Source organism: Thamnophis elegans, unplaced genomic scaffold, assembly GCF_009769535.1.
Source record: "Thamnophis elegans isolate rThaEle1 unplaced genomic scaffold, rThaEle1.pri scaffold_46_arrow_ctg1, whole genome shotgun sequence".
In the NCBI taxonomy this organism is placed as follows: domain Eukaryota; kingdom Metazoa; phylum Chordata; class Lepidosauria; order Squamata; family Colubridae; genus Thamnophis; species Thamnophis elegans.
Window position 1 is genome coordinate 1,358,930 of NW_022473897.1, and position 72,089 is coordinate 1,431,018.

Sequence of the window (72,089 nt, forward strand, 5' to 3'; positions counted from 1 at the left end):
TAAAATATGGGGCCTGGAGGGTCTAAAAGGAATTAAGGTTAGGCAGCAAGAATACAGAGTGCGGGCCTTCGCGGATGATTTGGTCATAATATTGGAACAACAGCAGGAGTCCAGTAGGGTTTAATGAATACGATTAATCAATATGGTCAAGTGTCTGGCTTTAAAATAAACTTAGGGAAAACGAAAATATTAGCCATGAATATGAATACTAAACAAAAGAATTAGGAGGAATGTTAGGATGTGAGGTAGTCAAAAAGGTCAAATATCTTGGAGTTAATATTTCAATCTCAAATGGGAAATTAACAAGTATAATTATGAACCACTCTGGAATAGCATACAGATAGAGATGAAAAAATGGGAGAAGTTACATTTATCTTGCTGGGAAGAATCGCGGCAGTGAAAATGAATATCTTACCAAAATTCTTATTTCTTTTCCAAATGTTACTTATACTTAAAAAGGATGTGAATCTTTTAGAATGGCAGAAGGGTATCAATAAATTTGTATGGGCAGGAAAGAAGCCGAGAGTAAAGCTGAAAATAATGCAAGATACCGCGAGAGGGGAGGTTTGAAACTACCCAATCTAAAACTATATTATGATGCAGTGGTATTGTCCGTAATTAGTGATTGGATCAGTTTAACCAATGATAGGATATTGAACCTTGAGGGATATGATCTGGTATATGGTTGGCATGCTTACCTGTTATTTAACAAAAAACTAGACAAAAACTTTAAAAGTCATATTTAAGAAATGCTTTACTGCGGGTTTGGAAAAATCAACATAAACTAAATGATAAGATACCTATGTGGGCAATTCCTAGACATGCAATTGAAAATATGAATATTTTCATTTTCATTTCATTTCATTTTATTATATTTATATGCCGCCCTTTCCCCGAAGGGGACTCAGGGCGGCTAACAAATCAAATCAGGGAAGGGGGGGTACAGACAAAAATAAAAAACGAAACATAACAATACATAATTTAAAAACACACAACAGTCATACCATTCGAGACGGGGGCAACAGCTCTTTAGCCCAGGCCTGTCGGAACAGCCAGATTTTAACGGCTTTGCGGAAGGCCTGGAGGGTGGTGAGGGTTCGAATCTCCACGGGGAGTTCGTTCCAAAGGGTCGGAGCAGCCACAGAGAAGGCTCTCCTCGGGTAGTCGCCAGTCGACACTGGCCGGCGGATGGAATTCGGAGGCGGCCTAATCTGGGGATCTAATCGGTCTAGTGGAGGTAATTGGCAGCGCGGTCTCTCAAGTACCCAGGTCCAATACCATGAAGGGCTTTATAAGTGACAACTAGCGCCTTGAAGCGTATCCGGAGACCAATAGGCAGCCAGTGCAGCTCGCGAAGGATAGGTGTTACGTGGGTGAACCGAGGTGCACCCACGATCACTCGCGCGGCTGCATTCTGGACAAGCTGAAGTCTCCGAATGCTCTTCAAGGGCTGCCCATGTAGAGCACGTTGCAGTAGTCCAGTAGTCTTATGATGTCCCAAGCCATGAAACTTTTCGAAGGAGCGTGGGAGAGACGCCGGACTCGTGAGAGTGAAATGGAGAGAGAAATTGAGGTAGGGACAGAGAAAAAATATATCTTGTCTGACCCAAGAGAGACTAGAGGGCTGAAGGGGGAGGGCTGAAGGGCCAGACCCCAACCTGGCAGCCAGGGGACAAGAAAAATTGAAGGGGAGGAAAAAATCCCAAAGAATACTGGGACCTGAGATATGTTTTCAGTGAAAAATCTTCAGATAAATTACCCTCACACAGAGCGACCAATTGCAGCATTGACATTCTCCCTGGTGTAAAACTCCCTAAGCCTCAAATTTACTCAATGACCCCTAGAGAAATGGACGAATTTTTTTTTAGTTTTTAGTTTATTTGGCATTTATAGGCCGCCCTTTTCCCTGAGGGGACTCAGGGCGGCTTACAGTTCGTGGGAGGGAGTGCAAGACAAAACATAAAATGTGAATAAAATAAAATAAAACAGTAAAACAAACATTCATTCAGCATTCGGGCGGGGCGGATTAGGATCTTATCCCCAGGCCTGACGGGATAGCCAGATCTTGAGGGCTGTGCGGAAGGTCTGGACGGTGGTGAGGGTACGAATCTCCACGGGAGATCGTTCCAAAGGGTCGGAGCTGCTACTGAAAAGGCTCTCCTCTGCGTAGTCGCAGTCGGCACTGACTGGCGGATGGAATTCGGAGGAGGCCCAATCTGTGCGATCTGATGGGACGGAGGGAGGTAATCGGCAGAAGGCGGTCTCTCAAGTATTCAGATCCACTACCATGGAGGGCTTTATGGGTGGTAAGTAGCACCTTGAAGCGCACCCGGAGATCAACAGGTAGCCAGCGCAGCTCGCGGAGGATAGGTGTTATGTGGGCGAACCGCGGTGCGCCCACAATCACTCGCGCGGGCCGCATTCTGGACTAGCTGAAGTCGCCGGATGCTCTTCAAGGGCAGCCCCATGTAGAGCACATTACGTATTCCAGCCTAGAGATCACAAGGGCTCGAGTGACTGTTGTGAGGGCCTCCCGATTCAAGTAGGGCCGCAACTGGTGCACCAGGCGAAACTGGGCAAATGCCCCCCTGGTCACAGCTGACAAATGATGGTCGAAAGTCAGCTGTGGGTCCAGGAGGACCCAAGTTGCGAACCCTGTCTGAGGGGTGTAAAATTTGACCCCCAGCCTGAGTGATGGAACATTGGCCAAATTATTGGGAGGGAAACACAACAGCCACTCGGTCTTGTCTGGGTTGAGTACCTGTTTGTTAGCTCTCATCCAGTTCTTAATGGCCTCAAGACCCCGGTTCATCACGTCCACCGCTTCATTGAGTTGGCACGGGGCGGACAGATACAACTGTGTGTCGTCCGCATATTGATGGTATTTTATCCCGTGCCTCCGAATGATCTCGCCCAGCGGTTTCATGTATGTTAAATAGTAGGGGGGATAAGACCAAGCCCTGCGGCACCCCATAAGTTAGGGGCCTCGGGGACGATCTTTGCCCCCAACCAACACCGACTGCGACCTGTCCGAGAGGTAGGAGGAGAACCACCGTAAAACAGTGCCTCCCACTCCCACCTCCCGCAGTCGTCGCAGAAGGATACCATGGTCGATGGTATCGAAAGCCGCTGAGAGGTCAAGGAGAACCAGGATGGACGCATGGCCTCCATCCCTGGCTCTCCAGAGATCATCGGTCAATGCGACCAAAGCGGTTTCTGTGCTGTAACCAGGTCTGAAGCCGGACTGGAAGGGGTCAAGATAACTAGCTTCCTCCAAGGACCGTTGAAGCTGGAAGGCCACCACCTTCTCAACAACCTTCCTGTCAGCATCCCTCCATTATATAATTAGGGAAGAAAGACCAAGAGATTCCATGTGTTGGAAATCAAAGTACTTTTACTAATTACAAATGGTTAGCGAGCAGTTGCGAAGTGAAGTCTGTTTAATTAGGCGCGAAAGCAATTGATATATAGAATAGTCCATCCCCACCCCTTGGGATCATAGCCTCAGGCCAATCATAAGTCCTTCAAGTGTCAGGTGTGAGTAACTTCAAAAGGCATCACGAAGATGGAATGTCGGGGCCGTTGGTCCAGGCGGGAAGCACCCACGCATGCGTAGTCCAACCATCCAGTAAATACTAGAACATTCCTCCAGCACATCGAATAACCCCTCCCAAACACCAAACCCTCCCTCCCCGTTTCATGACAGCTGAAGCAGTAGCAAGGCAGAAGCTGACATCCGGCCGTCCCCCGGAAAAAGGCTGTCCGGCCTAGGAAAAAAAACAACGAACAGACAAACAACAAAACAAAAAAGAAGAAGGAGGTGGTGAGAGAAAGTTAAGGCTTGTCAGGGTATGCAGCATAAAACTTCCGAAGCAGTCTGGGAGCACGAACATGGGATTTATCAACCCATTCCGTGTGGGAGGGAGGAAAATGCTTCCAAGCCACCAGGTATTGGATGCGATTACGACGTTTGCGGGAATCAAGAATTTCACGAACTTCAAAGTGACGTTCCCCATCGACGAGCAAAGGAGCAGGCGCGAGGTCATCAGGGGGACGCAAGTGGGAAACACGAACGGCTTATGAGTTAATGTGGAACACCGGGTGGACCCGGTGAGGTGTTTGGGCACATTGCAAAAGAACAGAGACCAGGATTGATGACCTTCACTAGGGGGAACCGCCCCAACATATTTGGGCCCCAACTTCTTTGAACCTCTGCGTGTGTGGAGGAACTTTGTCACGAAATAAACACAAATCACCGTCCGGTATTCATAGGGCTGAGAGCGTTTCTTATCCGCCTGTCGTATGGGCCCGATGCGCAGCGTCCAAAGTGGAGAGGGTCAATGGCCAAACACGACTGAGACGCTCACTCCAGTCCGCGACTGACGGAACTTGCGGCTGGTCCTGAGCTAATTCAGGGATAGGAACAAAATCCTGACCATAAACGACCCGGAAAGGGGTGAAACCCGTGCTGGAATGGACAGAGTTTGTTGTGGCCACCTCAGCGTGTGGCAACAAGTCTACTCAATCATCCTGTTGATAATTGATGAAACAACGTAAATATTGTTCAAGAACAGAATTAGTCCGTTCACAGCCGCCATTAGTCTGAGGATGGTAGGCGGAGCTAAGGCCCTGGGCGGAGCCAATACGTTTGAGAAATTCTTTCCAAAACAGATGTGAATTGGACACCACGATCGGAGATGATGCGATCAAGCACCCCTTGCAAGCGGTAAATGTGGGAAATGAAGAGTTTAGCCAGCGCCTTAGCGGAAGGAATTTTGTGGCAAGGCATGAAATGAACTTGCTTGGAGAACAAGTCAGTGACAACCCATATGACAGTGTGCCCTGGCTTTCGGGGAGCTCAATAATAAAATCCATAGAAATCTCCTTCCAAGGGGCAACCGGGCAAGCGACAGACTGGCAGCCCTTGCGGTTTCCCTGGTGGCCGTTTAGCGGTCGCACAAACCGGGCAACTGGCTACATAAAGTTCAATGTCCTTCTTTAAAGAGGGCCACCAGAATTGCCTCTTCATAGATGCAAAGTTTTCACAAATCCAAAATGACCCGCCAATCTGGAGTCATGTGCGCGACGAAGGACCACCAGGCGTAGGGAGGCGGGGATGTACAATTTGGCACCGATCCACGGCAGATCATCTCTCATAGTGCACTCGTCCCGATGGTTCAGGAACCAGTCGTCATGAGGAAGCGCTAGCTTGAGGTCAGAAAGAAGATCTTGAGGCACATCCTTTTTGGCGCGGGTCTGTTGGCGCGTGACCACTGGAGCCGCTAGGAGCGGTTGGACGATGCTCAGCTTAGAGCAATTATATTGAGGCAGTCTGGACAAGGCATCTGCCATGAAATTCTTTCCACCCGGGATATATTTAAGTGTGAAATTGAAATGAAAGGTTGAAATATTGGGCCCACCGCATTTGTTTGGGGGAGAGACGGCGTGGCGTTCTCAAAGCTTCCAAATTCTTGTGGTCAGTCCACACCTCAACGGGTGCTTAGCGCCCTCCAGGAAATGGCGCCACGTGGTCAGGGCCCACGGACCGCGAAAGCCTCTTTCTCCCAAACTGCCCAACGTCTCTCTGTGTCTGTGAGCTTCCGGAGGTGTACGCGCAAGGTTGTAGGTTACCTTGGTCGTGGCTTGCAACAAGATGGCCCCAACGGTGACGTCGCTGGCGTCAGCCTGGACGATGAAAGGCTTGTCCAGGTCAGGATGCTTTAGCACCGCTCAGCGGCAAACAGACGTTTAAGCTTTTCGAAAGCCACCTGGCATTCCATGGTCCAGTCCAGAGGCTTGTTAGGTTTAGGTTTCGGCTCCCCCTTGGATTTGAGCAAATTAGTTATAGGAAGTGCAATTTTAGCAAAAGAAGGAATGAACTGACGGTAGAAATTAGCAAAGCCCAAAATTTTTGTAACTGTTTACGAGTTTTGGGCGAGTCCCATTCAGTGACCGCCCTCACCTTCTGAGGGTCCATCTCAATGCCGGCAGGAGAGATGCGATATCCAAGGTAGTCAATTTTAGTTTGGTGAATTCACACTTAGACAATTTGGCATAAAGATCAGCGGCTCGGAGTTTTTTAAAAACAGTGCGCACAAGAGCGACGTGTTGGTCATAAGTGCGAGTATAGATAAGGATATCGTCCAAATATACGATAACTCCTTTGTAGAGATGGTCATGCAAGATCTCATTGATTAATTGCATGAAGACTGCAGGGGCCCCCTGCAGGCCAAAAGGCATGACCCGGAACTGGAAGCAACCAAGAGGGCAGTTGAAAGCAGTCTTCCATTCGTCTCCCTCCTTTATGCGGACCCTATAATAAGCTTCCCTGAGGTCCAATTTAGTAAAATGCGGCCCTTCCCCAGCTGGGCCAACATGTCCTTCATCAACGGGAGCGGGTAGACATTCTGAGCTGATATCGCGTTCAAGTTTTTAAAATTCACACATAATCGAAGAGAGCCATCTTTCTTTTCACGGAAAAGCACAGGGGCGGCCACTTTGGGGTGAGCAGGTTCAATGAATCCACGTTCCAAATTTTTATCAATGAAAGTCCGCATTTCCTCCATCTCCCTGGGTGACATGGAATATATTTGGGGTTTTGGTAGCTTAACCCCGGGTAAGATGTCAATGGAGCAGTCAGTAGGCCTGTGGGGTGGCAGTTTGTCGGAAGACTTTTAGCTGAAAACCTGCTTAAGGTCCAATACTCTTTAGGAATTTTTTCCTCTCCATCAATCCTCTCCTGCCCTCTAGCGGCCACTTCAGGAGTGTCAGTCATAGTTTGCCCAGGAGTGCCCTCCCCCTCCGGAGGCTCCTTTGTGCGAATGCGCAAGCGGCCTGTTCGCCAATTTATGTGAGGGTTCCACTTCCGGAGCCAAGGGAGGCCTAAAATTAGTGGCCTGTCCATGCCAGGCGCAACTAAAAGAAATTAGTTCAGTGTGGGAACCCATCTTCATCTCCAAGGGCTCCGTAAAAAAATGGGCGGGTCCCCCCCCCCGCAATGGATCCATCTATCTGGCAAAACACAATGGGGTTTTCAAAGTACGCAATTTGAGACCCAATTTTTCCACCATGGCCGGGTTGATCATGGATCGGGAGCAACCCGAATCGAGCAAGGCGTGAAAGGTTGCTGGTTGCCCCTCAGGGGGAACTTTTAACTCTATGGGGATTAGCAGGGGCCCTTTGTTTGAACTCACCCAGTGAGGCGAGTGTGTCGGAGTCCTCAGAAGAGGAGGAGTGGGCGTCTGCGTCTGCATCTCCCTCCAAAGCCTGGCCGAAAAGGGGGGGCCTGGAGTCCACAGCGAAGGCAGCTTCTTTCTTCCTCTTGTCGGAGGCTCTGCCAGACTTCTCCTCTCGCTTGGGTGGGGGTTGGGTGGTGATGGGCAATTTAGCACGGCAGTCGGGGGCGCGATGCCCTAATTTCCCGCAACGGAAGCATGTTACGGGTCTGGAGTTCACTGAGGGGGCCCCTCTCCCCTCCCTCTGAACTGGGCTTTGCGGCCTGGAGGGGGGGTGCTTTTTGCAGCTTTCTCCTTCTTTTTCTTTCTTTCCTCCTTGGCACAACGAAGCCTGTTTAAGTCGAGTTCAGCATCAGCTGCGTGTTCAAACCAAGTGGTCAAACGTCTGGGCAGATTGCGATTGACACACTGCTGATAAATGTCTTCATCTAAGCCCAAAGCAAATTTGTCCAAAGGGCGTCCTCGCCCCACCCTCTCATGTATTGGGACAGGCGCTGAAAGTCCTGGATATATTGGGCTACAGGCCTATCGTCCTGCTCGAGGGTTATAAATTTCAATTTGCTTCGCTTCTCAGTCAAGGGGTCATCAAAGGGCCGTCTGAAAGCCTCCATAAACCGATTGAAATTCCTCAGGAGGGGGGAAGCAGACATATGCAATGCAGTTGACCAGGTAGCCGCTTCGCCGTCTAAGGATAGGAGAACCATCCTCACTCTCATAGTGTCCGTCTCAAAATCACGGCCATAAATCTCCATGTAATTGAAGACTTGCAATAAAAGAGGCCAGGCTGGCAGAATCTCCATTGTATCTCACAGGCAGGGAGGGATTTTGGCCATTCTGTGCCTTTGGGGAGGTGGGGCCCCGGTCCGGCAAAACCCCCAGCCGCGGGGGTGAAGCAGGCCGAGGGGGGGGTGAAGCAGCACGTGGGTACTCTCGCTCCCAGCCCCTCCAGTCTTCCTCATTCCCCACCTCTTTCCCCAAAATACCTTTGTCCCCCGTAATCAGGCAAATCTCTCCTCTGGGGTTTTCTTACGGCTCCCGTCTCCAGCGGTCTTTGTCGGGGTTGCCTTCGGGTAACCCCTGCATCCCAGCTTGCCCCTTCTTCTCTTTGTCCTACCGAAGTGGACCATCGGGGGGGGGTGGTGGGTCAGGCTGGCTGGATATCTGCAGTTGAAACAAATCTTCATGAAGCGAGAGGTCGGGAGGTCGGCCTCGTGAAGCGAAAGTTCGGGGGGGCGGCCTCGCTGGGATCCACATCACAAGCGGCTCCTCTTCTTCTCTGACCGGTGAAGACATTTTCTCCCTTCACGGTAGACGTAGGTCTCCTGGAAAGGGTTTTAGAGAGACTTCGCTTCTTGTCAGCATCCCTCCATTATATAATTAGGGAAGAAAGACCAAGAGATTCCATGTGTTGGAAATCAAAAGTACTTTTACTAATTACAAATGGTTAGCGAGCAGTTGCGAAGCGAAGTCTGTTTAATTAGGCGCGAAAGCAATTGATATAGAATAGTCCATTCCCCACCCCTTGGGATCATAGCCTCAGGCCAACCATAAGTCCTTCAAGTGTCAGGTGTGAGATAACTTCAAAAGGCATCACGAAGATGGAATGTCGGGGACGTTGGTCCAGGGAAGCACCCACGCATGCGTAGTCCAACCATCCAGTAAATACTAGAACATTCCTCCAGCACATCGAATAACCCCTCCCAAATACCAAACCCTCCCTCCCCGTTTCATGACAGCTGAAGCAGTAGCAAGGCAGAAGCTGACACTTCCCAACAAAGGGGAGGTTGGAGACTGGACGGTAGTTGTTAAGAACGGCTGGATCCAAGGATGGTTTCTTCAGGAGGGGTCTCACCACCGCCGCTTTAAGTGCGGCGGGGAAGTGCCCCTCCCGAAGGGAGGCGGTAACGACCGCCTGGATCCAGCCTCGTGTCACCTCACTGCTGTTGGCAACCAGCCAGGAGGGACACGGGTCCAGTATGCAGGTGGAGGCACTCACAGCTCGTATGGCCTTGTCCACATCCCCTGAGGCAACATCCTGGAACTCAGCCCAGAGATGGTCTGCCAAGTTATCCCCTTGTGTCTCGGCTGGATCGGCAGAGGTGGAGTCCAAGTCCGACTGAAACCGAGCAACCTTGTCCGCCAAGAACTGGACATACTCCTCAGCCTTACCCTGTAGGGGGTCCCCCGCATCCCTCCTATTGAGGAAATTCATTGACAAAAATTTAGAAAGGGGTTTCATTGAACCAGCTAGGCCCGTGCGGCTGCTTCAGTCCTATTCAGAGAGAAAAAGATGGCTCCTTTCGTCTATGTGTGAATTTTAAAAACCTGAACGGAGTATGTGTCTAAAATGTCTACCCTTCCAAAATCCCTTCCGCTAAATCCCTAGCTAAGTTGTTCATTACACATGTCTATCGTCTGCATGGAGTGCCAGACTGCATCATCTCGGATAGGGAGGTCCAATTTACCTCCTTTTTTGGAAAGAGTTTCTGAAGTTGATAGGCTCCGCCCAGAGCTTAAGCTCCGCCCACCACCCTCAAACTAATGGGGCCTGTGAGAGGACTAATTCGGTACTGGAGCAGTATCTACGATGTTTCATCAATTACCAACAGGATAATTGGGTGGAATTGTTGCCTCATGCTGAGGTGGCGTATAACAACTCGGTTCACAGCAGCACGGGATTTACGCCCTTGAAAGTGGTGTACAGCCATGATTTTGTGCCTATCCCCGAAATACCTTGAGAAAAACCGCAAGTGCTGTCCCTTTCCGAGTGGAGTGACCAGCTCTGGGAAATGTGGCCTTTGGCTTACCGAGCGCTGGATGCGGAACATCAAGCACATAAAAAGCAGGCGGATAAAAAGAGGACGAAGGCAAGGGTGTATAAAGTTGGTGATCGTATATTTATCCACCAAATTTCTCCGAGCCCGTTCCCGATTATCAACGTCATCAACCCTGTATCCGTACATCTGGAACTACCTAAATATCTCAACCGTGTTTACCCGGTGTTTCATGTCAATCTCTTGAAGCCAGAACGCACTTCTCCATTGCAGGGTCCTTTGGCAGCTCCTCCGACCCAGCTCCTGATTGAGGGTGAACAGCATTTTGAGATTAAAGAAATTTTGAACTCTAGGAAACTTAGAAACCATGTTCAATATCTTGTGGCTTGGAAGCATTTCCCTCCATCTCATGCTGAATGGGTCAATAAGTCCCATGTGAGGGCTCCTCGACTTCTCCGTAAATTCTACTCTGCCTACCCAGACAAGCCTTGACCTCGATTGATTTCTCTTTTCTTTCCCCGTCCCTTTTTCTTCTCTGTTATGTTCGTCTGTTTGTCTGTGTCTTTTGTTTCTGCAGGGGTGAGTGTCCTTTTTTCTGGAAGAGGGCCGGATGTCAGCCTCTGTTTTGCTGCTTGCTTTTCGGCTGCCATTGAAATGGGGAGGGAGGGCATGGTATTTGGGTGAGGGAAAAATCTGTGCAGGAGGACTGTTAATTGGGAGTTGCTCACACCATTCGTTTGCACATGTGGAAGGAGGGGAGTTTCCCGCCAAGGCCAACTGTCCAGCATACCAACCTGATGACGATTTTTGAAGATGTCTCCCACCTGACAGCTGTGGAGATATACGATTGGGCTATGGACTGGGGTACCAAGGGGAGGGGAATGAATCTTGTCTTGATATCTAATGCTTTCGCGCTCTTTTGCTCAGATCCAGCTTTGCTTAGCTTCTCATTACTTAAAATCAGTACAAGTACACTTAATTCTGCAAAATGGAGTTGAGTGGTTTCTTTCTTGGTTATTAAATGAAGGAGCTGTGACAGGATGTTTACCAAATGAAGAAAGTGGAGGACAGAGTTCAAAAGATGGAACAAAAAAAATGAGCAAAGAGATAAGAAAACTGTGGGTATTGACAACAAAGTGAGCGTGGTTGGTAATGGCAAGAGCGGAATATGGAAAGGGGAGATAGATGGATTGGAACTCCACGCGAGACTTCAAAGCACGTAAGGAATAACATGTTGCCAAGAGAAGTTTATACAAGATTTATTAAGAAAGTAACTAGAACATTAATGCTACAAATGGCAAGAGATATAAGATCGTACTATTACTGGAAAGATACAGGTTGATGCAATGAAAATGTATAATAAAAATTAAGCTAAATTTAGTTTTAGTGTGTATAAAATGATAGCTATAGCTAAATAATGATGAATAATGATAACAATACATATAGATATATTAGTTTGATAATATGGAATTTTATAAAACAACACATGGAGATTATGAGAGGAGGTTTAAAAGTTTATCTAGAATATGTTATAAAGATGTATTGTGATTGGATGATCTTAGGATGATTTAAAGGAATGTATATAATCCTATTCTAGATTTGAATACTATTATAAAAGGATGTAAAAATAATTATAGTCAAATTAAGGTTGAGATATAATAATTGTGATATACATGAATATAGGTGAATTTAAAATATGTGATTTGATATTAAAAGCAGGTGGTGACTATGGAAGAGATGCATGGAAATACTGTAACCAACTGACACACTTTCTACAATTTGTAATGGAAGATGGTTTTTTTTTTATTTTTATGTTTGTTTTTCCTTTTTCAAAAACAAATATTTTTTTTCTTTTTAAAAGAAAGTTCAAGGCCCTGCCCCAACACCCACAAGTCCATCACATGGTCCAATCAGTCATTACCACGAAGGAAGTTTCCTCCCATCCACATCTGCCCAGCTGCACGGATGTGGCAACCTTGACTTTCTGAGAAGGAACGTTGTTTTGGCTACACATCTCCCAAGCTGCATACAATCCCCCTCCCAGTTTCCCACAGCAGACTATGCTTGAATATGTGGCAGGCTTGAGGCCCTATACCATGAGGGCTCCCAAGCCTGACAGGCTGCGCTCACACCCCTCAACAGAAGAACATGTCCTGTAACAATAGTAACACAGGGGGATAACCAAGTACCTAACCACCTCCCCCCCGGGGGGGGAACCCTTTGGCTTATCAGGGTATTTGTCATGGAATTCCTTAACTAGACTATCTGTATTCACATTCCAGCTTTTTACCCACGTAGCTTCTGACAAAGGGTACCCTTTCCAGTATTAAGTATTGTAATTGACCCCTATGCAATCTAGAGTCTAGAATCTCCTTCACTTCATAATGGGTTTCCCCTTGCACTACTATAGGAGGAGGTGGGGCCTGGGTTTGAGGTCGTAACCTAGATCCCAGGGCCAGTTTTAGTAGGCTACAGTGACACACAGGATGTATTTTCCCTAGAATGCAGGGGAGATTGAGCTGGACTGTCACCCGATTGCTTACTTTCACTATTGGGCCTAAGACTTTAGGTCCCAATTTCTTGCTAGGTAATCTTAGCCATGTATATTTGGTGGACAGAAAAACTTGGTCTCCCACTTGGGTCCTTCATGAGGGTAAAGGGGTAGGTGTTCTCCATGCACACAGCGTTAATTCCCAAAAATTTATGCAGAGCCTTATCCCCCCATCTTTCTTCTCTTTTAAGAGTACTGGGGCTGCCACCTTGGACTTAGTGGGTTGAATAAACCCCCTTGCTAAGTTGGAGTCAATGTACCTCCTTAGTTCCTCCATGTCTCTTGGAGTCATGGAGTACATCTTCGGTTTTGGTAGCTTAGCCCCCGGTACGAACTCTATTGCACAGTTGGTGGAGTGGTGAGGAGGGAAAAGGTTGCACCCTTCTTCACTAAAGACACCAGCTAGGTCCCGGTACTCCCTTGGTACTTGTGGGCAACTGGGGGGGCCTCAGTTGCAGGGGAAGCTGCTTGTGATTCGTTATTGTTGGTGTGTCTTATGGAGACATGGCCTGGGTCTAGTTTTATGGGAGGCCAGACCCATTGCTCCGTCGATTAGAGTACCGTCGATCTGCTTGAAGTGGATGGGTCGCGCTAGAGGCCTCGTACAAATGCCTAGCAACAGGGGAGTATTTCTTCCCAACAGCAGTGTAAAAAACCTAAAACAACTCTTCCCCTTTAAGAAAGTCAAGCCCCAGTAAAGTACCAGCAAAGGAAAAAAAAAATTTATCCGAACAGGGCAGCGGAAAAAGGAGGCTGGCCCCACCGAACCTCGTACACCCACCCCAGGGAGCAGGCTCGGAAAAAGCCAGAGCACCCTCATCAAAGACGCGCGCACATCAACCGGTCAATCCGCCAGCTTCAAGCCCCTTTGCTGCACTTTGGCCAAGCCCAGCCACTTGCTTGAGTGCATCCCTGCTTGTGCGCACCCTCCCGGCCACACAACAGCCAGCCAGGTGGTCGCATGAGGAGGAGGAAGCCACGGTGGCTCATGCTCGCTCCTCAGCTGCAGGCCTGTCCCCCTTTCTGTCGTACCTTCCTCCCCGATCACATTCCCACCCCACCAGCCCTCATGTTAGCAAGGTTGGCGTCAGCCATGGCTGGGTTGGACCAGTGTCTTGGGGCAGAAAGCAAGTTGCGCAACCAGGTCGGCAGGGAGCCACAGGAGAGAAGTCAAAGAGCCGCATGCGGCTCGGGAGCTGCGGGTTGCCAACACCCGTGCTAGGTGGGCAGAAGCTGAGGTGAGTGACAGGAGCTCACCCCACCACATAGTGCTCAGACTTGAACCACTGGAGCAAAGACCATCTCAAGCATCATTAAGCCACTGAGCCACCATGCCTCTTTTTATCTGTATATAAGGAACAAAAAGGAGCAAGAGGAGAAAGCGATCATCAGCCAGTTTGAGCATGAAATTTTTGGGTCTTTCAGAATTAAGATCGTATAACATGGCTAATAGGTGGGTTGTTAACAATTCAGAGGTGAGTCAAAATAAAAGGTTGTTATGGTCCAAAGTAGATACTAAGGCAATACTGAATAACCTTAAGTCAGAGAATGCTGTTAACTGGGCCCTAATACTCTAGTCACCCATGGCTGACTGGCAGTCAGTTTCCAATGCATTCAGCAATCTGGGTCATATGCTGAAGAAACATCTAATATCTAAATCCCCCTCAAAAGTATTCATACAGGTCAGGGGTGGGTTTCAACCAGTTCGTGGCGGTCCCCACGAACCGGTTGGTCGGCGAACCCGGAAGTAAGTAACTTCCGGGAACGGCGAAGGGCCCACTCGCCCGCCCGCGTTCCTTACCGGTCTTTGAAGGCTTCTGCGCTTCCACGCAGGCGCATGGCACATACAGCGCCTGTGCGATTCTCCGCGAGCAGCTGGATGGCACATACAGCGCCTGCGCGAGTCTCCGCGAGCAGCTGGAGCATCGCGCAGGCGCTAAGACGCATGCGTGAACTGCGCGCGTGCACGAGGACGCCGCCGGCCCCGTTCCAACCGAACCGGTTGGAACGGGATTAGCAACCCACCCCTGATACAGGTAGAGATCCTTGGTTTGATAATGAAACTCTCCTGCTCAAAAAGAAACTGAAGGCAGTTATGAGAGTCACCTAGAGGCATGCCTCTAAATACATACAAGTTAAGATGCCATCACTAAGAAGTGAATATAAAAAACTCATAAAGTTAATGAACAAAAGTCATGCTGCTTCAATCTAGTCAGCACTTGAGCTGTCAGCAAAAAGCCATAATTCAGTCATATACTGGCACTTGGTAGCTGGAATCTTGAAAGAACATACATTTGCATGTGACATACCATCTCTGCTGGGAAATGTGAAAATTATTATCACCCATTTGCTATCTCAGAACCTGTTGAGAAACAGTGTCTAAGTAGAGATATCTCCTACTGAAGTCTCAACCCTTTGGCCACCAGTATCAGAAAATGAGATCAAATACAACATAAAAGGTCTAAAAAGTAATAAAACCCCAGTGGAGGTCTTTCTATCTTCCAAACTATTCAAAAAGTACCCCGACTGGTGGGGCTTCTATTGGTAGCTCTATTTACACAGATAAATAACACCTGCCATATCTCAGTTGCAGGGACGTGCAGTCACTAGAGGCAAGGGAGGCGGAGCCTCCCCAGTCTCCTGAGAGAAAGGAAAGAGTTTTAAATATTTTTTTAATGAATTAAAGCCAGGATAGTTGCTACCAGATTTCAAGTCACAGTGGCTTGGTGTCTGCTCTCAGTGTTAACTAGGAGGAGGCCAGAGAACTCGGGGCCTCTTTTGCTTAAGGAATTTTTCGCCTTTTAAAAGTTAAGGCGGAGTTAAAAAGCAAAAGATTTAATATGCAAAGAGGCACTGATTCTCCCGCCTCCTGATCTGGGAGCAGCGAATCATGTCTTGCACTTGAGCGACTGCGCAAGTGCAAGGGTGATTCTGGAGAGGTTTTTCTTTCACCAGCCGCCATTTCTTCTGCAGCCAGCCCAGCACCGAGCGGGGAGGACGAGGAGGAGGAGGAGGAGAAGAGCGGTGAGCCCTTGTGGCTGGCTGGGGAGGGACTCACTGCTCTTCTCCCAGCCAGCAGCCACTCACTCCCACCCGACCTGTCCCTGCTTGGCCGGCCGGCCGGCACAAAGACTCACCGCTCTTCCTCCCAGCCAGCCAGCCAGCCACCCACCCCCACCCGACCTGCTCCCTGCCTGGCCGGCCAGCCGGCACAAAAACTCACCGCTCTTCTCCTCCCAGCCAGCCAGCCACCCGACCTGCTCCCAAGAATGTCAGCGGGGACGGAGGAGGCAGGGGGCGAGGCGGCAGACCGCGGCAGACCGCGGCAGCGGCGAGAAGCAACACCCCCGCCGCTGTGTCCGACAGGCATCTCGCGTTTATGTCCATCATAAACGAGAGACTGTCGGACACAGCGGCGGGGACGTTGCTTCTCGCCGCTGCCGCGCTCTTGCCGCACCAACGGTATCCCTCACCGCACGTCACTGCTCAGTTGAGTGGAGGATGGCAGTAGTAGTGCCTATATATAAAAAAGAGAATAAAAAGGACCCTAGCAATTACAAGCACATTAGTCTAATAGATATTGTGGCTAAATATATATATATGCTATGTTCCTCTTGAGTGGAGTCGAGTTGGGTAGATGAAAAGTTTATTCTTTCAGAAGAACAAGCAGGCTTTAGACAGAGCCAATCCATCATAGATAATTGCTTTATCTTGAACCAACTAACTGCAAAATATGTCAGTAAGGGGAAACAACTGTTTGCTGTCTTTATAGACCTTAGTGCATTTGACACAAATAGAAAAATATTATGGAGGAAATTGAATGCCTTTAAAATGGAACCCAGACTGCTGACATTGATTAAAGACCTTTATACATCCACCTGTTTGAGAGTGTGGTTTGGAGTCAACGGGACCATGACAAACAGGATCAATACTTACAAAGGGGTAAGACAAGGGTGCATACTTGCACGACTGTTATTCAATCTGCACATTAACATCTTACCAAGACTTATGAAGGATCCTGAAGAACACATGCCAAACGTGTTAAATGCACACTGCAGCACCTTTCTATATACCAATATGATATTGCTATCATATTCACAAGTGGGGGTACGTAGGTAGTTAAGAATACTTGGCTTCTAGTCTCATAATAATTCTCTGATTATCACTAATCAGTGTGATAACCTCCACTTTGTTGTGATCCACACAATCAAAGGCTTTAGCATAGTCAATGAAGCAGAAGTAGACGTTTTTTCTGGAACTCTCTAACTTTCTCCATGATCCAGTGTATGTTGGCAATTTGATCTCTAGTTCCTCTGCCTCTTTGAAATCCTGCCTGTACTTCTGGTAGTTCTCAGTTCACATACTGCTGGAGCCTTTTCCAATCCTGTGGCAACTGTTGAATTTTCCAAATTTGCTGGCAAAGTGAGTGTAGCACTTTTACTGCATCGTCTTTTAAGATTCTGAATAGCTCAGCTGGAATACTGTCACCTCCACTAGCTTTGCTGTTGCTCAGACTTCCTAAGGCCCATTTGACTTCACATTCCAGGATGTCTAGCTCAAGGTCAGTGACCACCCCATCATGGTTAACAGGGACGTTAAGCTCCTTCTTGTATAGTTCTTCTGTGTAATTTTGCCACCTCTTCTTAATCTCTTCTGCCTCTGTTAGCTCCCTGCCATTTTGGTCCTTTATCATGCCCATCTTTGCATGAAACATTCCCTTCATATCTCCAATTTTCTTGAAGATAACTCTGGTTCTCCCTATACTGTTGTTTTCTTCTATTTCTTTGCACTGTTCATTTAAGAAGGCATTCTTATCTCTTCTAGCTATTCTCTGGAATTCTGCATTCAATTGGGTGTATTTTTATTTCTCCCTTGCCCTTCATTTCCCTTCTTTCCTCAACTATTTGCAAAGCTTCCTCAGACAGCCATTTTGCTTTCTTGCATTTCTTTTACTGTGGGATGGTTTTAGTTGCTACCTCTTGTACAGTGTTGCAAACCTCCGTCCATAGTTCTTCAGGTGCTCTGTCTATCAGATCTAATTCCTTAAATCTATTTGTCACCTCTACTGTATATTCATCAGAGATATGATTTAGTTCATACCTGAGTGGCCTAGTGTTTTTCCCTACTTTCTTCAATTTAAGTCTAGATTTTGCAACAAGAAGCTCATGATCTGAGCCACAGTCAGCTCCTGGTCTTGTTTTTACTGACTGTATAGAGGTCCATCTTTGGCTGCAGAGCACATAGTCAATCTGATTTCTGTGTTGACCATCTGGTGATGTCCATGTGTAGAGTCATCTCTTGGGTTGTTGGAAAAGAGTGTTTGCTATGACCATCGTATTCTCTTGACAAAATTCTATCGGTCTGTGCCCTGATTCATTTTGTACTCCAAACTTGCCTGTTATTCCGGTTATCTTTTGGCATCCTTTGGAGCCTTCTCGGTGGCTGCTCCGACCCTCTGGAACGAACTCCCCGTGGAGATTCGGACCCTCACCACCCTCCAGTCCTTCCGCGCCGCTCTAAAGATCTGGCTGTCCCGGCTGGCCTGGGGTTAAGATTCTAACCCCACTCGAATTGTGTGACTGTTGCGTTTTTTAATAATGATGTATTGTCTGTATGTTAGAAATTGTTTGTCCTTCCCCCCCCCCTTTTTTTTGAACTGTGAGCCACCCTGAGTCCCCCCAGGGAAAAGGGCGGCATACAAATAAAGGGAAATACAAATACAAATACAAATCCTACTTTAGCATTCTAATCCCCCATGATGATAAGGACATCATTTTTTGGTGTTAGTTCTAGAAGGTGTTGTAGGGCTTCATAGAACCGGTCTACTTCATCCTCTTCAGCACCAGTGGTCAGGACATAGACTTGGACTACTGTGATGTTGAATGGTTTGCCTTGGATTCAAACGGAGATCATTAAAAAAACATTAAAAAAAACAGTAGCACTGGACAATTAAGTGTACTACAAGAAGTATTGATTATAGCCATCCCACTCCAAAGCCAATGTCTACAGAGTTGCTTCTAATGTCAAGGGATACTAGAGTAAAGAGGTTGGCAATTTATTATGAACTACTATTTACCCAAAGGTGCTTTTTCAAGATGCAACTGGACATTCTGGTTTTTCTTTGAATACGTTTCGCTTCTCATCCAAGAAGCTTCTTCAGCTCTGACTGGTGGTGAATGGAAGAATTTATACTCCTTGCAGGCAGCTGGTCATTTGCATTATTTTAGCGGGTCGTTAAGGTCACCTGGAGGTTTATCTTGGAACTGTTGAAAGGACTGTGTTGTAGATTGGAGATAGATGATGTTGTATCCCTCCCACTCTGTTGAAAGCGGGCTTTTAAAATTCAAAACAGTGATCCTCTGTGTCCAAAATATGGACTTTGTTTTCTTCAAAAGAGTGGCCTGAGCCTTTTAAATGCACATTGACTGCTGAATCTAGTCCTGAAGTATTTGTACAATGCTCACTGCATTGTACTGCATATACCATGTTGCTCAGTTTCTGTCTGGGGGTTTTATCCTTGGGGTGGGCAAGCTTCTGCCTTAGTGTATTCTTGGGTTTGAAGTCTGCACGTTCTTTTAGTAGGTCATTAAGGTCATCTGGAGTTTTATCTGTGTCATCAGGGTCACCTGAGTGGTGCAAATAACCACCCTATTAGCTCCTCTAGTTCACTTCTACCAACACAAGTATTGGAATATGTCACATAATTTATAAAGAAGGCACAACTAACACAACACAACAAGAGCAAAGAACAAGAAGAAGGCAAATTTTCTACCCTACAGTTTAGACAGGAAAGAACACACAAAACAGAAAAACAACAGAGATGGACAGGGACATGTCTCAGAAAATGTCTCAGAAAACTGACAGATGGTGAGAAATCTGTCTGACAGAGATTTTACCCAAACAGAAAATAATGTTTTGGCCAAAGGACTGGATTTTGCAGTAACACTAGAACAGCTACTGATTGTAAATCTCCTCACAGCCACAGAGTCAGCCATCAGGGACAATAAACTGGCAGAGCCAGAAGCAGAACAATTAAGGATGAAGGTATCTGCAGCCCTCGCCAGTGCCAAAACACCCACTTCTAATCTCACAATTCAAGAAAGAGCAGTGACATCTCTAGGAAGAGACCCAAACTTTACCATCCTACCAGCTGAAAGGAAGATGCACAGTCATCCAAACACAGATGGCTACAAGGCCAAAGTGAACAATCTTCTGAAGGACACTGCTATGTATGAGACTCTGAAGAGAGACCCCACCAGCGGTTACAAGAAAAGGTCACTGATTTCTTGCTACACCTACTGAAGGACAATGCCATCAACAAACCACAATATTACCGCCCTTACCCTGGGGAAGCCACCCCATGCATACATGGACTCCTCAAAATCCACAAAGAGAACTCTACTCAGACCAATTGTCAGCAGCATCAACTCTGTCACCTACAACATTGCAAACATCTAACCACCTTATTAGCTCCTCTAGTTGGCAACACCACCCATCACATCAACAATTGACAGGACTTTGCCAGCAAGGTTTGGAAAGTAAAACTGGACCTGGATGAGACCATGGTTTCCTATGATGTGACTTCTCTCTTCACCTATATTCCAACTACTGGAATCTCTGGTCTGAAGGAGGGGTCAAAGAGGCCATCTATGTCAAAATTGAACAGCCATCTTTCAATAGAGGGGGAGGGATATGACATCATCTATCTATTTGACTTCCTGGGAGGAGCCTGCTGATGGTGGCAGCTTAAAATTAGCTGCCCCCGAATTCCTGGTCACGTATCTGTTTAGATGATCACCCATTTGACGTCTTAACAGGTTTCTTATCCTTCAGGCAAGAAGGGAAGAAGAATAGTTTTGCTGGCAAATGCCCTTCGATTTTTGCAGCTTCTGTGCCTGCAGAGAGGGGGGCCAGCCCAAAGCAGAACGGCGTCCATGCTGGGAACTTCAAACTGCCTTGTGCAGTACAAAGTAAGGTCTCCCCCAATCAGTTCAAAGCTTTGATTTATTTGATTTTATTACGAGCTGAATCCGTTTACGTGGACATTAATTGTTTACCAAGATCTTAGCTTCCTTTTTTTTTACAAGATCTTCCTCTGAAAATCTATTTACTTAGAGGCTTTTAAAATGGCGCCGAGCAGGCTGGATTCTCCGGTAATAATGATTATCTTCTTAAACTCCTTGTTAAATGCTACAGAACTCTAAAATTTCAAAGGAGCGTCTTATCACCTGTTTCACAATCGGCCAGCAGAAACTTTCTAATTAGTTTCATTTTTACAAGACTTCCATTCTCTCATTAATCTTGTTTATCTGGAATTTAAATGGTGATGAATCTGCTGAACTGTCTTGTTACAATGCTTATTTTCTGAAAGTTTTGCCAAGCCTCAAATTTCAAAGTAAAGGGAGAAATTCAGCGTCTTTACTTATAGCTGCACAGTCAGGCAGCAGAGTTTTATTAACTGCTGGAAGATAAAATTTGGAATGGCCTCAAAACCAAATCTTAATCCGAAACCGTCGCCCTCTATTCCCAGGGGCACATCCCCAGTGCCTGGCACAAGGTTGCAGCCTCCGCTCCCTACGCCCCGTGCTGGAGATTTGTTAACGAAAGAATTCTTCTTGAGTGAATTAAGTGTGGCTCTTAACGCACAGACAATTAAAATGGAAGATAAACTTAGAGATCTTAAAGAGGAGATAAAACAGGAGGGAAAAGAGGAAATAAAAGAAATAAAAGAGGAATAAAAGGGGAAATAAAAGGACTTAAACAGGAGTTGTATGAGAAACTCGATGCCAGGGTTGTTAAAATTAAAGATGAAATGCTGAGACTTGTAACTGTATTGACAGAACATGTTTCCGGAATTGAAGATAGTCTAGAGGATCTTAATGAGGCTAATACCAACTTGACATTGAAAACAGAGGCGGTGGAACAAAAAGTGGAAAATGCTGAAAAAGAAATTATGATACAGAATAGACAAATGGAGTTCGCATTAAGAGTAAGGGGGCTGCGTGAGGAGAAACAGGAGAACCTGAAACAGATTATATCAGAAGCCTTTGACCGCCTGGTGGGAAGACCAGGGACTAACCTCGACTGGCAGATCGACAAAGTTTATTGCGTTAACTCTTGGGTGGCAAAGCAGAAGCAGCTTCCTCGAGACATCGTTATATACTTCACTACAAGAGAGCTTAGAAATATGGTACTACAAGAGTCTTATAACACTAAGCTTCAAATTGGCGGTCAAGACCTGATTGTTTTGAAAGCGATACCACGTCAAATGTTAAGAGCCAGGAGAGACTACGCTTTTTTAGTCGAAGAACTCAGAAATCGTCAGATACAGTATAGATGGGACGCACCATTTGGCATTATACTTACATTTGATAGGCAAAGATATCGCCTCAACTCTGTATGGAAAGCCCGAGATTTTTATCATAATATTCTGAAGGCTGGATATCCTGCATCATCTGGACCTGGAGAAAGACCACAAGAAGGACAGGACAGACAGCAAACTACACAACTATCAGATAAGATGGAGCATCTCTCTCTTCTAGAAGCGGAAGGTGTTATGGAACAAAGACCTAGCCGTATGATTACTAGATGAATGGAGAAACAAGCTAAAAAGCAACAACATCAACAATCACCGGCCATCGATCAAGGAGCTACAATAACAAGTCTGGAAGCAGTGGGAGGAGCTAGGCCTAAGGTTAAACAGGCCATGCAGGAAGCTCTAAAAATGCTTCAGCGAACCAAAGATGACAACTAAGATTTTAACATGGAATGTCAATGGAATTCCCACAGAAGAGAAAGAAAATATTTCACTATCTCAAACAGTTTAAGAATGACATAATTTGTTTGCAAGAAACTCATATCAAATCAACTGATCAAAAATATTTGATTAACTCAAAACTTGGTCAACATTTTGTAGCTTCTGCTATGGAAAAGAAGAATGGTATAGTTGTATACTTAAGAAAAGACATGAAAGCTGAATTAATTGAAGCAGATCCCTTCGGAAGATATATCGCTTTATACCTAATCCTAGAAGGGAAAAAGACATTACTTTTGGGAATTTATGCCCCTAATCAACAGCAAGATGGATTCTATAGAAATCTTCATGCTAAATTAGTACAGTGGGACTATAGGTCCTGTATACTATTGGGTGATTGGAATGGTGTGATAGACACTAAGAGAGATAAGAAGACTTCTCGCCCAAATACTAAGATGCGAGCAAAGTTACCCAAACCTTTTTTTGACATGATGGATGACTTTGAATTGAGAGATATTTGGCGAGAAAGAAATGCAGAGGAATATGATTTCACTTTCTTCTCTGATAGGCATCAATCCCTTTCAAGGATTGATTTTATACTAACCACTAATGATTTGCTTTCTAGGGTCAAGAACACAAAGATTGCGGCTAGGGTCCTTTCGGACCATAATCCAGTTTGGATGGAGTTGGGAAGGGTAGTGCAGGCAAGAAGGTCTTGGAGATTGAATGAAAACTTATTTAGATATGAAAAGTATTAATGATTGTAAAAAATTGTTATCTGAATATTTGTTTTGAATATGAATAAGGGTGCATCTATGGAATTTGTATGGGATGCAAGCAAAGCGTATATGAGAGGAGGCTGATGAATATAAATAAAACACATAGATATAAACAAGGGCTAAAACGAACAGAATTGGAAGAGGAAATTAAGAGAAAAGAGTTGGAGTTAACAATGATCCAGGCGACACAAAGGTTAAGGAAGCTATCACCATATTAAATCTCAATTTGATAGTTGATCTCTGACCAGGTAGCCACTAATTTATTATATGCAAAACACAATACCTTTTGTAACGCAAACAAACCTGGCAGATGGTTAGCTTATCAGATTAGGAAAAAGGAAAACTCGAAATATATCTAAACTGATTTACAGAGGAAGGAGGTGTTTCAACAGGAAGAGATTCAAAGGAATTTCGGGAATTTTTACAGAATTGTATAAAGGGGATAAAATTAATGGTCTAGATATAGACAAAATTTAGATAAAGAGAAAATACCTTCAGTTAGAGAAGAGCACCGGCAAAATTGAATCAACCAATAACCTCGGGGGAAATTTTGCAGGTAATTAAGCAATTAAAGTTAGGGAAAGCACCAGGTACAGATGGTTTGACAGCGGTTTACTATAAAAATTTACAGTTAGAAATGGTAGAACCTCTTAGAGAATTATTTAATAAGATTCAAACGGAAGGTAAAGTGCCTCCATCTTGGAAGACAGCGTTTATATCTTTGATACCCAAAGAAGATCAAGATACTACCCAACCCCAAAATTATAGACCTATCTCATTACTTAATGTAGATTATAAAATCTTTACTAAAATATTAGCAAATAGGTTAATGCTGGTTATTCAACAATTGATACACACTGACCAAACAGGTTTTATACAGGGGAGACAGATGAAAAGTAATGTCAGATTAATTATTAATGCATTAGAATATTTGGGAAAGAACAACCAGATCCCTGCTGCGTTCATATTCTTGGATGCTGAGAAGGCCTTTGATCGAGTTAATTGGCAATTTCTGTTGAAGATACTGCAAAAAATGCAGATAGGAGATAATTTTTTACAGTCAATTAAAGCAATATATCAACAGCAAACAGCACAATTATAGTCAATGGAAGTCTAAGAGACTCTTTTCAAATTGGAAAAGGTACAAGACAGGGCTGTTCTTTGTCCCCACTATTGTTTATTATAACTTTGGAAGTACTGTTGAATAAAATATGGGGCTTGGATGGTCTAAAAGGGATCAAGATTAGGCAGCAAGAATACAGAGTGCACGCTTTTGCAGATGATTTGGTCATAATATTGGAACAACCGCAGGAATCCAGTAGGGTTTTAATGAATACTATTAATCAATATGGTCAAGTATCTGTTTTTAAAATTTTTTTAGGAAAAACCAAAATATTAGCTATAAATATGAATACTAAACAAAGGAAGAACTAGGAGGGACGCTAGGATGTGAGGTGGTCAAAAAGTCAAATATCTTGGAGTCAATATTTTAACCTCAAACGGGAAATTATATAAGCATAATTATGAACCACTTTGGCATAATATACAGATAGAGATGAAAAAATGGGGAGAAATTGCACTTATCTTTGCTGGGTAGGATAGCAGCAGTGAAAATGAACATTTTACCAAAATTTTTATTTCTCTTCCAAATGTTACCTATACTTAAAAAAGATGTGAATCTTTTAGAATGGCAGAAGGGTATCAACAAATTTGTATGGGCAGGAAGAAGCCGAGGGTAAAGATGAAAATAATGCAAGATGTACAGGAGGAGGCTTGAAATTACCTAACCTAAAATTATATTACGATGCAGTGGCGCTATCTGTAATTAGTGATTGGACTCATTTAACTAATGATAGAATACCGAATATCGAGGGATACGCTCTGGTATATGGTTGGCATGCTTACTTGTTATTCAACAAAAAACTGGATAAGAAGTTTAAAAGTCATATTTAAGAAATGCTTTACTGCGGGTCTGGAAAAAATACCAATATAAATTAAATGACAAAATACCCATGTGGGCAATTCCTAGACATACAATTGAAAATATGAACATAGCACAAAAACAGGATAGAACTACCTATAGACAGCTTCTCATTTTGGAAAGTGGGGTACTACAACTAAAATCTTTGGAGGTATTAAAAGAGGAGAAGGTAGTTCAAACATGGTTCCAGTATGGGCAATTACAGGCCAGGTGGAAAATAGATCAAAAAATTGGTTTTATCCAAGCTGAAGATAATTTGTTTAAACAAATAAAGAGATCAAAGCTTAATGCATATAAAGAGGATATAATGTATTAATACAGATGGATTCGGAAACAGAATTAGTTAAAGATTGTATGATAAAGTGGGCTCAAAATATTGAAGAACCAATAATGTTGGATACATGGGAAAGAATATGGGTAACAAATGTGAAATTCACACAAGCTCAAATCTGAGAGAAAATTTTTATAAGATGTTCTATAGATGGCATTTAGATCCTAAAAAGCTGGCTTCTATGTATCCGAATGTACAGCCTAAATGTTGGAGGTGTGGTTCTCTCGATGCTATTATCATATATGGTGGACCTGCCAAAAGGTTAAGGCATTCTGGATAAAAATATGGGGATTATGCAAAATATCTTTAAAAGAAGGATAAAGTTTACTCCTCAGTTATTCTTACTAGGTATATGTACTGATTTTACAGTGGTAGAGAGTAACTTGATTCTGCACCTAATAACGGCAGCAAGACTGTTGGGGCGCAATACTGGAAGAAGGAAGACTTGCCTACAACTCAAGAATGGACATTGAAAGTTACAAACTTAGCCAAGATGGCTAAAATATCGGCATATATTAAAGATCACTCAAATGAGAGATAAACGAGACTGGAAAAAATGGATTGACTATATACAAATAAATACAGGACCAAGAAATTCCAGTTAGCCTATGCTTAAGATCAGAAATGATTTAAATTGTTTAAAGTTAGTTCAGCAAGAAGAAGCTAAGGTCAATGTAGAATGTCATTAATTTCGTTATTTCTTTTTTTCAATAGATTTTAGACTGTGTTTATTAAAAATCCATACCGTGTACGGGTTCTGGGAAGTCGGGGGGGGGAAGGAGGAGGGGGGTTGGGGGGAGGGTGGGGGGGAAGGAGGAGGGGGGTTGGGGGAGGGTGGAGGGAGGGAGGGGTATGCATTAGGCTAGACAAGAATTTGGTGGTAAACTAGAATTATTTTGACATACAAAAAATTGTACTTTGATGTCTTACTGATTGAGGAATGATGAAATGTTTGTTTTAAAAGAAATAAAACTTTTGAACACAAAAAAAATAAAAATAAAAAAAAAGAAAAAAGAAAAAAGAAAAAACACTTTTGGGACAACCATGACCTGGATGACTGAGAAACCCCATGGACAAGTACTATTTACATTTTCAAATAATTTGCACACAAATACACAGTGGGCCAGAAATTCTCTATTGAATAGCAGTAGACTTATATACCGCTTCATAGGCCTTTCAGGCCTCTCTAAGCGGTTTACAGAGAGTCAGCATATTGCCCCCAACAATCTGGGTCCTCATTTTACCCACCTCGGAAGGATGGAAGGCTGAGTCAACCCTGAGCCGGTGAGATTTGAACCGCTGACCTGCTGATCTAGCAGTAGCCTGCAGTGCTGCATTTAACCACTGCGCCACCTTGATTTCTTCACTGTATCAGTACTAGGCAATAGAGGTTTAACTAGGCTTTTTTCCAATATCATTGTTGCAGCCATCCCAACCTAAACAAGAAGAGTACAGCAAAATAAAACACAATAGGGAGCAAACAGCTTCAAAAAAAATGTATTAGCCCATATATGAATATAAAAGAAGAAAACTGATATACCCAAATTGAACACAATAGGGAATCACCAGGAGGCTGGGAGTTCTAGTCCTGCCTTTGGTTGCACATCCAGCTGGGTGACTTTGGGCCAATTACCCGGAGATGTGCGCATGTGCAGGAATGGAAGATGGCTGCTCGAGCTGAACGCTCAGGCTTTGCAAAGAGAGAAAAATGGGAATTTCAAGTGACAGAGCTCCCAGGCTTTGGAAGGGAGGAGTCCCCCGTGAGAGACTATCTGTCGGGCAGGCCGGGGAGTGTTTGGTGGGAGGGCGGTCGCTTTAAGCGGCCCCTGGACAATGTTTTGAGCGCTCCTGAATTTTCTTCACCCCCATGCTGGCTTGCGATGATAGCAGCGGCGTTTTGAGAACAGCGGCGGCGACGGCGCTGGGATGGCGAGCGACCGCATTGCTGGAGGGAATGCTGGAGTGAGTGCGAGATTGAAGCCTCCATTTGCGTTGGGCTTCCTAGACCTTCCAGGTGTGCTGGCTTGCTGGAGGGTGTCGCTCTTGGGCGGCTCCCGGACAGCAGCATTTTGTGACTGGTGGTGGCGGTGGCGACGGCGCTTGAACGGCGTGGGCAGAAGGAAGTGAGCTTATTGATTTGGGCCTATTGGACCTCCAGACTCAGATTGTTAGACCTTTGGAGTGGTGTTACTGGAGTGGTGCCCCGAGGAGCAGTGAGTGGACTAACCATGTTTGCCAGGACTGGGCGGTTGGCCTTTGCTGTTGCATCAGCCTTTCTAGGCCTCCCGCCTCCCCTCCTCCCTCTCTATTTACTATCCGCCATCTGCTGTTCCTCAAGAAGACCTTTTGCGACTGCACCCCGGGCCGGGTCGGCTGGGTCATCATCGTGAGGTGGGGGGGGACGAGACTGCGAACTTATCATCGATTTCAACAGGCGTCTACCCCACCCCCACCCCTATAACCACTCCAGCCACTTCGGACTCTGGGCCTTGCCCTCCCCCTCTTTTCCTTGCATCTCTGGACCTACAAGAGAGAGAGGGACTGTGGAACTCCCCTCCTTGTTTACTACCATTGGTTCCCGACCACAATTTCTGCACTATCCCACTTGAGTGGTGCTTTCTGTTAAGATCTGTGCAATGTTTGTGTATGGAGAGTGTATGGGGTGATTGCTGGTTGAATGAACCCACATAATTTAAACTATTTTTTACTATACTATTGTATTTTTATATGTTTTAATGGATTTTAGTGGGGTATGTATGAGAGAGTGAAGAGGATTGAGAGCCTGGTGCCTCCCCCACTGAGTGCACAAGCAGAAGTGGTAGGGGGGCCCAGGCCTACCCCCTCATCCTAGAATGAGTGATAGACATGTCCTGCCAGGCGGAGCGTGCGCCGTGGGAGGGGGGGAAGGGCCTTCTGGGATGGGGGTGGGCCGGGGCATTCCGGTCATGTGGGGAGAGGCAGATACGACGGGGCTACAGGGCTAGCCATTACCGGGAAGGAGGGCTCGCTATCACAGCGATCCCTCGTTCGGCCCTGTAAGCGCAACTCAAGGACCAGGTGGCAGGAGAAGCCAGGGCCCTGGTCTCAGGTTGCTGTTGCTAAATGCCAGGTCTGTGATCCAGAAAGCTCCCCTCGTCCGGGACTTAATACTTGACGAGGGGGCAGACCTGGCATGTATACTGAGACCTGGCTGGGCCATGAGGAAGGAGTCCCCCTCTCTGAAATGTGCCCAGAAGGGTTTCAGGTGCCATCATCCACGACATCAGATAAGGGTGGGGGAGTGGCAATTATTATCCGGGAATCTTTAGCTCCTCACAGGAGCCCTGCTCCAGAGATTGTTGGGTGTGAGTCCCTTCTTGTGAAGTTGGACCTAGGGGTTCAAGTGGGCTTGTTGTTGACATACCTACCTCCTAGCTGCATCACAACAGGCCTGCCTGCGCTCCTGGAGTCAGTAGCCGGGTTGGCGATTGAGTTCCCCAGACTGTTAGTACTGGGGGACTTTAATCTGCCGTCCTTAGGCGAACGCTCTGATGGGGCCCAGGAGTTCATGGCTTCCATGACAGCCATGGACTTGACCCAAGTAATCCAGGGTCCGACTCATAGAGCGGGACACACGCTTGACCTAGTGTTTCTCTCGGGGCAGTGGAGACGTGATCTCGAGTTAAGGGAAATAGAAATCTCCCCTTGTCATGGTCAGATCACTTCCTGTTGAGGCTTGATTTTTGGAAGCTACTCCCCCACCGCAGGGAGGTGGAACCGATTAAGTGGTTCCGCCCCAGACACCTGATAGACCCGTTGGGTTTTCAGAAGGACCTGACTCTCTTGCCCACAATCCGATCCAGGGCAGAGTCCCTGGTCGCCACTTGGAACATAGTGGCGACTGGGGCCCTGGATCGGATTGCACCTTTGCGGCCTCTTCGCGGCAGTGGATCCAGGAGGGCTCCTTGGTTTACTGAGGAACTCTGGGAGATGAAGCGCCAAAAGAGACGCCTAGAGCGACGCTGGAGGGCTAGTAACTCCAAATCCAACCAAACACTGCTAAGAGCCTTTATTAGGACTTATCTCGTGGCGATACGGGCGGCAAAATTTGCGCATTTTTCTTATTGCATCGCAGAATCTCGCCCAGCCGCCTGTTTAGGATAACCCGCTCTTCCTGAATGGGGGGGGGGGAACCGGGGATGCCTTGCAGGGTCGAGCTGAGGAGTTTGTTCAGTTTCTGTCGGACAAAATCGCTCAGATTCGGACAGACCTGGACTCCATTTGGACAGAACCAGCCGAGATGCCGAGGGAGGGTCTTGCTCAGACTTTCTGGAATGAGTTCCAGCTTGTCACCCCTGATGAAGTGGACAAGGCCATGGGAGTGATGAGTGCCTCCACCTGTTTACTGGATCCGTGCCCTCCTGGCTGGTCTCGACCAGCAGGGAGGTAACATGAGGCTGGCTCCAGAGAATTACGAACGCCTCCTTGATGGAGGGATCCTTTCCACGGCCTCTTAAGGAGGTGGTAGTGAGACCCCTCCTCAAGAAGCCCTCTCTGGACTCAGCTATTTTTAAAAACTATCGCCCAGTCTCCAACCTCCCTTTCTTCGGGAAGGTTGTTGAGAAGGTGGTGGCCCTCCAACTCTGACGGACCTTGGATGAAGCAGATTATCTAGACCCTCCCTTTTCAGTCTGGTTTCAGGCCTGGCTACTCCAGAAAACCGCTTTGGTCGCACTGACCGATGATCTCTGGCGGGACAGGGACAGAGGGCATTCCTCTGCTTGTGCTCCTTGACCTCTCAGCGGCCTTCGATACCATCGATCATGGTATCCTTCTGGACGGCTGGAAGAGGTGGGAGTGGGAGGCACTGTCTTACGGTGGTATCCTCTTACCTCTCCGACAGGTCGCAGTCAGGTTGGTCGGAGGACAGAGGTCGACTCCTATGCCCTCAATTATGGGGTGCCACAGGGGTATGTCCTGTCCCCCCCTCCTATTTAACATCTACATGAAGCCACTAGGCAAGATCATCCGCTGACATGGGATTAAATACCACCAGTATGCGGACAATACTCAGTTGTATCTGTCCGCCCCGTGCCAACTCAGTGAAGCGGTGGAAGTGATGTGCCAGTGCCTGGAAGCTGTTAGGGTCTGGATGGGAGTGAACAAACTTGCACTCAATCCTGACAAGACCGAATGGCTGTGGATGTCCATCCAGTCCGTCCTTAACCCTGGGGGGAGAAAAATTGCACCCCTTAGAGAGGGTTCGCAATTTGGGGGGCCTCCTGGACTCGCAGTTGACCTTGGAACACCACCTGTCGGCTGTGACCAGTGGGGCCTTTGCCCAGGTTCGCCTGGTGCACCAATTGCGGTCCTATTTGGACTGGGAGGCACTTCAGTCATTCATGCCCTCGTCATCTCAAGACTGGATTACTGTAATGCGCTCTACTTGGGGCTGCCCTGAAAAGTGTTCGGAGACTGCAATTAGTCCAGAATGCAGCCGCGCGAGCGATTCTGGGTGTGCCAAGGTACACCCATATCACACCTATCCTCCGCGAGCTGCACTGGCTGCCCATTGGTCTCCGAGCACGATTCAGGTGCTGGTCATCACTTTTAAAGTCCTACATGGTCTAAGACCCGGGTATCTGTGAGACCGTTCTTCTGCCAACATACCTCCCTCAGACCAATAAGATCGCACAGGATAGCAATAGCAATAGCAGTTAAACTTATATACCGCTTCATAGGGCTTTCAGCCCTCTCTAAGCGGTTTACAGAGTCAGCATATTCCCCAACAACAATCCGGGTCCTCATTTTACCCACCTCGGAAGGATGGAAGGCTGAGTCAACCCTGAGCCGGTGAGATTTGAACAGCCGAACTGCAGAACTGCAGTCAGCTGAAGTAGCCTGCAGTGCTGCATTTAACCACTGCGCCACTCGGCTCTTCTCCGGGTGCCATCAGCGGGACAATGCCGGCTGGCGACGCCTAGGAGTAGGGCCTTCTCTGTTGCCGCTCCGGCCCTGTGGAATGAGCTGCCCCCTGAGATCCGGGCCCTACCCACTCTCATGGCCTTTCGCAAAGCCATTAAAACCTAGCTTTTCCGGCGGCTTGGGCTGTTGACCCCTTGATTGAGGTCCAGCCCCCTCCTGATGGGTGTTTTTGTGTTCCCTTTTTAACCTTGTTGTGTCCAATTGTTTTTAATAATTCTTTTTAATTTTTTCATTTCTGTAAGCCGCCCGGAGTCCTCCGGGATTGGGCAGCATAGAAATTTAATAATGAAATGAAATGAACAAACAGCTTCTAAAAAAGATGAGCCTACATACACTGTGGACAATTATTAGAGGATTAATTTTATTATTGAACAACTACAGTGCTCTGTCAATCCAAAATCCTTTTTGCCTCTCCTTTCCATTTGATTATTAATGGGTTGTGGTCTGCCCAAATGTTCAGTGTTATTTCTACTTCCTCTACATCCTTCTCCATTTCCGGGTCCATCCACGCCATGTCAATCCTGGACCATAAATTATGGGGGTTTGAAAAGAATGTGTATTGACCCAGACATTTTAGATTTAATTCTCAGGCCATTTCAAAGAATGCATTTGGTAGTGTTCTCCTTTCATAATTTTTTTAATAATCTGTTAATAGTCTTCTTTGGGTCTACCACGCATTAAAGTCCCAAGGGCTTCCGAGGGCGTGGACAGGATTATGGGGACTCCTGAGGGCGTGGACAGGATTATGGGGAGACTCAGTGCTGCCACTTGTGTGCTGGACCTGTGTCCCTCCTGGTTAGTTTCAGCTTCCCGGGAGGTGACATGAGGCTGGCTCCAGGCGATTAGCAATGCTTCATTGAGAGATGGGTTCTTTCCCACTGCCTTGAAGGAGGCAGTGGTGAGGCCCCTCTTTAAGAAGCCTTCCCTGGACCCAGCTTCTTTAGCCAACTATCGTCTGGTCTCCAACCTCGCTTTGTAGCGAAGGTTGTTGAGAGTGCAGTAGCACGTCAACTTCCCCAGTACCTGGATGAAGTTGCCTACCTGGATCCATTTCAGTTGCGTTTCAGGCTCGGGTACAGCATGGAGACGGCATTGGTCGCATTGGTTGATGATCTCTGGCGGGCCCGGGACAGGGGTTGTTCCTCTGTCCTGGTCTTATTAGACCTCTTGGTGCTTTTGATACCATCGACCATGGTATCCTATTGCGACGACTCGTGGGGTTGGGAGTGGGGGACACCGTTTTGCAGTGGTTCTCCTCCTACCTCTCGGATCGATCGCAGTCGTGTTGACTGGAGGGCAGAGATCGACCCCGAGGCACCTCACTTGTGGGGTGCCGCAGGGGTCGGTTCTCTACCCCTCTGTTCAACATATATATGAAACCGCTGGGTGAAATCATCCGTGGTTTCGGGGTATGGTATCATCATTCTGATGATACCCAATTTTTCATCTCTACCCCAAACCACCCCAACGATGCCCTTGACGTGATGTTCCAGTGCCTGGAGGCTGTGTGGATCTGGGTGGGGACGAACAGGCTCAAGCTTAATCCCTCCAAGACTGAGTGGCTGTGGTTCCCGTCATCCCGATTTGTGCATCACGTACCATCTTTGATGATTGGGGAAGAAATTTTAGCCCCCTCAGAGAGGGCCGCAATCTGGGAATCCTCCTGGATTAGTTTAGAAGAACATCTACGGCTGTGACCAGGGGGGCCTTTTACCAGGTTCGCCCTGGTATGCCAGTTGCGCCCCTTCCTGAATTGGGATGCCTGTGCGCAGTCACTAACGCCCTCGTCCTTTCTGCCGGGACTACTGTAATGCTCTCTACATGGGGCTGCCCTTGAAGAGCACCCAGAGGCTCCAGCTGTTCCAGAATGTGGCCACACGGGTTGTCATGGGGGTACCTAGGTGCTCCCATGTTACACCCCTTTTAGGCAGCCTGCACTGGTTACCAGTTGTTTCTGGGTGTGATTCAAGGTGTTAATTATGATCTTTAAAGCGCTCCATGGCTTAGGAGAGCCTTCTCTGTGGGAGCGCCTTCCCTTTGGAATGAGCTGCCTCAGAGCTTCGCATAACCCCCGACCTCTGGTCCTTCCGGCGCGCCCGAAAAGGTTGCCTGAATAGAATAAAATAAATTATTAATTTTAAAATTGTCAATTTTAATTTAATCCTAAATTGATGTAAATTGTCAATTGAAGGTTATTGGATTGCCTATTTAATCTTTTTAACTTTTGTCGTGTGTTATGTTGTACGCTGCCCCGAGTCCTTTGGCGAGAAAGGGCGGCGTATAAGTCCATAAAACCAAACCATACCAAAACCAAAGTCCCCTAGTAACATACGTTGTCCAGTTCCAATTCTGCAATCGCTTATGTAATTTACTGTAATATTCTTTCTGTTTGTGTTCGGTGCGTTATATAACTGCAATTAGTACTCTTGTTTATTGATACTTCAATTAATAGTGTTCTTCCCTCTTCGTCCTCGTATACCTGTTTAGGTTTTAAGCTAATTATATATATCTATATATATATATATATATATATATATATATATATATTATATATATATATATATATATATATATATATATAGCCAATTCCCCTTTTCTTTGTTTCGGCCAAGGCCAGATGTAATTTCCCTAACTTTGGAGATTCCGGGATACTACCATTTCCTTTTTTTAATATGAACCTCCTGTAGGCATGTGATGTCCATGTTTTGTTTTTGGAGCTTAGAAATTGTTTGTCTTCTTTTTATAGGTGAATTTAGTCCATTTATTAACCGATATTAATTTCACTTCTTCCTCCATCCTATTAACTTATTTGTCACCATTGTTCCTCTCCTTGGTTTTGTTTCCCTTGGTTTCTTGTCCTCACTCCTTCTCTTTCCTGAACTTCTGTATCAGTCCTCTCTCTCACTTCTTGGTCTAATCCTTTTTCCTCCATCTGTTGCTCCTCTGGCTTTTGGTTTCCAACTCTTCTAAAGTAGAATAAAATATGGATTAAAAATATAAGAATGAGATGTGGCATAAAAGGGACAGTTAGAAGTTTGCTTAAAGGAAATGTCATCAGCCTCTAACCACAAGATGTTCTAGCCAACCTCCCTATGTCAAAAGTCCAAACCACAAGGTTCAGATAAAGTTCGCTCATGACACGTGGTCCATACCTGTAACAAAAGGAGAAGACCCTCATCTACTTATAAGGATTTTTCCCCAAAATAACCAATAAGAAATGAGTTAAGTATTTCTGTGTGCGCTGCTTTTGAGAATGTATAAGAACGTGTGCTTTGATGGGGAAGAAGGCGGGGCTTAGCAGTGAGAAGATGGAGTTTTAGGCTACTCCTGAAATTCCTCTATACCAAAGGATTTTTGGACGGGTTCTTTGAACTCTAGCTGTCCCGAAGACGACAGTGAAGGTGGGGAGGGACCCAGGACCCCAGAGATATTCGCAAATCTCTGGGGGAGGGTATTAACTCCCCGTGCCAATTCCTTTTGGATTAGCTGCGTGCTAACTGAAACTGCAGTTGCCCCCTAAGAATGGAAGAAGTGATGTCATCTGGTAAGCTGATTTTATTACCTAAGAGAAACTGTTCGTGTTAAAAATTAAGCTAATTGAAAACCAAACACAAGAAGATCTAGCGGCGAATTAGCTTTTCTAATGGATTTATGACTGGTGGTTACTTTACTTCTTAAATGCTTCAAGAAACTCTGCGACACCCTCCCCCCTCTGAATCTCCCTAAGTGGATTGTAAAACTTATCTCCTACTAATTAGCCCGTCACGACTCGACATTTTTATTACTTTACTATCTAGTTCTGTCTACAACTAGATAAGATTGACAGCCGGTAAGAGACTATAAAAAAAAAAAAAAAGTTAAAAGTGCTTTGAAGCCTGTGGGGAAAAAAAGAGAGCCCCTATTTTAACTACGACACATCATGGCGTCCCAAGATACCTCTAAGATTTCATTTCAGACTCCTCTCTCTGCGTGTAGAGGACTTTTTCATTCTTACCAAAGACTGGAAAGAAAACTGGATCAATTAATTCTAAAATATGAAGTTAAAACTGAGATCGTTGAATGCTAAATGAAAATGTGAGAAATGGTGTCTGGTCTATCTCAGAGGAAGAGACGAGGGGGGAAGCCATAAAGGACGACTCATTTAAAGAGACCGTCTGCAGAAGGAATGGAGAACCCACCCTTGAGAAATTAAAGTTAATTGGGAAGCTTTATAAGCTTAGGACAACTTTATTATTTCATCACCGACATTCAGAATCTAAAGGTGCCGAAATATTTTGTTTGGACTTGCTGATGGAAACATCTGGTAAATGGACCAACGAATGGCTACTGGATGGAGGAAATTTTGCTGTTGGAGGGACACAGGCTGACAGATGCAATACAATTTAAAATCAGCTAGATCGGATTACTTTAATTTATAATAGATAAAGCTGAATAATGCTGATATGGATAGCAATATATATAATTTGGAACTGGCTGATAGATTGATGAATACAATTGAAAACTAGTTTAAACCTAATTGTTTTCTTTTTGAGTAACAAATATTGCTGAATAATAATTGTATTGATAGCAATGTATATAATGTGGAGTTGATATGATAACTAACAATTTGATATGAGAAATGCCTTAGATTATATATAAAGAGTATTAACTATAATAATTAGCACTGTAAAAAACTAAGTAAAATCCATACAATCAAATATTAACCAATACTGGGAAAATGTTATGATATATGATATAATTGAATATTATGGATGTTTAGCTAAAACAGAATCTAGATCGGATTACTTCAATTTGTAATAGATATAGCTGCATAATGACTGATATAGATAGCAATATATATAATTTGGAATTGGTGATAGATTGATGAATACAACTGAAAACTAGCTAAACTAATTGCTTTTTTGTGTAACAGATATTGCTGAATAATAATGATATTGATAGTAATGTATATAATGTGGAGTTGATACGATAACTAACAATTGGATATGAGAAAATACCTTTAGGTCATACATAAAGAGTATTAACTATAATAATTAGCATTATTAAAAAACTAAATAAATCCTATAATTACATGTTAATCAATATTGGGAAGATGTTAAGATATATGATATAATTGAATATTATGGATGTTTAGTTAAATAGAATATGAGGATTTGATGATAATAGAGGATTTTATAAATAAGTAAATGAACTGCCAGCATGTGTTATGGACTAATTCCTTAGCATAACTAAGGATGAAGGATGTTTAATAACTACAATATTAAAACCGGAGGTATAATGATGTTGATATGGTAAATATTCGAGTTAAGATATTTGAATTAATAGGAGTCAACGGAAGAGAAGCACCAAAACATGTTGTAACCCAGTTGATATACTTCTTATTTTTTTCATAATAGACACCGTGTGTTTTGTTTTGTTTTTCTGATTGTTGTTTTTGTCTTTTTTTGTATTATTGTAATTGATTGATATATTAAGAAAGATGTTGTACCAGTTTTAAACTAAAACTAAAAAACCATTTAATAAAAAAAAAAAAAAAAGAACGTGTGGCTTTGATGATGAAGGTTGTTCAGAATTTGCAATGTTAGCCATTGTGCTAACTTTCTGAACCTGGCTGCAAATAAACTTTTCCTGTATCCTGAGAAGTCTAAAGCCTTGTCATTTTCTGCAACAATTCTGGGTGACCGCGGCAGGACCTAGAGCGATATTTCACTGAGGACGGAACGGACCGACCAGTGCCCCATTGAGGCCATCTCGACCGTCTTCAGGCACCAATGGAGACCTTTCTCCGGAAGAGGGCTGACGACCTCTCTTGGACATCCGGAGGACACCACCGATATAAGAATCTGACCAGGATCAGGACAAGTTAATTAAAATTACATTGGCTGAGAAAGAAGACACCTGCAGGCAAGTATCAAAAGAATTGTAGACCCACTCGGTTAGGAGTGGAAGAGGGGGCCCGATCACCCCCTGAGCCCGGGATAGCTTCCCTTCCAAATGGAACCGGCGTATCCTAATGAGGCTCTAGAAAGTGTGGGAGGTTAAGTCATCGCACTTCCTGAAGGAGACCGTGGTATTTCCGGCACCCCCAGGTCGGTGACAGTGTCTTAGAAATAGAACATGGGTGGTGAAGGAAGGGTTCCTCGAACGCCTTTTCAATACATGTTGCTCTATACATTTGGATCTTTAAAAATAGCCAGTGTGTGCTGGGAAGTCCCCCCCCCCCAAAAAAAAATTAGAACAGACACTGAACACCCCAGAACAAAGGAGGGAAAAAAGAGTTGTAAGGTGTGTAGTCCTGGGTGGACAGAATACAACACTCTTAGAAAAACCTGAGATATAGTCAGTTACCAGGATGAGTAACAAGCCTCAAGAAAGAAAGAACAAAAGAACGAAGAAAGAAAGAAAGAAAGAACGAAAGAAAGAAGAAAAAAGGAAGAAACAAAGAAAAAGAAAAGAAAAGAAGAGTCTCAACAAGAACATTTAGTTCCTGTGTTGTTTTAGCTTGCATGTTTGTCTTTGTTGATGTGTTTAAGTGTTTAAAAAGAGAAAGAGAGAGTGTGTCTCTGACATCAGTGCCCTCCACCTGTGTAGCCTTGACATGAAGTGGTTGACTCTGAAGGAGTAGGAGACCCAGGAGACAAAAGGTGGAATCAGATATTGGTTAGAATGAACAAAAGGTCCCATTAGGTGGGGCCAGGAGGAAGGAAACCAAAAAGGTTCCCAAGGGACAGATCAACTAGACCACAACCCAGTCCAAGGGAGCAGTTGAGACAGAACTCCAATTGCCCGTAAGGGAATTGTATTGCCAGAAGCTGAGGGGGAGCTACTTAAGGTGTGGATATATGCTCCATTCTCAATGGCTGATTTATATAATTGGAAAAATCAAATTGCTGCTTATAGAGAAAATCCAGATGAGATGCATGTCCTTTTTGCATCCATTTTTCTGAACTCACCAGGTCTGCTTGGGCTGACATACAAAGTCTGGTGGAAATTTTATTAACCCCAGAGAAAAGAAGGCTGGTGAAGGTAACCATGAATAAGCCTTTGCAGAAGGATCATACAAAATATCCAGACTGGACATGATTACTGAAGGAACCAGATTGGGAACCTTAGTCCATTCAGCTGCAAAACTATTGGACCTTAGTTTTGTTAGGATTCAAACAAAAAAGTTAAGAATTTAGGGAAGGAAGAATCTATTAAAGTCAACTGAAACAGGATTAAAATCCAGGGGAATTCCTAGAATGCATTTATCAAACCTTTAGGCAATATACCATGTTAGATCCTGAGGTTGAAGAAAGTAAGAGAATGGTCAATATGATCTTCATTGGTCACTCTGCAGATGACATTAGGGTAAAAAAAAATACAGAAGACAAAAAAGGGGGGCCAGGAAAGGCATCTCTGAACTTGTGGAATGAGCATACAAAACGTATGTTAATTGGGCTCAAATTTCAGAGAAGAAGGACAGAAAGAGTGAGAGGCTAGGGGACTTCCCGGAAGAATTGTCGAGGAGGGACGAATAGATAGAATCCCATGCCCAGTCAGAGAAAGAGCCCCTCAGTTAGCAAAAAAAAGGGAAGCCATGAAGGTCTGTGTGGCTTGAATAAAAGGAAATGGCAAATGTGAGGTCGAAAAGAGCCACCCCGGAAAAAAAAAGCCTCTCCTAAAGACTGCACCCTATGAAGAGGAACGTCCCCCTCCATATGCTCCTCCTTATCATACAAGGCAGCTACAGAATACTAGCAGTAAGAAAAAATGACCAGAAGGAATAGCAAAAGTGGAAAGTCCTTTTTGCAGACCCCCCCTCCGGGACTGTCAGAAACTAATTCTTAAGGGCTTAGAGCAGGCTGCAAAACCTCCAGTGACAAAGTCCAAGCCTTATCTTGTAAACCAAAAAACGGACGAAAGTCCCGAAGACTTTTACCAAAGCCTGGTTAAAGCATATAAAACCTACACCCCAATCAATCCCCTGGATTCAGAAAATGCCCACATGCTAGCCATGGCTTTCATATCTCAGAGCGCCCCGGACAATTAATGGAAATTGCATGAAAGGTCTTTGTGAAAAGAAGAAAAGTAGAAGAAAGATGACAGGATGCAACGTAAAGCTGAATTGCTGACAGTTGCGTTGTCAAATAATTCCAAAGCCCAAAGCAGAGGTCGATGTAATTGGTGTAAGGAAAAAGGCCACTGGCTACAAGAATGTCCCAAGACACTTCTGGTGGGCGGGGCCTGACAGGGGAGTTGTTGTTTATAACAGCCCCCGAATCTTGGTTGCGTTAAACTGTCTAAACAGCAATCCATCAAGCTGTTTAGCAGTTTGTTTACCTCTCCTTCAGGCTTAGAAGGAGGAGGTGAGAAACTATGCTTGGGAAGACCTCTAACTAATCCTCCCAGTCTAAAATCTGGGAGGAAGGGGGGGGGGCACCGGCAGCATAGCACCTCCACGCTAAGATTTATTCTGCCGTTTGCTGCAGAACAAAGGTCTTCGCTCATCCTCAGTAGAAAGACTGATTTACTGTCGACTTCAAGATGAGCTGAACCAATATTCGTGAACTTCTAATTGTATGTATAAATCCTTAGCTCCATCTGTAAAGTATTCCTTCCGATAATTACTTGCTGAAACACACAAAATGGCACCGAGCTGTGTAGGAGGGGTTAGACTTTGATAGCATTCTTACGGAGCCTAGAAGTGATTTATTATCAAACTAAATAGCAACTGCTGTATAATTGGTCTCCCTGGACTTATTAACTGACTAAAGAAGATTAAACCTGGGATAGCTTCTAAGCAAAAATCCCCCCCCCACGTCCAAAAGTGCCGGCAGCTCGCCAGCACCCACTACTAAATTACAGTCATTACTTCCCCCTACTTCTGCAGGGGAGCTTCTGACAAGAGAAATCTTGCAGAAAGAATTAATTGATGCTTTAAAAAATCACGCAGATACGATGGAAGTAAAAATTAAGGAAGAGATATCTGCTGCTAACAAACAACTGTCCGAAGAGCTTATGACACGTAATAGAGCAATTAGAGAGGACTTCCTGATGGCTTTTAATTCCCTATCGGGCTACGCATTGGGAATTGAAGAAAGGCTAGAAGACCTTAGTCACTCTAATATGAACTTGGCAATGAAGATGGATGTGGTTCAACAAAAGGTTAGTGATGCAGAAAATGAAATTATAATGTATAGTATAGACAAATGGAATTTGCTTTAAGGATAAGGGGCCTCTTACAGAAAACTCAAGAAAACCTGAAGCAGATTCTCTCTGAAGCCTTTGACCTAATGATGGGAAGGCCAGGAGGGAATTATGACTGGCAAATTGAAAAGGTTTATCGCATTAACTCCTGGCTTGCAAGACAAAAGCAACTACCAAGAGATATTGTGGTGTATTTTGCTACTAGAGATATGAGGAATACGATATTACAGGAGTCTTACAAAACTAAGCTTCAAATTGGGGGTCAGGAGGTGACTGTATTGAAGGAGATACCACCTAAAATGTTGAGATCTAGGAAAGACTATGCTTTTTTAGTCGAAGAGATTAAAAATCGCCAGATACAGTTTAGATGGGATGCGCCAACCGGCCTTGCACTCACTTATCTTGGACAAAGATACCGTCTTAATTCAGTATGGAAAGCCCAAGATTTCTACAGTAACATATTGAAGGGTGGACATCCCCCCCTCCTAGACCCAGAGAAAGAGAACAAGAAGGACATGATAGACAGCAAATCATTCAAGTATCAACAAGGGCGGATCAACTTCCTCTCTCAGAGGTACAAGAAGCTAAAGAACAAAGACAAACCCGCGTGATTACCAGGTGAATGGAACAAGAACTAAAAAAGCAACAACACAAGCCACCGTTAAAGAACCTACAGGTGTCACTCTAGAAGCAGTGGGAGGAGCCAGGGCAAAGATTAAAAAGCTTCAGGGAACTAAAGATGGCAACTAAGTTTTTAACTTGGAACGTCAATGGCCTAAATTCCCCACAGAAAAGGAAGAAAATAAGCCACTATCTTAACAATTCAAGAATGATATAATTTGCTTGCAAGAAACTCATATTAGATCAACTGATCAAAATACCTGATTAATACAAGACTTGGACAACACTTTATAGCTTCTGCCATAGAGAAGAAAAATGGTTATAGTTATTTACTTAAGGAAGGATTTGAAAGCTGAATTAATGGAAGCAGACCTCCATGGAAGATATATTGCAATAGATTTGGTATTAGAAGGGAAAAAGACACTGCTATTGGGAATATATGCTCCCAATCAACAAGATAAATTTTATAAAATGCTTCACGCTAAGTTAGTACATTGGGACTATAGATCCTGCATATTACTGGGTGATTGGAATGGCGTTATGGATACCAAGAAAGATAAGAAGGCTCTCCGCCAAAATACCCAAACGCGAGCATAACTACCTAAGTCCTTCTTCGATATGATAGAGGATTTTGAATTGAGAGATATCTGGCGAGAAAGGAATGCAGAAGAATGTGACTTTACCTTTTTTCTGATAGACATCAATCCTTTTAGGATTGACTTCATATTAACAACCAATGATTTGTTTTCTAGGGTAAAGAAGATGAAGATATGCTCCAGAGCCTTATCAGATCATAATCCAGTTTGGATGGAGTTGCGGGTTGGGATTCGAGCAAGAAGGTCGTGGAGACTGAATGAAAATTTATTTAGATATGAGAAAAACATTAATGAATGTAAAAAGTTGTTAAAAGAATATTTTGTTTTTAACATGAATAAGGGTACATCTATGGAAATGGTATGGGATGCAAGTAAAGTGTATATGAGAGGAGTTCTGATAAATATGAACAGACTACATAGACGCAAACAGGGGGGAAAGAGAATTGAACTTGAGAATGAAATTAGGAAGAGAGAGCAGGAGCTAATCTTAAAACCAGGAGACAAAAAGATCAAAGAAACAATCACATTATAAAAGAGCAATTTAACATGCTGATGTCAGATCAGGTGGCTACCAATTTGCTATATGCAAAACACAACACTTTCTGTAATGCAAACAAATCTGGTAGATGGCTAGCATATCTGATTAGGAAAAAACAGAAGTCTCGTAATATATCGAAATTACATTTTAAAGGAAAGGAAGTGTACCAACAGGAGGAGATTCAAAGGGTTTTTTGTGAATTCTTTATAGGATTGTACACGAATGATAAAATCCAAAGCTTAGATATAGATAGATACCTGGATAAAGAAAAAATACTCATAGTTAAAGACAAGCAGAGGGAAAGACTGAATCAACCAATAACCTCAGGGGAAATCCTCCAGGTAATTAAACAGCTAAAAGCAGGGAAAGCACTGGGTACAGATGGCTTGACGGCGGCTTACTACAAAAATTTGCAGTAAGAAATGGTAGAAACGCTTAAGGAATTATTTAATAAGATCCAAGTGGAAGGGAAGGTACCCCCATCTTGGAAGACAGCCTTTATATCCTTGATACCCAAAGAAGATCAAGATCTTACTCAACCAAAAAATTATAGACCCATATCATTACTTAATATAGATTATAAAATCTTCACTAAAATACTAGCGAATAGGTTAATGTTGGCTATCCAGCAATTGATTCATAATGATCAAACAGGTTTTATTCAAGGGAGACAAATGAGAACTAACGTAAGACTAATTCTCAATACATTAGAATACCTGGGAAAGAACAACCAAATCTCTGCTGCGCTTATATTTTTAGATGCTGAAAAGCCTTTGATCAAGTGAATTGGCAATTCCTGCTGAAAATATTGCAAAAAATGGAAATACGAGAGCACTTTTTACAATCAGTTAAAGCAATATATCAGGAACAAACAGCCCAAATCATAGTTAATGGAAGCTTAACACATTCATTTAAAATCGAGAGAGGTACAAGGCAGGGTTGTCCCTTATCTCCACTATTGTTTATTATAACTTTGGAAATATTGTTGAATAAAATACGGGGTTCAGGGGACCTACAGGGAATCAGGATTAGGCAGCAAGAATATAGAGTACATGCTTTTGCGGATGACTTGGTTATAACATTAACCCAACCACAGGAATCTAGTAAGGTCTTAATGAATATGATTAATCAATCAACTTGAAGCAAAAATATGCATCCTGAACACAATTAACAACAATCACATTATTGAAAAAAACTTATTCATTTGTAGATACGTTTGACTTCACTCCAATTATTGCCTAATAGCTTTAATGAACACTTCGAAATTCTATTCCCTTCAAGCACTAGATCACCCATCTCCCCCGGAGATGTCCTCTTCAAACACCCTATTCTAGGCGTTTATCTATTTGGCCCCAGGAACCTAAATTCCAGCCAAGTCCCAGTGCATCACTCAGTAATATTATCACAATACTACTCAGTTCTTCCTCCCTCTATCAAAGGGGAATAAAAGGGACATAGAAGGAATGTCCTCCTCGCATTCCTCAGGATCCTTAACAAAGCAGGCCCCATATCATACCCGAGAGCCTCTTCTGCATAACCTCTAGCCTGCTTAGCTGACATTCTCAGCTAAACCAGAGGAAAGCACCAACCACACATCATCGTCAAAAAGTCAAGAAAGGAATTTAGGAATTTGAGCCACCCAGATACCATCCATATGTATCCCTTTGCAAACATACATTGCCTGGGTCAGATGCATCGTTTCTCGGGATTTACTGCACTCGTGCTTTTCCGTTGCCCAAGTCTCCTTCCAATATAGAGTAGGAGCTATCTCTCCAGAGAGGAACTTCAACCCCCTTTGGAACACTTCAAATGGAAGTGTGGCCGGCCTCCAAAGGTACGACAAACCTCCTCCCCAGAAGAGATGTCCTGGTCCCAGTCGAGCCCCCAAATTGTGAGAAAAATATCCCAGATATAATTTCTTCATACCAAAAAAAATGGCAAAGAGGCTATGGCAACAGAAAGGAGCTATTTTATTACACCTGCAAGTGGATTCCCAAGCAAATGAGAATCCCTACAAGGTACATAGGTGCACCTTAAATACACAAAATGACGTATCGTATGCGTCATAACTTGGATACAAAAATACGATTGCGTGCAAAACAACACAAGTGCAAGTACATGGAAATTCCCCAAAAGCATACGTGTCCAGAAGCCCAAAGGACCTTGCTTTCCCAGAACTAAACAATAAGGTCATTACAGGCTTCCTACAAAACATGTCCTGTTACACCTTGTTACAAAGCAAGGGATCAGCCTATTTTTGACCAGGTCACTGTGACCATCTGATTATGCTCCAAGCTGTGATTTTCCAGAAAAACTTACTTGCTGGTCAGGTACTGAAGATGGAGTCTATAAGGTTCCTCAAATAACCTCATCTAATTTACCCAAATAATCCAGATTACCTTTTTCTCTCAATCCTATACCAAGGCCTCTCCGAACAATTTTCCTCCCTTAAACGGAGCGGAAGCTAGTTTCCACTTGGCTTTCACGTCCGCCTGCCAGTGGCGAAGACATAGCAGACGGCGTGAAGTTACATTGGAGGCCAGTGCTCTAGAAGAGAACCTGGTGGCAGCAAGGGAGGCGTCGGCAGAATATTCTACGGCCGCTATGATTTTATTAACGTCCTGCCTAGCTCTGGTATCGCCCGCAGGGAGGCCGGCCAACAACTTACATAACCAGAACAGAGCCGCTCTACCAAAATATGAAGACGCCAAAGCCTTCATGGCCCATGCCATGGCCTGGTGGATCTTATGGGAGACCGACTCTGCCATCTTGTCTTCTGCCTTTAAGCCCTCCAGTAAATCAGCCGGAAGGGCAGAATTAGACATGAGGGAGACAATGGGGTCATCTACCTGGGGAAGCTTAAGCAACTCCTCCAGAGGGGCCTCCATGGAATAGAGCTTCTTGTCCGTACCACTAGGATTGGCCATGGTGCCCGGCTGGGCCCATTGACGCTGAATGATGTCTAAAAACAGCTGAGGAGCTGGGACCAGATCCAGAGGAGGGGAAGCCTCCTTGAAAAGTCCCGCACCTGGGTCCTGGGGCCCAATGGTGTCCTTAGTACCCTGAACCGAAGGCGCCTTCTCAGCTGGTGCCAGCAGACCCCTTTGGGGTGCCGCCACCCTAGCCTTGGTTAGGATAACCCTAAACATGGAGGGGTTGAAAAGACCCGAAAAAGCAGGCGCCTCGGGGGTGCAATTCTCATCTTCTGAGAGGTCCAGAGCGTCTTGCTCCACCTCCTCCCCATCGGATGCCGCACTGATCCCAGTAGGGGCCGGGGAAGCCCCCTAACTGGGGGCTCCTGAGAGCGAGTGGCATGAGGCTTGTTGGAACTGCCAGGGTCCCTGGGAGCAGGGGAGGCAATTGCAGTGGCAAAGGGTAATTTAGTGGCCAACTGCTGGATCCATCCGAAATACCCTGAGAGATTGCACGTGCCACCACATCCTGCAAGGATTTGGACAACTGGGGCTCCTGGTCCTGAGACAGAACTAGCTCAGCTTTAGAGGGAGCCAAGGATTCCTCCCCAGCAAGGGAGTCACCATCATCAAGGGAATCCTCAACCGAAGAATGGCAGGGGGACCCCATGGACACCCTAGAAGGATAGGGAGAGAACCCAAAGTCCTCCTCATCCGGCAAGGAGAGGGAGACCTCTGGCTGGGAAGTGGGAAGGGAAGGCCCTGCCTCAACATCCCTGGAATTGGGGCCTGCCTGTTGTTGCTGCTGAGCAGCCTGGGCCTTCTGAAATTGCTTTTCAAGTGCCTTCTGGCGTCTTTCAGCAAGTTTCTCACCTGCCTTAGAGGCCTTGCTGACTCTGGGGCGCTTTCCCTTGGTTGGACACCCCACCCCATCACCTTTGGCAGCAGGATTGGGCCTGCTGCATTTGGAAGAGGTGGGCCCAGCTTGTTGTTCCACCTGCTGCTCCATCGTCTGTCTCAGAAGAGTAACAGCTGCAGAAAAGGCTCAGAAAGGCAACCTCCTGGAGAGAAGATGAGTCTTGCAGAAGTCAGGCCAGAAGAATAACAGCTGCAGGGATCCGGAGAAGGCCTAGTCTGTGCGATCTAATCGGTCTTTGGGAGGTAATTGGCAGGAGGCGGTCTCTCAGGTAGCCAGGTCCAATGCCATGTAGGGCTTTAAAAGTAACGACTAGCACCTTGAAGCATGTCCAGAGACCAATGGGAAGCCAGTGCAGCTCGCGGAGGATAGGTGTAACGTGGGTGTACCTAGGTGCACCCACAATCGCTCGCACGGCTGCATTCTGGACTAACTGGAGTCTTCGAACACTCTTCAAGGGCAGCCCCATGTAGAGCGTGTTACAGTAATCCAGTCTTGAGGTGACGAGGGCGTGAGTGACTATCCGAAGGGCCTCCCGGTCCAGGTAGGGTCGCAATTGGTGCACCAGGCGAACCTGGGCAAATGCCGCCCTGGTCACAGCCGACAAGTGATGTTCTAACGTCAGCTGCAGATCCAGGAGGACTCCCAAATTGCAAACGCTCTCTGAGGGGTGTATAATTTCACCCCCCAGGCTAAGAGATGGAATAGCTGGACCATCTTTGGGAGGGAGCATCAATAGCCACTCGGTCTTGTCGGGATACCTTACCTCCCTATCTGTCCCCTGGGCTCGTTAGCAGCAGGTAACAAGCCTCCCCACGGCAACCAGGAGCCTTTACAATAGAGAAAGGCAGCCTCGCTCCAGGAAGCCTGCCTCACGCCAAACAGCTGATTTTAAAGTGAACGAAAAGTCGAATTAGAATGGAGGAGAAATTAAAGGGGAAAACAGAAGGTCTAAGCTAACTAACCACAGTAAAAATAAATTCTAGGAGCTACACTACACTGACTAGGGGAACCAGCTTGCTGCACAAGGGCTGGATCTCCCTAATATGCGTCCTGTAGGGCGACTGAGTTTTTTGAAACTGAGCCTCTCAGGAGAGCAGGAGGCGGAGCTACAAAAATATTAAACTCAGTCCTAGGGCAGCAAGCTGATGTTAACCCGTGCTTGGACACTCCAAGCAGCGCCTAGGAGAAGTGAAAGTGTTTCTAGCTGGTGAGGAACTTTTACTGTTTTAAAAAGAGACTGCCTATAAAAACTTAAAAATTAATTTAAATTGAAGAATAGAAGAATCAAGTGGCGGAATTAAATTTGGAATGGTTTTGGACAGTGGTTATCTTACTTTTTAAATGCTATCTTCATGGGTGGAATTTATGCAAGCCTTTTGAAATTGGTGGATTAAGTTTTCTTCTTCTACCTTTTCTTTATGATTCTCTGTAATCTATAGACTAAAGTTTTCCTCTTTCATTGCTGTGGGTATTTTTCTAATTCATTTAAAGATTGGGCTCTTTTTCTAACTTGAAATACAAAAAAGATACAAAAAGAAACTTTTAACAGTGTTACCGCTGCTCGGAGGCTGGGAGGTTTGTTGATTGGAGTTTTGTGTATTCAAAACGGAACACTTTTTTTTCTCCACGGATTGTTTTGACTTGGCACCACAAGGTTTTACTGCTTGGCTACAGAGAGTGATAAGAAGGGAAGCACACAGATGTCCCTTTGAAGTATATTTCTAATCAGAAAAAAAGTGGAAACAGCGTTCTTTGTGAATCTATGCTTTAATCTTATTAACCTTCCAAGCTAGAGCAGCTGGGTTTGTTAGAATGGCACAACTTCAAAAGAAAATAGAAGTCTTAAATCTGCAAAAGATACTTTCAGAAATACAGAAATTATCAAATATATATGAAAAAATAGAGAAAAAACTGGAATACTTAGAGCACATAACAATAAAATATGATGAAAAAATTGAGGATGTTTTCCAAATACAAAATAATAATGAAAACGGAGATAAAGAATTTGAGCTTGTTGATATTCGTGACAATTGGTTTACTTCTGAGGGAGGAAAGAATGGAATATTTGAAGAGGAGTTAAATGGAGAGAAAATTTACTTCAAAAGACAGGAGGAGGAGAAAATATCAAAGAATTTATGGTTTATGAAATACTATTTGCAAAACATTTGATACCACTGCTGAGAATTAAAGACAAGCTGATAAAGGAAACAAAAAGAGGGCGTCAACATCATGTGAGAAACACCACAGACAAGGTGGTGCAAAGATTTCTTCGCATGGACTTGTTCAAAAAGATGTTTGGAGAATTGGACCCACAAATGGCAGCAGATATAAGATTGTTCTGTTATTGGAGAGATACAGGTTGATAGATGGAAGAGTATAATTCAAAATTAGCTAAACTTAGTTAAATCCATTGGTAATAGGTATAGTTAAATAAAAATTGATAATGATAGTAATGTAGACAATGTTGAGTTGATATGATAAGTAATAATTGGATATGAGAAGGGAAGGTTAGAAATATTTTTGGACTATATATAACGATTACTAATAACAATAATAATTATCATAAAAAAACAAAACTATATACAGTTAAATTTTAACTAATGGGGGGGAAATGCTATGATATAATTAAATAAATAAAGGATAATGAACTTTTGGCTTTAAAAAGGATAAGGATAATAATGATTTTATGTATACTTGATAGAGGACTGGTGATATAATGTATAACGTTGAGAACGTACTATAATGATATCTTGTTGTTGATAAATAATTTTATAAGGGAATAATTGAAAATTGGTACATATATGTAGCGACTATTTAGAATATTTTGTTGAAAAATGAAGGAATAAGATATCTGTATGAATGTATGAATAATGAACATAAGCATACCTGATAGTCGATTGGTGGAATTATGCATAATTGAAAACAGTGATATACAAATATAAATGGTTGGTTAAAAAAAAAAAATTCTACTACATGGGATTATATAAAGGTATACTGTTATCAAATAGATAATCAAGAATGTAAGGGAATCATGATTTTCTGGGAAAAAATAATACTAATGATAACTGAATATGTACTGTACAATGAAAGTGAGGTACTTGGTTATACTAGATGAAAAAAATCTGAGATGGTAAATATGATTCGAGAATATGGATGTTAAAACACATCTGACCAAACGATATGCTGTATGTGATGTTTTTATTTTTGTTTGTTTTTGTTTTTGTTTTGTTTTTATACAATATACAACAGAGAGATACAAAGTGTGTGTGTGGGGGGGAAATATAGTTAGGATAGATTAGCAAAGGTAAGGGAATAAGAAATGATACTAAATTAGGTCTGGGTTGGTGGAAATACCATCCCAAGGAAACATAAACTGAGATTTAAAATAGACCAACAACAATAGAAAAAGAAAGGGAGAGAGGAGGAGAGAATGAAAGGAAGACGGGGGAAAGAAGAAAGAGGTAAGGAGAGGAGGATGGAAAGGAGAGAAAGAGGAGGAGAGAGGGTAGGAAGGGGAAGAGGAAGAGCAGGAGTAGGAGAAAGGTACAGGAAGAAGGAACGGAAAGGAGAGGAGGAAGGAAGAAAGTAGAGAAGGGAGGGAGGGAGAAAAGAAAGGGAAAATAAGGTGGTGTTACAACAGGAGGAAGGGATGGTAAACAAAGCAATCCAAACTGTATATTATAACCTATTAAATGAAATAATAAATGTATAAGAATGATGTTAAAACACCTGTAACCAAACGACATGCTGTATGTGATGATGGGGTTTTTTTTGTGTTTTTTTTGTTTTGTTTTGTTTTTATTGTTGTGTGTATGCTTTGTCTATGTAATAAAAATAAAAAAATTTTTAAAAAAGAATGGAGAAGTAAAAACTATTGTCAGGGGAGAGTACACCAACAGAGTTAGGAAAATTTTGAAATCTAAATTGAATGGTTGTTGCTATCCTATTTCTCTGAGAATGCCTTTCTTTGGAAAAGATTAGTAAGTGGCCCAAATATTTAAGAGTTACTAATAACATTTACTTGGTCATCCATTTAATTTAGTGGCATTTATTTCTAAGAATCACCATAGTCTGATAAGAGTAAGCACTGTAATTTGTCCTAATGCTTTGCATGCCTCCTTCTATAGGAAATGGTTTACACAGGACGGATGTAGCCGACCACAAATTGTTCTTGACACCTGTAGAATTTGCTTGTTTTGTACTTGCTTGAAAACAGCTAAACTAGGGCGTACACGTGAAACTTAGGAAACACGCAGTTATTAATTCTGTTATTGGTCCAGATGCATAATTTGTAACCAATGACATTTGCAATGTTTGAAAACCTCATTTGCGTATGAAAATTTATATATTCAGCCTTGCTACATAATAAAGTGGTCATGTCATGTCATTCACCCAGAGAGATCTCGTGTCCTCAAGTTCTTTCTAGGATTAGCTTCGTGGATGACCCCCCTTTGATTGTTGTGCCCAGGTGCCGCCCTGGAGCCGTTTTCTCCAGGGACGGACTGGGGCACTAACAAGTGGTGACCCCCGACGTGATATTTTCCGCCGGACCGACGCAGCCTCGCCGCCACGTGCCTGAGACCCCATCGCTTACCCGCGCATTCGTCGTCGTTCGTGGAAACGACTGATCTTTCGTAGGTATGGGGGCGGATCTGTCCAAGGAGCAGGGAACTCAGAACTTGGCCAGATTCTCAGAGCTTCTAAAAGTCAATTAACAAAGAAATTTGTCTTTCCTACCAAATCTGAATTACGCCAACTGTTAATGCACATTTGGCAAAACTGCCCCTCCTATCCTCACCATGGCTCCCTTAAACCTGGACCATGGGTGAAAATAGGCACATATCTCCATCAGGAACCTCGTGCTCCTACTCCAATGCTCCTGACTTGGAAAGTCACACTTGCTGCTCTTAGACTCCATTATTCTGACCCTTCTCCTGTTTTTCCCATAGAACCCCCTGATCTTACTCCCCCACCTCCTTATTTAGATCGCCCTTCAAGTTTTGTTCCGTCTGTCTCCTCTCCCTCTGTTTCCCCCCCTCCCTCTCCTTCTGTTTCTGACATTTCGCTCACATCACCTCCCCCTCCTTCTTCTGATCCTGCCGGCGTTTATTTTGCTTCCTCTCTCTCTCTCCCTACTATGGCTGGCAGTGCTGTGGCTCGTGGTTTGGCTTCTGCCCGAGCCGACCCTTCTCTTACCCCAGATGATCTGGAACTTCTTTCTGCTTTTCCCGTTGACTTAACGGGCGCTGCTGCTCCTGTCTATGAAGCCCTCCCTTTTAGAGTGCTGAAAAATCTCAGACACTTGTCCACTATTTCTCAGATACCCACCCTTTTTGCAGCCCTAATTACAAAAGCCCTTCCACTCCAGTGGAAGCCTCCTTCAACAGCATTTTTCTATCAAAGACGCTATAACTGTCCTTGCTGATGGGAGCATGTGCCTGGCAGGAGGATGGTACATGGCACACCCAGCTCACAGAGCCACAAAAATCTGCTCAAAGAGATGAATTGGCCACTTCCTTCTTGGCCTTTCAGTTATTTGACAAACAACCGTTTAACTTAATTCTTGCTAGTCTTTATGTGACTCAGATTATAACTTCTTTGTGTGAGTCTTATCTCTCTTCTTCTGTTGATTCACAACTTTTGTCTCTGTTTCTCACTTTACAAGGTCTTGTCTCCTCTCGCTGTTATTTTTTCCATGTCTCCCATATCTGAAGTCAGCCCTTCCCTGGGCCTCTCCAGGAGGGCAATGATGTTGCTGACGCTGCGGCATCAGCCCCCCCACCCCATGTCAATGTTTGTTCTGCTATCACACCTTGGGATAGCCACTCTTACTTTCACCAGAATAAAAAAGCGCTCATAAAACCATTTGGCATTACTGCAAATGAGGCATCAGCAATTATTCAACTATGCCCCACCTGTAGCCAGCAGGCAAACCCTCTCCCTATGGGAGTTAATCCCTGAGGGACAGAGTGTTGCCAAATTTGGCAAATGCATGTTATACATGTTCAGGCTACATTATGGCATCCCCCCAAAGGGGTGAAGCCACCAAACATGTTATTAATCATTCGATTCGGACCTTTGCATCGCTGGGACGCCCAAAAGAGAAATTTGGCATTCCTTATAACAGCCAGGGTCAGGCGTTGGCTGAGCGCGCCAACCAGATATTAAAACATGCCCTGGACAGATATATTGGCAATAGGGAAAATGCCCCCTGGCCTCCCAGCAGTGCAACACACCGGCAGCCCACCATCCTCGGCAGCGACTCGTCATTTTGCAGCTCCACCTACTGCAGACACCTCCCGTCCACCTGTCTACTATCGCTGCTTGCCTGACTTGACGTGGCGAGGACCTGCTGACCTGGGAAAGGAACTACGCTGCAATCCAATTAAAAGACAAAGTTCTTTGGATCCCAGGACGGCACGTAAGACCATATTTGCCAAAACCACCTATACAACCACCTACACAAACACAGAAGCAGCCTGACCATGACCAACCAACAGGAACCACAGCTTGAGGCTGTCTCTGTCTCTGACCTGGAACACAGAGCAGAGCACCCTCCACCTCCACTCCCCTGACCGGCTGCCCTGTCTTTCGCCGCAGATCCCCCTACTATGTGTTTGGTTGAATGCTACCTGTTGTCATTATTTGAACCACTCCGGACAAATTGAAACCAGTGTGGAAAAATTACATGATACCATTCAAACAGTTGGACAAACATACAAAGCCTTGGACTCCTGGTAGGATTGGATGACCTCTTGGTTACCAAATTTTATCTGGTTGGGAAATGTTTCCAAGACCGTTATAACCCTTGTTGCTTTGCTGATACTGTTGTGTTGCTGTATTCAATGTGCACCCTCTTTATTAACTATGTGTAAGAATATACTCTCTAGCTTGGCTCCACAGAAGAATATTCACATTGTCAACCACATGGAGTTACATGAACAGTCAACCCCTTCATGGGGAAAGATCCCTTCCGCATGCCCAGAGATGAAGAGGGAGACGCTGCCTTTTAAAAAACAAAAACATTCCGGGTGTGTGTGTGCAGGGCAGTTTTTGCTGTCTGAAACACACATACACAGGGATAAAAAAACATCGCACCAGAAACATCCTTCCGGCCTAAACGGCCAGGACTCATTATGCAGCCTCATGTAACATGAATTATATGAGCCAGCAACTCCCACACATGCCCTTCTCTCCCCTATGCTGTGCTGTAACTGTTTATTCCCCCTTTGCCATGATGTGATTTTTTATTGGTTTATGTGTAGAATGCTGTGATTAGCCCTGGTAGATGAAGAGGAAGAGTCTCTTTGACAAAAAGATAATAAAAAGAAAAGGAGGAGATGTTGCTATCCTATTTCTCTGAGAATGCCTTTCTTTGGAAAAGATTAGTAAGTGGCCCAAATATTTAAGAGTTACTAATAACATTTACTTGGTCATCCATTTAATTTAGTGGCATTTATTTCTAAGAATCACCATAGTCTGATAAGAGTAAGCACTGTAATTTGTCCTAATGCTTTGCATGCCTCCTTCTATAGGAAATGGTTTACACAGGACGGATGTAGCCGACCACAAATTGTTCTTGACACCTGTAGAATTTGCTTGTTTTGTACTTGCTTGAAAACAGCTAAACTAGGGCGTACACGTGAAACTTAGGAAACACGCAGTTATTAATTCTGTTATTGGTCCAGATGCATAATTTGTAACCAATGACATTTGCAATGTTTGAAAACCTCATTTGCGTATGAAAATTTATATATTCAGCCTTGCTACATAATAAAGTGGTCATGTCATGTCATTCACCCAGAGAGATCTCGTGTCCTCAAGTTCTTTCTAGGATTAGCTTCGTGGATGACCCCCCTTTGATTGTTGTGCCCAGGTGCCGCCCTGGAGCCGTTTTCTCCAGGGACGGACTGGGGCACTAACAAATGGTGGAAATACAATTGTTGTGGCCCGGCAGGAGCCGTTGGAGCTGCCGCCAGACTCCGACAGCGAGGGGTCTTATGAGTCGGCCCTGGAGGAGGTGGAGGTGGCGGCAGAGCCTTGGATCAGAGGGAGTGTTCCAGAAAACATGTGTGAGTTGTTTCGGGATGCACGCCGTCGAAGGGCTACTCGGCAGCAAGAACAACTGCATAATTGTAGGAGATGATTATGCTTAGCTGATGCTTATTAAGATCCTCTCCTGATTATAAAAGAGACTGCTTGTGCCACGCCCTTTTGCAGAAGTCAACGTTCACGATTCAGAGAAACCAACTTGGAGAATTGGTTTGCTGTGAGAGCTTGTTCGCATTGCCTAGGTTTGTAGGACTTGCTGCCAGAGTGCTTATCTCTTTGTTTATTTTGGGCTTGCAGCCAACGAGAGTCTGGACTGATTAAAAGTATTCTTATTTACATTTTTTTTTGGCTTTTGTTCCTGGATGGAGAAGGGGGGGGGGGTCAGAACAGATTGACTTCTGCCCAAGACAAACCTCCATTCAGATAACAACGGAGCAACTCCGTGCTGAGAATGCCCACCTGGCTCAGCAGATTGCTTTGTTGGCTGGTCAAGTTTGTCAGCTTCAGGGACCTGCGAACCCCCCCCCCCCCCAAAGCTATGGAGGAAGTGCCCAGTGGCTATGTCAGATAAGTTTGATGGCACTCCAGCCATGTTTGCAGTGTTTTGGGGACAATGCCAGCTGTTCATTAGTTTAGAGAGCGGAGGACTTTCCCACTGACTGGACAAAGGTGGGATTTATTATTAGTTTGCTCTCAGGCACAGCTGCCAGTTGGGCTACACCCTTGCTATCTCAGCCTAGCCCTTTGCTGGATAACTTCCAGGGCTTTTGTACTCATCTCCGGCTGATGTTTGAGGATCCTATTAAGGGGGAAACAGCAACCAGACGACTTAAGTCACTGCAGCAGGGGAGTGGTTCATTACAGGATTATGTCAGCAAATTCCGGCTGCTTAGTCAGGATTCAGCTTGGAATGAACCAGCTCTCATGGACACTTTTCAGGATGGACTGTCCGATGCCTTACAGGATGAGCTGGCGAGGGTGGACAGGCCACTGACATTCGATGCATTGGTCCGCTTGTGCCTCCGGATAGACGCCCGGCTGCAGAGGCGGAGGCCACGCTGCGCGTCTCAGGAGACCACTAGCGTGCCGGTTCCTCAGGAGACTGCAGTTGAATGGGAGGAGGCCATGGAGTTGCGTGCCGCCAGACCCTGAGTGTCAGCCTCTGCTTGCTGCTGCTTCGGCTGCCATTGAAACGGGAGGGGGGGCATGGTATTTGGGAGGGGAATCATGATGTGCTGGAGGATGCTTCTAGACGCTGTTTGACCATCTTACTACGCATGTGGAAGACGGGAATTTCCCGCCAAGGTTAACTGTCCAGCATTCCATATTGGTGATGCCTTTTGAAATTATCTCCCACCTGACAGTTAGGTGCATTATAATTGGACTATGGACTGAGGTGCCAAGGGGAGGGGATTGAGTTATACATGATATTATTCGCTTTCACGCCTAATTAACCAGATTCAGCTTAGCTTTCCAACTGTTCGTTTATAATTAGTAAAAGTACACTTGATTTCAATTCAAATGGAGTTGAGTGGTTTCTTTCTTGATTACTAAATGAAGTCGATGCTGACACCGAGTGTCAAGCACGGAGATGGACAGATGACGTGCTGAGGGGTTGTGTTTTTACTGTGGGGATCCTGGACACCTGGCTGTGAGTTGCCCAAAGAAGAGTAGGAGGGCTGCGTGGCCTGCGGCCTTCCCTCAGCGATGAACCAACGTGTTGGGAAACAGGCGGGGCCCAATCTAAGGGAAACTTTAGGTCGGGCGCAGGCCAAAGCTGAGGTGGACGGACTGCCACGGCACCTGGTTTTAGCAGGACACATCCTCTTGTCGGGTAGTCAGCAGGGAATTCCGGTTCACGCCTTGGTCAATTCTGGGGCTACCACGAACTTTATGGATGCGGTGTTTGCTACAGCCTACAACGTCCCTCTGTGTCTGGTGGACCCACCAATGCCGGTCGAGACTATTGATGGACGGTTGCTTTTGTCTGGGCCTATCAAGGCCGCCACGCAACCTTTGCTTTTGATCCTTGGGGAGCACGAGGAGGCCATCCAATTCTACGTGACTTCGGGCCTGCATCTCCCCGTGGTCTTGGGCTTGCCTTGGCTGCAGACGCATGACCCTCAGATCTACTGGTCGCAAAATCTGGTCACGTTTCCGTCCTTGCAATGCGTCAACCACATCCGGCAGGTCTGTGCGGCCCAGGTACCCAGCTCGCCCAAGGTGACGTGCATCCATGGTGCGTTGAATCAAAGGGTGGATGCCCTGTCTAGGAAACTGGAGAACTGTGACCCTACGGACTCGCTTCCATGCCGGACTGTTCTACCCGTCGCATCCTGCGCTGCAGTTCATCAACCCGTGGACGTACGGTCTCTGATACAGGATGCGCAGCAGAGTGACGAGTGGGTGGAGCAACAAAAGGCGGAAGTAGGGCCGGCTTCCCCATGGACATCACACTGGTTGAGAAAAATAAGGTTACAATCATAGACATTGCAATACCAGGTGATAGCAGGGTCGACGAGAAGGAACATGAAAAAATCATGAAATACCAGGACTTAAAAATCGAAATTCAACGATTATGGCACAAACCAGCAGTGGTAATTCCAGTGTTAATCGGCACACTGGGTGCTATTCCAAAAGCACTGGAATTACATTTAAAACAGTTAAAAATTGACAAAAATCACCATCAGTCAAATGCAAAAAGCCGCACTGCTTGGATCCACACGCATATTACGAAAATACGTTAAGACGTCCTAGGCCCCTGGGTGGGGCCCGACTTGTAATCAATGCCAAATCTGGCGAAACAACTGGCCGCTGTGATACAATTGTAATAATAATAATAATATAAAAAAACAACTAAGTTAGATACAATTAAAGTTTTGATTATTAGGGGGAAATGTTATGATACAGGATATAGTCAAATAAAGGAGGGATAAGAATAACAATGCATATATAGATATGGGTATAACATAAGGAAACTGGATGTAAACTTTAAACAGTGATTTGGAAAGGAGGATTAGAAAACTTCGTTATTAAATATTATGGATGTTTAGCTAGAACAGGACATAAGGATTTAGTGTTAGTGGAGGATTTTAGAAATAGTAATTGAAAGGCCAGTATGTGGTTATGTATTAAATTTTGGTATATTTTATGATGAAGGATGTTTAAACAATTATAGTCAAATGAAAATGGAGATATAATGATGGTGACATGTATAAATATTTGAGTTCAAATACTTAAGTTAATATGAACTATGTTTGTTGACTGTGGAAGAGATGAACGAAAGGTTTTTTTGTAACCAACTGATACACTTTCTATAGCATGTAAAGAAGGAAGATGTATTTGTTTTAAATTAAAAATTTAAAAAAATTATTTAAAAAAAGGATGATTAAAGTAAATAATTATAATGAAAAATGGGGGGATTTTATAAAATCAGTGTTGGTGGAAGGCAAAGGGAATAAACCTACTCAAGAATATATGTTGTTTTGAAGGGTATAAGGGCACAATTGGAATATATTGTATATCTAAGAAATATAAAGGGGGGGTATCTAGGGGATGGGGGGATGCACTGTAATATGGGGGGGGTCCTTTTCCTTTTGTCTTTCTTTTTTTTTCTATTCAGTTGTATATGTACTGTTTGTATTATTTGTTTGAATTTTTTAAAAAAAATTATTAAAAGAAAAAGAATTTAAACTGACCAAAACAAACAAAGTTGCTTCCTGCAAAGGCTCACGTGCCTTTGCTCTTCTTTTATGTCTTATGGGAGGGGCCAATCATCTCCAAGCCTTACTCCCAAATCACCCCTTTTGTCTTAACTGTTCTTGCCTTCTGGCAGCCCTGCACATGCGTGCACTGGGAACAGATTCCCCCTGTTCCTCTTCCTCGCTGATGTCTGACTCTGGAGGCTCCGGAAGCACCACATAACTCCCAGATGGTCCTACCCCCCCCCCCCCGCCTTCGATGCAGAGCCCTCGCCGTCACCTTTCCCAGACTCCAGCACTGGCCCATGTTCCTCCCCAACCTCCTCACTGTCCGACTTTGCTGCTAGCTCTGCTGGCCGCCAGCGGACCACAACAACTTCAACCTGTTCGACTTCATGTTAAAGCACATCCCAGGGGGGAGGAGGTTTGTAGCTGACGCCCTCTCCCGTATGCCCCAGTACAAATGCGAATGGGAGGAGGTAGTAGACACCATCGTCCCCCCCCTACCCAAATAGCTGTCCAAGTGACCAACAGACAACGCCGCAACCGGCAAGACCAACCCGGAAGCGATCTAACCACAAAACTCAAAATCGAACTGCTAGCAGACCCCTGGTTCTGAGACAACCAACACATCTTGACAAAAAGAGATGACCTAGCATGGAAGGGGACAAAACTATACGTCTCAGAATCCCTACACACCCTGATCCTCCAGAAAAGCCACGATGTCAAACCGGCAGACCACTTCGGGTTCCTAAAGACATTACACTTAGCACACAGGCAGTTCTAGTGGCGTGGCATAAAGAAAGATGTGGACAGTTATGTGAAAAGTTGCACCATCTGCGATACAATAAAGAAACAACCAGGAAAAATCCCCGGACTGCTGCAACCATTAGCAGAACCAACGAGACCATGGGAGGCGATTGCAATGGACTTTATACTGGAGCTGCTGAAAAATGGGGGGAACACGGTGATTTGGACTGTAATAGACATGTTCTACAACCAGGCGCACTTCATACCCTGCAGCAGAGTACCCTCAGCCCACCAGTTGGCCAAACTGTTCCTGAAGCACATCTACCGCCTGCATGGAGTACCACAAAGAATTATCTCAGACACAGGGGTCCAGTTCATGGCTAGGTTCTGGAGGGAGTGCCTGAGGTTCATTGGGTCATCCCAGGGCCTTAACTCGGCTTTTCATCCAAGCAGCAATTGGGGGGGGGGGCAGAGAGACTGAACACCATGGTAGAGCACTACCTGCGGTGCTACGTGAACTATCAGCAGTCCAATTTGGCGGACCTTCTGCCTTTCGCTGAGGCCACGTACAATAATGCTGTTCACAGTAGCACGGGAATAACCCCATTCAAAGTAGTGAATGGCATGGACTTCATCCCAATGCCTGAGTATCCAAGCAATCCTCCCTCCTCAGTCAGCTTGACTGATTGGATATCAACGCTGAAAGCAACCTGGGAGAATGTCAAGAAAGTGCTAGCTAAAGTAGCGCAAACCTATAAGAAACAGGAGACAAACACCGAGCTCCGCAACGGCCATTCCAATTGAGGGAGGTCTACCTCTCCACAAAAGGTTAAAACTCCCTAGTAAGAAACTGGGGTCGGAGAGAGGAGGAGCCAACGTCGCGACAACACAACGTGCTGTCTCCACAGTCCAAGACCGCCGTTGACACTTTTGCCACTGGACGGTCCAGCAGGACCTAAACTGTCCCGTAGAGACGGTGAACAGGAAGACAAAGCCCTGCTGGTCTCAGGGACATCACAAAGTCCCTGATTGACCCAAGGGAAGCGCTTCAAGCCGGCGGCAAACAGATAGCCCACAGGCTGACGAAGTCGGAGACGGCTCCGGAAGGAAGGAAGTGAAAGTGAGTCCATTGGGTGAGGTTTTTTTTTATTCTGAGAAAGATTGCCCAAAGAAACTTTTTTTAAAGATAAATTAGTCCTCTAAGTAAAAGAATAAAGTGGTGAATTTAATTCTTATTGGACTGCCTTGGAAAGTTCTTGTTTTTTCTTGTAATGATGTTTTGTGGATTGAAGTGACTGTAACGTTTCCTGTTTCTCTGCTTGAAGTGAACGGATTGATTTTTTTTCCTCTATTTTTTATCACCTTATTTTTTGGTTTGAATTAAAACCCTCTTTTTTATTTTAACAAATTCTTCCTATCATTTGTTATTAAATTCCACCAAAAACAATTAGAGATTTTTGTTTTCCATAAGCTTGAGACAAGTATGAAAAAGTCAAATCTGCCATTCGGAAGCCAGAGTCTGGAGTTCGTTTTTTGAAACAATGTATCCTTTGTTCATTCCTATTTGATCTTACTAACTTTGTAACTGAAGGGTTTGCAACTTGCTTACAAAATCTGATAAAGAGCTAAGGGCACAAATTGTTTTTTGCAGGTGCTCTTGGAAAATATTTTGGCAAGAGAAGGAAAAGGAAAGAAAAAGATAGAACCCCACTCCTTTGAAGAGTACAAAAGAACTTGTGCTTAAGTTAACTTGTGTATGTATATATATATATGTATGTATGTATGTATATGTATATGTATATATATACATATACACACATACACATATACATAGACACACACACACACACACACACAAACACACACAAACATATATATATATATATACACACACACACACACATACACAAAAGAGACTTGGAAGGCTAGAGTGGCAGTGGCTATCAGACTCCTTTTTTCTTTTTTTCTCCTTTATTTATTTATTTATTTATTTATTTGAAAAATGGATCAATATCCAGACGAGGAAACCTTAAAATTTTGAAATATCCTGGCTGGAATTCAAAATATTTTGGAAGGATTTGGGAGATTTGAGAAGAAGTTGGATAGACTATTATTTCTCACAGGAAAAGATGATGGGGTTGGAGCCCCCAAGAATTAAAGAAGAGAATGAAAATATAGAAGATAAAGACAAGACAATAGATGAACTTATTAATGGAGCAAATATGGGTGAAAGTGGAAAGAAGGGAAGATGGAAAAGTGAATTTGACTATTTGGAGCTTTATCCCAGATTTCAAGATACAGGAGAAAAAAAAGGGTGATAATGATGGAGATAAGAAGAGAAACCTTTTCAGAAATAAGTTTGACAACCAAAGACAAGCTAATGTTAATAACAATTCAAGGACAATTCAAAGATACAGGTTGATAATGAAAGTTGATGATAAAAAGTTAGCTAATTTTTGGTGATTAATAAGTAAGGATTTCAGTATTTTGTAGATTGTTTTAGATTATCATTGAATGTTTATTTGTTAACATATAATTAACTATGACAACAATAATGAAATGATAACCTCAATTAGTAAAAATAACTTGGATATAAATTGTAAATTGGGACTTAGGGAAAAGACCTATGAATTTTATTAATAAATTCTTGTTTAGCTCTTGCTATAAAGGTATAATTTCTTTTGGGCCTGATGAGAGGAGAGGTGATATAAATAGTAAATAATTTTTCGTTAACCACAATAATAAGGAAATGTTAATGGATATTTATGGTGATTGATAAGTAGGAATTTCAGTATTTTGTAGATTGTTTTAGATTGTTATTAAATATTCATTCATTAACATATAATTAACTATGATAATAATAATGAAATGATAACCTTAATTAGTAAAAATAACTTGGATATAAATTGTAAATTGGGACTTAGGGAAAAGACCTATGAATTTTATTAATAAATTCTTGTTTAGATCTTGCTATAAAGGTATAATTCCTTTTGGGCCTGATGAGAGGAGAGGTGATATAAATAGTAAATAATTTTTAGTTAACTACAATAATAACAAGGAAACGTTAATGGATAATGTTTAATATATATATGTTGTATTAGTAAAAGCAAATTGGATATAAGATTTAAATTGTGAGTTGGGGGGAAAGGGGGGGGAAATGTTTAGATATCTTATTAACTGATTTTGTTTCAGAATATGTTATAAAGGTGTAATGTTATTGGAGGTTTATTGAAATTGCGAATGAATGCCAGTAGGTGGTTGTGTCTTTAAATACAAATGATTTCAGATAAAAGCACGTTTAAATAATTGTAATTAAATGAGAATTGTGGTACAATGATAGTAAAATACATAAAAAATTTTGATTTAAAATGTACAATTCAATTTGAATGAAGTATATGTAATGATTGTGGAAGAAACGCACGAAATGTATTTGTAACCAATCGACACGCTTTCTATAAGATGTAACAAAGGATGATTCTTTTTTGTGTTTTTGTTCAATTAAAACAATAAAACGTTTAAAAAAAAAGAAAGAAACTGGGGTCAAAGTTTATGGGATCATTCCCCATAGTAATGAAACTGCCCCGACTGCTAGGGAAGATATACCTGGTATTCCATAGTAGCCTTTTAAAACCCGTGGTCGGATCCACCCTGAAGCCACTACCCTGTGAGCCCCTGGACCGTCTGGTCATAGGGGGCCAAAACCATTATGAGGTACAACGAATCCTCGATTTGAGGTGGCACAGGAGATAACTCCAATACTTAATCAAGTGAAAGGGCTACCCCTTATCAGAGGCATCTTGGGCAAAGAGTAGGAACATCCAGGCTGATTGCCTTATAACAAAATTCTACACAGAAAATCTAAAAAAACCGGGGGGGGGTTGGCGCATCCCTAAATACTATACCTGTGCTCAAATTGTTTTTGCTTTGCGCAGGTCATCTTCAGGAAGTGAGGGGAGCCGAATGCCAACTCTAAAGCATTCCTGGCCTGCTCTCGAGTTGCCATACGCAGGAGGGGGGAGCTGCCACCACCAGAATCACATTCCATGCATACCTTTCTCCAGATTGTAACCCAGGTTACCCGAGCCAGCTTGAGAGGCATGTTTCCTACAGCCTGCGAAAATGCTCCGTTGGAGAATGTGATTTATGACACACCCTGGGAGGAGGGGGGAAACAGGGTCATGGTTGGGCCATAAATCGTAGGTCAGAGTTAACTCCACTCAGGAATTCAGAAATAAATCACTGAATTTCTTTTGAAACTGCACTGAGGGTAAGTAATTTACAAAGGGGCCTCTGCTTCAAACAATTACTGCAGCCCAAAATAGAATGCAGTGAAGAGAGTCTTCAAAAAAGGGGAAAAATAGATCCAGGAAACTACAAGCCTATCAGCCTGACCTCAATACCAGGGAAGATTCTGGAAAAGATAATCAAGCAACGAATTAGCAAATACCTAGAAGCAAACAAAGTAATGACCAAAAGCAAACATGGGTTTCTCAAAAACAGATCATGCCAGACTAATCTTATTGCATTTTTTTACAAAATGACAAAATTAGTGAACCAGAGGAATGCTGTCAATATAATTTACTTGGACTTCAGTAAGGCATTTGATAAAGTAGACCATAACCCACTACTAGATAAAATAGAAAAATTTGGGTTAGACAGCATCACCACCAGATGGATTCCTAACTGGCTGACCAAACGTACTTCAGGTGTAGTCCTCAATGGAACTGCATCTACATGGAGGGAAGCATGCAGTGGGGAACCCCAAGGCTGTTTTAGGCCTAGTACTCTTCAACATCTTCATCAATTATTTGGAGAAGGGGATAGATGGGGAACTCATCAAATTTGCAGACGACACCAAGCTAGCAGGAATAGCCAACACTCCAGAAGATAGGTTTAAGATACAGAAGGCTCTTGACAAACTTGAACATTGAGCACTATCTAACAAAATGAAATTCAATGGTGAAAAAAGAAAGGTTCTACATTTAGGCAAGAAAAACAAAATGCACAAGTACAGTATATGTGGTACCTGGCTCAATAGTAGTAACTGTGAAAGGGATCTTGGAGTCCTAGTGGACAACCATTTAAATATGAGCCAGCAGTGTGCTGCAGCTGCCAAAAAAGCCAACACAGTTCTAGGCTGCATAAACAGAGGGATAGAATCAAGATCATGTGAAGCATTAATACCACTTTATAATGCCTTGGTAAGGACACACTTGGAACACTGCATCCAGTTTTGGTTGCCACGATGTAATAAAGATGTGGAGACTCTAGAAAGAGTACAGAGAAGAGCAACGAAGATGATTAGGGGACTGGAGGCTAAAACATAAAAAACGGTTGCTGGAATTGGGTATGTGTAGTTTAATGAAAAGAAGGACTAGGGGAGACATGATAGCAGTGTCCCAATATCTCAGGGGTTGCCACAAAGAAGAGGGAGCCAAGCTATTCTCCAAAGCACCTGAGGGCAGGACAAGAAGCAATGTGTGGAAACTAATCAAGGAGAGAAGCAACCTAGAACCAAGGAGAAATTTCCTGACAGTTAGAACAATTAATCAGTGGAACAACTTGCTTCCAGAAGTTGTGTATGTTCCAACACTGGAAGTTTTAAAGAAGATATTGGATAACCATTCGTCTGAAGTGGTGTAGGGTTTCCTGCCTAAGCAGGGGGTTGGACAAGATTATTCAAATATTCAAATATGTTTTATTTTCATTTTTCATTTTCATTTCATACAGTCACATATATACTGTGCATAACCGGGGCCATATAACATTGAGCAATAAACACAGCCATCCTTGTCAAAAATACTCCCCAAAATACAAACCCAATATACCACTTCAACCCTCCATACACCCTTTCTTTCACCCCCCCTCCAACTTTCCTTTCTCCCCTCCAACATTCCCCTCTCCTACTTCCCCTCCCCCTCTATCACTCCTTTCTCCCAATACACTCCCTCCCTTCCACCTCACCCTCCTTCCGATCCTCTCTCCCACCCTCTCTACCCCTCTTTCTTCTTTCCCTCTGCTCCTCCCTTCGGTGTATTTCTATTATCTATCAATATATTCAGCTTCTTATTTTTACACTAGGGAAAAAGACTTGATGGACAACTTTGAATTGAGAAATGTTTGGCGAGAAAGAAACGCAGAGGCGCATGACTTCACCCCTTTCTCTGATGGACATCAATCCTTTTCAAGGATTGACTTTATACAAATCACTAATGATTTATTTTCTAGGGTGAAGAAGACAAAGATTGCGGCGAGGGTCTTTTTGGATCATAACCCAGTCTGGACGGAATTGGGAAGGGTAGTGCAGGCAAGAAGGTCTTGGAGGTCGAATGAGAGTTTATTTAGATATGAAAAGTATATTAATGATTGTAAAAAATTGCTATCTGAATACTTTGTTCTGAATACAAATAAGGGTATATTCATGGAATTTGTAGGGGATGTAAGTAAAGCATATATGAGAGGAGTACTGATGAATATAAACAAAATACATAGACATAAACAAGGACAAAAACGAAAAGAATTGGAAGAGGAAATCAAAAGAATAATTTGAAATGTATCCAAATTGTGTTATAGAGGGAAGGAGGTACAAAGGGGACAAAATTAAGGGTTTAGATATAGACAGATACTTAGATAAAGAGATAATACCCCTAGTTAGAGAAGAGTACAGGCAAAAGTTGAACTCACAAATAACTTCTGGGGAAATCCTGCAGGTAATCAAACAACTAAGATTAGGAACAATGTAAACTGCTTAAAGTTTGTGTAATGGCAAGAAGCTGAGTTCAATGCAGAGATTTTATTGACCTTTTTTTTTCTTTTTTCTTTTCTTTTTTCTTTTTAATTTCCTTGGTTTCAATATATCTTAGACTGTGTTTGATAAAAAGCTATACCGTGTACGGGCTCTGGGAAGTCGGGGGGGGGGAAGGGAGGTGGGGTCATAGGGGGGAGGGGGGGAAATATAGTATGTGCTAGATTTTAAAGTAACATGATTGCACTTGTATACTGTTGCCTTTTTAATTCTAGGGTTGGACAAGATTACAGGAGTCACCAACCTTTCGGACCTCAGGGACCACTAAATTCATTATTTTAAATCCCGAGAATCACTAATATGATCTGCCGAATGACCAGCTGGGCGGGTGGTCATGTGACTGGGTGGGCATGGCAAACTCAATGTCACTCATGTCGAGGGGCGCCTTGCCAGCCTCTACTCGCCACTCCTCGCCTGCCCACCTGGACTCCTCAGGGCCCCAACAGGAAGCAGTTGCTGGAGCTAAGCAGCCACCATGAGAAAGAGTTGGCAAAACAACTGGCTCAGTTCAAATTGGATCTGACCGAGGAGGCTTAGCAGAAGCAACTCACTGAGGACTACAAGCATAGGCTTTCCAAGCAGAGGGAAGACCTGCAGGAGTGCAAGGCCAGGTGCCAGCACCTGGAGGCTCAGCGGGCTGAGATGGTCAGCCAGTTCCAGACCATGATGCAGTCCCACTGGAACGAGGCCCTCCGGCTCTTCCCAACAGCGGCACTTCCCTCCAGCCTTCGCCCAAAGCCCTGCACCAGGAGGCTGAAGCAGACCCCAAGTTGGAATTTCTGCCCCCCTCCGACCCGCACAAAAAGACCCAGAAGGGGGAGACTCTCTGCAGCAACACAAATGTTCACTGCACGTATCTGGCCAAGGGGGTGTAGTTTGAGGACCCCTGATTTAGTGCAATATAAAAAATGCAAATAATTTTTCTGCGGACCATCAAAATTTTCTCACAGAACACTAGTTGGTGACCGCTGGACTAGAAGACCTCATAGGTCCTTTCCAACTCTGCTATTCTGTTTTCTGTTAGGTTGGATTTGAGTAGGGAAGGATAGGAGTATATTCCATCTCTAAAATCTGTTCTGTTCCTTCTGAAAATGAGCTTCCAACACTTCATCCATCTGCCTGTTCTGTCACATTGTGTCTACAGATCCCTAAATACTTAGGAGGATCAGAAAACAACAGTTTGAACAAAGGATAAATTTCACCCAGCATTTGTTCTCATCACATCCCAAGACACCTCTTGGCTTTCATTTGAAAGTGTCTTTATAAAACATCTGTGCCCCAATTCTCATGAAGGAAACTAACCCTACAACAGGAGATTCAACCTTACCATCTCTCACAATTCTTTTTTTTTCTAAAACAAGTGTCATACTGGATCCCCATTGCCTAAACAGCCACGTACTATCCATGACACCTAGCATTTAGAAACTTTTAGTGATGTGCTTGGTGCTCAACGAAGGAAAATGACAATTCCACCAATTCTGAACAATGTTAGTTTCCCAACGAAACACCCTCTCATAGGTTCACTTTTAACCCGTTCTAATCTCAATATAACTCCCACGCGCCTTCCCACAGCAGTCACCCTCATTTTTCTGTAGACTCGCCGTCTCTTCACAGCCCGCCTTTACCCTACTGGACCCTTCAAATTCAAGCCCTACTTAACTGGGGGAGGGGGCGGTCAAAGACACCACTCCCAGGCCGCGTCATCCTACAGACAATCTCCATCTTAATTTGCATGAGCCCCATCCCCCGCCCGTAAGCACGACAAGGAGCCCCTGAGCGGGTGTGTCTTTCTTTTCCTTTGCTCGCCGCCCGTTTCCTCGCTAGCCTGCTCCCTGGTAGCAGCACCTACTCCGCTGCCGGGCTTCCCGCCCACCGCGCTGTCTTTTACTTTCTGTCGGTGCGGGTTCACTTCTCTGTTCTTCCTCGTCTTTCTGTCCCCAGCTTCGAATAACAGAACTCCAAGCCCGGCGACAGCCCAATCGCCACCGCTCTCATTGAGAAAACCTGCCGTCGTTCGGATTGGATAATTTCTCCTCTTCTCCGCCCAGCAAGACTGGGCAACTGCCAATCAGCGGCAAGAGGAGGCGGTGTCAATGGCAATCGACGGGTGGAGAATTCTCTTCTCCACACACCCCTGTTCCACGTGTGGGGCAGGAAGGGAGGAGATAAGCAATTTCTTTGTTCTCATGCCGTCCTTCCCTTTTTTAAAAAAATGTTAATATCCCTCATTAACGCCAAGTTCTCTTTCCGTTTCCTCTGTGAAAATACGTGGCAGAAGCGTAAAAATTCTTCTTTCTCCGGAGCTGGGATCGGAAAAAGAAATTCTGAGTCCTGTCCGAACAACGGGAATAAACACTACAGCGGAGCGCGCGTTCAATCAGCTTTTAAGACGGGCTGCCGTTAACGGTTTCAACAGCTGCAGGACTTTGTGGACGTAAGTGTACGTGCCAGCGGTGGAAGAGGCCTCGTGACCGAGCTATGTGCCCGGCTCCTCCTGTCGCCATTTGCAGTCGCTCGTATAACGAAGCTGATGTAGGCAAATCACTGTCGAGCGAGTTTGGACAAAATATTTCCTTGGTTTCAAACAGTTATAAATTATAAAGTTGCAAATTACTGTTTTATTGGATTGCTGCACGCCGCCTAGAGCAGTGTTTTTCAACCTTTTTTGTGCAAAGGCACACTTTTTTTCATGAAAAAAATCACAAGGCACACCACCATTAGAAAATGTTAAAAATTTTTAACTCTATGCCTATATTGACTATATATAAAGTAATTTTCCCATGGCACACCTTACACTATGTCACGGCACACTAGTGTGCCGCGGCACAGTGGTTGAAAAACACTGGCCTAGAGTCACCTTTGGTGAGATGAACGGCTATATAATACAGTACAATAGCAGAGTTGGAAGGGACCTTGGAGGTCTTCTAGTCCAACCCCCTGCCTAGGCAGGACACCCTATACCGTTTCAGACAGATGGCTATCCAACATCTTAAAGATTTTCAGTGTTGGGGCATTCACAACTTCTGGAGGAAAGCTGTTCCACTGATTAGTTGTTCTAACTGTCAGGAAATTTCTCCTCAGTTCTAAGTTGCTTCTCTCCTTAATTAGTTTCCACCCATTGCTTCTTGTCCTACCCTCAGGTGCCTTGGAGAATAGTTTGACTCCCTCTTCTTTGTGGCAACCCCTGAGATATTGGAACACTGCTATCATGTCTCCCCTAGTCGTCCTTTCACTTAAACTAAACATACCCAGTTCCTGCATATAAATTTAATGCTGCACCAGTGTATATTCAGTATATGCGTTAAACAATAGGGAAATGGTGCTTTTGTTTTCAAATTCAACTGCAAACCATTGTGGTTAAATTTAACTACAAATCAAAGTGGTTAAGGCACCAGATTGCAAACCAGGAGACACTTTAGTTCACATTTCATGTCTTTGGCATGAAAAAGTAGCTGGATGACTTTGGCCCAGTCACTCGGCCCAACTCAACTCACAGAGTAGTTCTGAGGAAAATAGAAGGAAGGAATATTAAGTATGTTCATTGCCTTGAGTTTATAAAAAAAAATCATAAAAGGGGAATATTGAAAACATTGACAAAGGTGGCAGTTATCTTGAGCTTAGAATCATATAGGTAGGAGGAGTCAGGGTATCAACAAATTACCGGTAGCTCCTGGATTGCAACAGGTCTTTCTTACCCTTTCTGGCTTAATCTTACAGCTCAAAAATGCCATCCAGAGGCAATACAATCCAGACTCAGCCCTGGTAATGTGACCAGGGGTGACATTCGTTTTTCCCCCTATTGGTTCTGTGTGTGTGGCTTGGTGGGGGAGGTTTCCTGTGACTGAATGGGCGTGGCCAACTCAATGTCACTCATTCATGGCCATGCCCACTCAGTCACAGGACCACAAGCCACGCCCACAGAACCCAGTAGGAAAAAATGCATGTATGAGCACAAGAAGGGCTCAGTGAATGCTGTGGCAGAGAGAATCCAAACGTTTCTCCCTCCATTCACAGCAGACCTGCTGCAGCCTGTCCCTTTAAGATAGTCCCCAGGAAGGGGGGGGGGGGGAGAACCGTTTGGATTCTGTCTGCTGCATTTAACGTTGAATTCTGTGGCAGAGAGAATCCAAATGTTTCTTCCTCCATTCACAGCGCAGTTGCTGCTCCCTTTATGGTCCGTCCCCCGCCCCCTCCCTCCCAGGGACTATCTTAAAGGGACAGGCTACAGCAGCTCTGCTGTGAATGGAGCGAGAAACGTTTGGATTGGGTGAGCGGGTTGAGTGCAGGCAGGCATTGGCGGGGCTACCAGGGATTTTTGCCACCGGTTCAGAAAACTGATACCAATCGTCCCTGCCGGTTCGGCTGAACCAGGCCAAACCCGAAGGATTTCACCCCTGGAATCACTAAGATCTTCCAATTTATCTTCGATTCCTGATACATAACCAGATAGGCACTTAAAAGCCTCCAAAATATTGTCTCTAATTTGTTGGTTCCGAGTCTGGACCGAATTCATAAGCTCTTCTGACAATAGCAATAGCAATAGCAGTAGACTTATATACCGCTTCATAGGCCTTTCAGGCCTCTCTAAGCGGTTTACAGAGAGTCAGCATATTGCCCCCAACAATCTGGGTCCTCATTTTACCCACCTCGGAAGGATGGAAGGCTGAGTCAACCCTGAGCCGGTGAGATTTGAACCGCTGACCTGCTGATCTAGCAGTAGCCTGCAGTGCTGCATTTAACCACTGCGCCACCTTGGCTCAATTCCTTATGGGCAGCAGATATCTCTTCCTTTATTTTAATTTCCATTGCAGCTGCATGATTTTTTAGGGCCTCAGCTAAGGCAACGCTTAGATCTTTTTGCAGTATTTCTCTGGTCAAAGGCTCCCCTGCAGGGGTAGGAGGAGGTTGGGGGGGAGTAGTGACTGTAATTTAGTTCCGGGGGCAGGTGAATTACCAGCGCTCTTCGAGGCATTAATCTTATGCTGCTTAGAAGCCATTCCATATTTAATCTTCTCCACCCAATTACTAAATCCAGGCAAACCGCTTGTCCAGCAATTACTATTTAATTTAGTAATAAATCACTGCTGATTTAATGATCTTTGAATGTTCTGAACTCCGTAAAAGTCTGTGGCATCAGAGCCTGACCCCTCCCACAAAGCTGCTCGGCGCCATTTTCTGTGTATTTCTAGCAAGCAGTTTGTCAGAAGGAATTCTTTAAAAAATGGAGTTAAAGACTTAATACATACAATTAGAAGTTCTCCAGTATCAGCCCTGCCCATGTTGTAATCAGTAATAAATCAATCCTTGAGCTGAGGGGGAACCCATCTTCACATACAATATGTCTTTTAATCACAGGTGCATCCCTACTAAGTTTATACATCCCGTATCTCTCTATTGTATATTTAATAAGCACCACAATAAGCTAGGGTTTAAAAAACAAAAAACAACAAAATAAAACAAGGGAGAGAGGGGGAAAAAAAGGTAGGGGGAGGGGGGGAGGCCAAAAAGGACAAAAAAAAGTCCAAGAAGGAAAGGGGGGGGGGGAAAGAAAAGAAAAAAAAGAGGAAAAAAACCATCATCACATGCAGCATGTCGTTTGATTACGGTTGTTTTAACATCTACATCTTCAAATAATGTTTACCATCTCAGATATTTCCTCTAATGTAACTATAGGTCTCATTTTCCTTCTACAATATATATTCAGTTAACATTAGCATTATTTTCCCCCAGAGAATATACTTCTATTCATTGTTAATCTTGCATTTCATACCTTCAAACAGAGATCTTATTCCTTCATTGTTCAACAAGGCATCGCTGCCTATATATACCAGTTTTCATTTGTTCCCCTATTGGAATTGCCTTATCAGCAGCGAAATATCATTATAATAAGTTCTTAACCTTATACATTATATCACCAGACCTTATATTAGTACTTCCTTATATCATTGTTGAATTATTTCACATCATAATTATATCATCATTTACTTTTTCCAATTAAGGCATAAGTGTATCATTTTTCATTTCCAAAATTTTGTTTTTTTTCCCTTAGCCATTGATAAAACAAGTCCCATATCTTATAAAATTGTTCATCCTCTTGCTCTCTAATTTCAAATGTCAATTTACTCATTTCGGCACAGTCCATTATTTTTTGAATGATTTCTTCCTCTTTTGGTATTGTTTCATTTTTCCAGTTTTTTGCAAATACAATTCTGGCTGCTGTTAACACATTTACAATCAAATATTTTAAGTCTTTGTTGTAGGTTTCTGGTAAAATTCCCAATAAAAAGACCTCTGGTTTAAAGTCTATTTGTTTGTGTATCATTTTCTCCAACCACATGTGGATTTTAGTCCAGTATCTTTTGGCTTCAGTGCAGGTCCACCACATGTGGTAGTATGAGCCAGGTATCTGGTGACATTTCCAACACTTTTCTGATTTATTCTTAAACATTCTTGCAATTCTGGTCGGGGGTAGATGCCACCTGTAAAACATCTTATACAAGTTTTCTCTATATGCAGTAGACATTGTCATTTTATAATTTTGAGACCACAATTTCTGCCAATTCTCTAAATCAATCCCATACTTAAAATTTTTCCCCCAAGCAATCATAGTTTCTTTAACTTGTTCTTCATGCAATTT